The following is a 72,089-nucleotide window of genomic DNA, read 5'->3' as shown; positions in this document are numbered from 1 at the left end:
ACAGTTAATGCTGAGGTACAGAAGAGTATGCTGATCTACACCACTGCTGTGGCTGCAAATCATAAGAGGCCGGCAAGCAATAGGCCAACACTTTCTTTGCGCCCCCCAAATGTCTGGACTAGGCTGACAGGCGAGGACCTGAGGAGACAGCCGCCAGCAAGTCAGCCCAATCAGGCAATGTCTTACCTACCACGCCGACTGCCACGGCGGCTGATTGGAGAAACGTCCCGAGGACGTGAGCAGCCACGCGCAGAGCAATTGCCTGACTCTGAGTCTGAACTTTCTGACACGGGGTCAACCCCCGTCATGCCGGATAGACCTCTCACTCATCCAACTTATACGCATCTGAGCCAGGCGCGTCCAGGGGTCACCCGTCCAACCCGTCAAACTCGCGGACGCGAGTCTTCCCAACGGCTACCCTACTCAAGGCGTCAAGATCCTGTGTATCACATTCAGGAGGGGGTGTCCAACATGGCCCTAGGGCACACCACCCCTTTTGCAGACTCCATCATGAGAGCCCCGAGGGAACCCAAAGTCAAGCCGCCCAACATTGATGCTTACGATGGTACCACAGATCCGGACATGCACCTCTTGGTTTACCGGCATCACATGTATGTCCAAGGAACAACTGACTCAACCTGGTGTAAGTATTTTCCGGGCACACTCAAAGGGGTAGCCTCTAAGTGGTTCGAGAGACTTCCAGCCGGAACTATTCGCTCTTTTTCGGAGCTCGAGCTATTGTTCTCTACTCGGTTCATGGCTCACAAGGAAGAGAAGAAGACGAGCATGCATCTGAGTAGGATTCAGCAAGGGAAGGACGAGTCCCTGAGGAGTTATGTGAAAAGATTCAATCTAGAGGCAGGGCAAATTCCGGATTTGCCAGATGGTGTTGCATTCGATAACTTCATTCGAGGGCTTAAAAAGGGCTCTTTCAAGTTTGATCTGGTAAAGAAAAGCGTCCGAACAATGGCAGAAGTGCTGGATGAGGCCGAGGCCTTCATTCATGCAACAGAGATTTGCAGCGTCCCGAAAGATCCCAGAGGAAGTGATACCGCCGAGCTAGCGGCAAAAAAGGAGAAATTCGAAAAGAAGAACCGGCCTAACGGGACGTGGGCTATTGCAAAAGAGTCAGACAGGGCCCCCGGAGCGGCAGGTCAGAAACGGCCCAGAACTTATGATCGGGAGCGATTTGAGTATAACACAGACATGTACACAATTCTGATGGACGTCGGGTCCAAATATGACATTGATCGTCCATTTCCCATGAAGTCGCCACCAGAAAGTAGGGACCCCAAACTGTACTGTCACTTTCACAGTGACATTGGGCATGACACCAATGAATGTAAGAGCTTGAAAAGGGCATTGGACGGCCTAGCCACCAAGGGATTCTTAAAGAGTTATATCAGCAGGAACACGGGAGGTTCTGGCAAACCCTTCTACAAGAAAAAAAAATCCCCTCCCTCGGAGGAAGATGGGAATCGTACCGACCCAGAGTGCGTAGCAGTCATCTCCGGAGGATTGGCCGCCGGCGGGCCGACCATGAGGGGCCAGAAGGATTATGCCAAGCGATTGGGGCAAGTGATGCTGTCCGGCAAGGCCACAGTTGACCCGTTTCCAAAAGTTGAAATCGGCGAGGCCGACCGTGGGAAAATCTCCACCCCGCATGACGATCCTTTGGTAATTGAGTTAAAAGTTGCTAACCTGAGGGTTAGGCGTATTTTGGTTGATACAGGAAGTTCGTCGGACATAATTAGTCTAGAGTGCTTGAATCGGCTGCAACATGATTCCTCAAAGATTGAGAAAATCCACTATCCCATTATAGGCTTCGGAGGTAGTGTCATCCACCCAGTCGGCATAATTACCCTTCCTCTGAGGATGGGAAATAAAAAGGAATCTCGGCAAATGGATGTCCGTTTTCTCATAGTGAAAGAACTGACGGCATATAACATCATCTTGGGGCGTCCTACGTTGAATAGGGCAAAGGCTGTTATTGTGACTCATCTGATGCTTCTTAAGTTCATTTGTGACGATGGGAGTGTCAGCACTATACATGGTGACCAGCAACAAGCTACAGATTGCTACCTAACCACCTTAAGTCCAGAAGCATGGGGGACGGGTGAAGAGAAAGGGACATCGAGCAACAAACGAAAATGTGGCGACACGCAACCCAAGGTCGTCAAAGAAACATTAACTATCTCAGCAGGGCACATGGAAGAGAGACGCCCAGAGCCTATTGGGGCCCATTTCAATGTGGTTTTAAACACAGATAAACCTGACAGAGTAGTGCCCATCGGGATTTCTCCTGACGACCCGCTGGCGGCAGAGTTGGTCCACCTTTTGAGAGAATTTGAAGATATCTTTGCTTTCACGGTGGACGAAATGCCGGGTATTGACCCTGCTGTGGCCGTCCATAAGCTGAATGTGGACCCAAACTTTAAACCGGTTCGTCAGAAGAAAAGGAACCATGGGGAAGATAGAAATCAGGCGGCAGCCGCGGAAATACAAAAGCTGATGGAGGCTGGGTTCGTCAGGCCTAGTCAGTACCCCGACTGGGTTGCTAACGTGGTCCTCGTCAAAAAACCTAATGGTACCTGGAGAATGTGTGTTGATTACACCAACCTCAATAAGGCATGTCCAAAGGACAGTTTCCCATTGCCCAAGATTGACCGGCTCGTCGACTCTATAGCAGGGCATGCTATGATGAGCTTTATGGATGCCTACTCAGGGTTTCATCAGATTCCGTTGTGGCCTGACGACCAGGAAAAAACGTCATTTGTTACTGAACAAGGCCTTTACTGCTACAAGGTGATGCCGTTTGGGTTAAAGAATGCACCAGCCACCTTTCAGCGTCTTATTAACACTGTGTTCATTAAGCAGCTCGGCAGAAATATTGAAGCTTACATTGATGATATGATCGTAAAAAGTAAGCTGAGGGCGGCGCACATAACTGATCTCAGGGAGACATTTGAGACTATTCGAGCTTACAACATGAGGTTGAATCCTAAGAAGTGTGTGTTCGGGGTGACGGGAGGCAAATTCTTAGGTTTCTTGATTGATGAAAGAGGAATTGAAGCCAACCCAGACAAAATCCAGGCAGTAATTGATATGAGCTCACCAAAGACAGTGAAGGAGGTCCAGCGGCTCACAGGTTGCTTGGCCGCCCTGGGCAGATTCCTTTCCAGGGCTGGAGACAAGTGCCACTACTTTTTCAGGTCTGTCAGAAAGAAGGCCAAGTTTGAATGGTCGGCCGAGGCGGCATTGGTCAGATTAAAGGAGCACTTACATACCTTGCCTCGTCTTGTTAGCCCCTTGCTAGGAGAGACTTTGTACATATATCTCGCTGTGTCCGAGCACTCGTTGAGTGCCGTTCTACTGACATAAAGGGAGGGAATACAGATGCCGGTATACTTTGTCAGTCATGTTCTTCAAAATGCTGAAGTTAGATACCCTACAGTGGAAAAGTTTGGCTTAGCTCTATTCATGGCCAGCAAAAAGCTCCGTCCTTATTTCTTAGCTCACAAAATAGTGGTCTACACAGATCAACCGCTCAAATTGCCTTTCACAAAGCTGGAGGCGTCAGGACGAATGCTAAATTGGGCAATAGAGCTGAACGCCTTTGATATCACCTATGAGCCGAGGAAAGCTGTCAAGGGGCAGGCATGTGCCGACTTTATTGTTGAAATGACGAGGCCAGACTTTGCCAAGAATACAAACACGGTGTGGACAGTGTATGTAGACGGCTCATCCACACAGAATGGATGTGGAGCAGGGATAATCTGTCACTCCCCAGAAGGAGATACTTTTGAGTATGCTATGCGATTTAACTTCCAGGCGTCGAATAATGAAGCCGAATATGAAGCTCTGCTTTGTGGCATTAAAATGTGTAAGGCGGCAGGCGCCGAGGATATTGTAGCACTATCTGACTCCCAACTGATTGTGAGCCAAGTTAATGGGACCTACGAAGCTAGGGATCCGACTATGGTCAAATACATGCAGGCCGTCCATCAGGAAGTAGAGCCACTGAAAAGTTTTGAAGTAAGGCAAGTTCCGCGTCTTGTGATACCCCTCGGCACGTGTTTTTGGGAGGTAAAAGAGCACAAAAGTGTTGAGCAAATGGAGGTGGAAACTCTTGACAGAACGTCCACATGGATGGATGACATAGTGAACTTCAAAATGAATGGAGTCTTGCCCGAAGACTCAAGGGAAGCGGCAAAACTTCAAAAGAAATGTTCTTGGTTTGAAATGTGGAACGGCACCCTCTATAAAAAGGCCTACTCCCGTCCTTTGTTAAGATGTGTAACACCTGAGAAGGGGCAGGAAATTCTAGAAGACCTTCATCAGGGGTTGTGCAGCTCGCATATTGGTGGAAGGGCTTTGGCTGAAAAGGCACTTCGAACCGGCTATTACTGGCCGACTCTTAAGGAGGACGCAATCTCACTGGTCAAGAGGTGTGACAAATGCCAGCGCTTTTCTCACCTAATACACCAACCAGCACGAGTTCTGACGCCCATTACAAGCCCAATTCCATTCGCTAAATGGGGGATGGATCTTCTAGGCCCATTTACGACCGCACCAGGAGGAAGGCGTTATGTCATCGTTGCTGTTGATTACTTCACCAAATGGGTGGAGGCAGAAGCGCTCAAAAACATAAAAACTACTGATGTGAGAGCATTCATTTGGAAGAACATCATGACTCGCTTTGGGATTCCACAGGCTATCGTCTTTGATAATGGGCCACAGTTTGAGACGCCTAAGCTGAAAGAGTGGCGGCAGATCACGGTATACACACTTGTTTTGCATCAGTCGGACGACCCCAAGCCAATGGTCAGGTTGAGGCGTTCAACAAAATTATCTCCGAAGGAATGAAAAAGAAGCTTGACGAAGCCAAAGGTCTGTGGGCTGATGAGCTGCCAACTGTCTTATGGTCCATCCGCACTACGGCTAAGAATTCAACCGGTGAAACACCCTTCTTGCTAGCCTATGGCGCCGAGGCTGTCCTGCCCATAGAAATGTGTGAACCGACGTTGAGAGTCATGCTGTACGACGAAAATGCTAACTGGGAGACAATGAAAGCAGCCTTGGACTTTCTGCCCGAGGTTAGAGGAAATGCAGCGCTCAGACAACAGCTGTACAAGATAAGGATGGCAAGAGAATACAACAAGAGAGTCTCTAATAGAGTGCTCAAAGTGGGAGATTTTGTCCTCAGGAAAATGGAGTCCACAGGACGAGCAAATGAACAGGGTAAGCTGACGCCCACTTGGGAGGGACCTTACGAGATCTATGATGAGGTTAGAGATGGAACCTACCGCATTCAAGACATGCAAGGCCGCCCTATTTTGCGCACTTGGAATGCCGACAATCTCAAGAAGTATTTCTTCTAGATATGTGCTAAGCCTTGTCTTAATTACCACGATCCATTGCCCAAGGGGCGGCCTCTAATGGTCATAGTAGGGTAGTAATTACTTTTGTAACCGGCTAAATTCGCCTTGCAAAGTTATAAATAATACTACTCTATTTGTCTCACAAGATTTATTGCTCGAACAATGAATATAAAAATATACACTCCAATGCATAACCAAAGCCTAATTGTATGACGGCCTGAGAAGTGGCCCAGATTAGCAAAAACTCTCGGCAAGACTAATTGTTTGAAGCCTAAGAAGTGGCCCAGATTAGCACCAAGTTGTAGGCTGATCACCTATCCAACTCCCTTCCCAGTATAGCAAGCCGCTGGCCGACCAGTACGGCATAGTAAGTGCCAGCGGCACAAATAAACCATAAATCATAGGTTGTTTGCTCAAAAGCTCAGCGGCATGAACAACTTTGAAACATAGGTTGTTTGCTCAAAAGCTCAGCGGCATGAACAACTTTGAAACATAGGTTGTTTGCTCAAAAGCTCAGCGGCACCAATAACTTTGAGACAAATTGTTCGCACAAAAGTGCGGCGGCACGAATATTTGGCCGTCCAGTCCATTTGACGAGCATGCCTAGCGGCAATCATACCTATTGATTGACTTGCGTCAATCAATAACGTTATAGACATGCTCGCCAAAGAAAGAGACGACCCCAGTAGTGCCTAGCGGATGATCGGTTGCCTGCGGCACCAATAATTTGAGACAGATTGTTTGCTGAAAAGTGCGGCGGCATGCACGTTTGGCCGACCAGTCCATTTGACGAGCATGTCTAGCGGCAATCATACCTATTGATTGACTCGCGTCAATCAATAACGTTATAGACATACTCGCCAAAGAAAGAGACGACCATAGTAGTGCCTAGCGCATGCTCAGTTGCCTGCGGCACCAACAACTTCGAAACAAAGGTTGTTCGCTCAAAAGTTCAGCGGCACGATTAACTTCGAAACAGGGGTTGTTTGCTCAGAAGTTCGGCGGCACGAATATTTGGCCGTCCAGACCATTTGACGAGCATGTCTAGCGGCAATCATACCTATTGATTGACTCGCGTCAATCAATAACGTTATAGACATACTCGCCAAAGAAAGAGACGACCATAGTAGTGCCTGCATGCTCAGTTGCCTGCGGCACCAACGTGCTTAGTGTACACTCAGTTGCACCTTGGCTACCATACCTATTGATTAAGCCTATAGACTAAGGAATAATCAAATTATGAAGAACAAATAAATGCGAGATAAAAGAACAAAAATAGCCTATTTATAGAACAACGCCCGCAAGAGGCGTGCAAAGGTGGCCAAATATTCAAAACAAATTGTTGAGTGCTTAGCAGGCACAATGGTACAGACGCCAGCGGCGCCAAAACATAACAAAATAATTGTTTTTGCCCTTAGGCATGAGAACACTTAAATAAATTTTTTGCTGGAATAATACAGAAGGAAGCAAATCAGGGAGCGGCCGCATCGTCCTCGTCATCGGAGGATACAAACTCAGGGGGCGGCTGACCAAGACGTTCAGTAGCCAACACAGCGGCACTATGTTCCATTCGCCGTTGGAACCACGCAAGATCATACTCTGACATGTGGCTCTCCCAGGCGTGCTTAACAGCGTCCTTGGTCGCTTGTTCCCCCTGATCATAGGATTCCAGGAGACGCTCACGCAAGGTGCGAACTTGCGATCTGGCCGTCTCTAGCTCCCCACGAAGATGCTCGGCCTCCTCAGCCGCCTCTTTGACCTGAGGGTACTCCCGCAACTGGTCCTGAAGCGTCCGTATTTCCGCCGCCGCTGTCTTGGCCTCCTCGACCATTGCCACCATGTCTTTATCCTGCGCCAAGATCTTCTTAAGCAGCTCGGCCTTGTCAGATCTCAACGCAGCTACCTCCTTTGCTTGAAGGTCTATGGTCGTCTGCATCTGCAGGCGGACCTCTTCAATGGATTTGAACGCATAGTCGCCATGGTGGGTGGACTCAGCCACCTGAGCTTTGAGCTCCTCAGCAGTGCGGGTCTTCCAACTCTTACAGAACTCCATGCGGCAGAACAACTGCAAAAGGAGCTACATGTTAGTAAATGACTAAAAGAGAAGACAAGTACAAGCAAGTTGGAAATAGACTTACGTCGAGAAGAGTGGCCTGGATCGCACCAAACTGGGCGTCAGTCTTGCGACCAGGAAGAGAAGCAACATACTCTGCGGGGACGGACTTAAAAACCTTGCGGCATATAGCCACCCTATCCTTTGACGAATAGTGGGGAGTAGCAGGTACGTTCTCGTCCTCTGCAGCAGCTGCATCCTTCCCTTTGTCTTTGGCTATAGGAAAAACAACGGCCTTAGGATGACGCGGAGAGTAAGAAGAACTGCCAGAGGAGGCTCGATACGTCTGAACGACGTTCGAATAATACTTACCGCCCGATGACCTAGCTCGGCGGGCCACCTCCGCAGGTATCTGAGAGCGGACGTCGGCCGGGATTCCAGAAAGAGGGTCCTCCAGCTCGTCCGGATGCCCACCGGACCTCGATTTGGACACCAAGTCCACCACTAGAGACGGCTTGTCCACGCCAATCTCATCGTCATCAGGGCATCCCCCCTCAGCAACCTTCGACTCGTCTTTCTTCATGAGACGGCGGGGTAGGGGTTTTGGCTTTTTGAAGGTACTCGGAGTCTCCGAGCCAGCTGGCACAGCTCTCTTCTTCAGCTGGGACAGAGTCGTCCCCTTCTTCTTCCCTGACGCCCTAGCCGCGTCCTTAGCTTGCTAAAAAAGAAAGTAAAGGACAGTCAAATATTGGGCCTCGTCATCAATCACAAGTCACTCACAGAATAGTGGCTCGTCATTAAAAAGGACGCCCGTCTCAAAATGACGAGGCGTACCTTATCAATCACAAGTCACTCACAAGATAGTGGCTCGTCATTAAAAAGGACGCCCGTCTCAAAATGACGAGGCGTACCTTATCAATCACAAGTCACTCACAGAATAGTGGCTCGTCATTAAAAAGGACGCCCGTCTCAAAATGACGAGGCATACCTTATCAATCACAAGTCACTCACAGAATAGTGGCTCGTCATTAAAAAGGACGCCCGTCTCAAAATGACGAGGCATACCTTATCAATCACAAGTCACTCACAGAATAGTGGCTCGTCATTAAAAAGGACGCCCGTCTCAAAATGACGAGGCGTACCTTATCAATCACAAGTCACTCACAAGATAGTGGCTCGTCATTAAAAAGGACGCCCGTCTCAAAATGACGAGGCGTACCTTATCAATCACAAGTCACTCATAGAATAGTGGCTCGTCATTAAAAAGGACGCCCGTCTCAAAATGACGAGGCGTACCTTATCAATCACAAGTCACACACAGAATAGTGGCTCGTCATTAAAAAGGACGCCCGTCTCAAAAATGACGAGGCGTACCTTATCAATCACAAGTCACTCACAGAATAGTGGCTCGTCATTAAAAAGGACGCCCGTCCCAAAAATGACGAGGCGTACCTTATCAATCACAAGTCACTCACAGAATAGTGGCTCGTCATTAAAAAGGACGCCCGTCTCCATAATGACGAGGCGTACCTTATCAATCACAAGTCACTAAACAGTGGCTCGTCATTAAAAAGGACGCCCGTCTTAAAAATGACGAGGCGTACCTTATCAAGTGCAAGACACTCACAGAAAAGTGGCCCGTCATTAAAAAGGACGCCCGTCTCGAAAATGACGAGGCGTACCCTATCAACCACGAGTCACTTGTAAAAAAGGGGTGGGGGTGGCCCGTCTTAAAAGGTGACGAGGCGCACCTTGGCAACCACAGGAAAAACACTAACAAAGGGGCCCGTCATTAAAAAGTGACGAGGCCAACCTTAGCAAACACGGGTCACATGTCAGGATATCGGCTCGTCACTAAAAAGACGTCCACTGTAGACAATGGACGGGGGAAGCTTAACTTGCAAAAACAACCTAAGAGAATACTCACCTTCTCCTCCAACTCGGCCTTGGCTTTTTGCATCTTGGCCTCATAGATGTCCGCCATCCAATCGGTCATATCGCCCTTCCCGGTATCCGCCGCCGACAACTTGCTCATTCCTTCCTCTGTGAACAAAAGAAATCCAAAGTTAGAAAAATGAATAAGACCAAGGCAGAGCGGCACATAAATTGGCATACAACCTCGAGTCATGGAATATCCTAAGCCTACGGCCGCTAGAAAGGCCTCGTTCCGAAACTGGCTAATGTGCGGCAACCACTCGGCCGGCACATGGAAACTCTTATCCACTGTTAAGTGGTAAGTGTTGGCCCTGAACAGGACCATTATCTGATCCCACTCTTCGGCAGTAAGGGGTGGAAGGGGCTCGTCACGATCCATGAAGTTGGCGTTGCAGTTCCAGCGGCTCATTCTCTCATACATCTCCTGGTCGTCCGTGTAAAACACGACCCACCTCTTCCTCCACATATGCCACTTGCTGAGCTTGCCGACCACTGTCTGGTAGGTACCACGGCTGCTCAGATTAAACCACCCTTTGGCGGCACTGGGGGAACGAGAGAGGGAGACCAGATGCAGAAAGGCGTTGAAGGACGGCTCCACGTCGTTCAACGCACATTTGGCAATATAGCCAAAGATATCCGCCCATGAGTTGGGGGTCAGCTGGGCCACCCCAATATTAAAACCATCTAACACCTCCACAACGAAGGGGTGTGGAGGGAATCTCATGCCGAGTTTGATGGACGCGGCATACACAGGGAATTCTCCCTCGGCAAGCAGGCTGACGGTCGAGTCCAGACCGGCCGGCACGCGCATTTGGTACCCTTCCCCCACGCAGAGGTCATCCCTCATCTTGGCTCCGTGCCTGTCTAGCCACCGCATCCAGCCCACGTCTGGGTGAATCTCTGACGGAAGCAATTGGGCCTCCTCCCGTCCTCTGGGCCTAATAAGCTGGGGAGCAGCTTCTTGCTCCTCGCCGGCCGATGACAATGGAGAGACGCTTGGCTCCCCCACTGCCTGGCTCGCTGTACCCTCCGACGAGCTTGCCGCCTGCTCCCCCGCCTCGACATACTCGTCGATCTCTTGAAAGAGTTCGGCAAATTCTTCGTCGACTGCCGGGGCGGTGGAAGAATATCTCTCCCTAGGAGGTGTCGATGCTTCTTCCCGCAAGCGCAGACGCGTAGGATCTGCCGTTTGCTTGGTTCTAGCCATGCCTTCTGCATAGTGACCGAAGCACGGCTTAGGGGTGACCAACAATGAAGAAAAAGACGCGATTGGACGTCCGCCCCGACAAAAGATGAACGGCGGAAAAATCTTAAATAAAACCTTTAAACCCTAACCTCGAAAGGATAACAAAAACAAGAAATAAAGGCGAAAACTAACCTCGAAAGATCTGCGAAGTACTCGATGAAGAACAAGATGAGTTTCGCGAAGAACAGGATGAGTTTCGCGAAGAACAGGGTGAGTTTGACGAGGGAAAGGATGAGTCTCGTGGTGGCCGGAAATCGCCTGAGGGTGGTAGGAATACGCCGGAAATCGCCTATGAGACAGCTCTGAGAAAACGAAATGTAAAAAAATGAAATTTACCCCCCCCCCTCTATATATAGGGAGGGGCAAAATGGAGAAAGGTGACACGTGTCACCATCTCAATACCTTACCCAAAGATGAAGATGCAAATCAAGAGTCAAGAAGCGATACCCGGAATGTGTTTCCAGAAATGCCCTTCTTGAGGGGCAAATGTTGTGGGCAAAATTACCGCGCCTTCGTGTACCAATGAGGACGTGACACATGGCACGTATTGCGCCCCCTAAGCAGAAATCATACGAAGTCTACTCCGAGGCATGAGTATTAATCTAGGTATCTACAATGTATGTATTTAAGTGTGTATAAATGTATGTATAAAACCTATACCTGGAAAGGGGCTTAATTAGTATGTATCCCAAGTGAATGACTAAGCACAATAGGCCCAAACAGCCCACTATTGCCAAAAGGGACCAGAGAATTGTAAGGAGAAAGGACACGTGTCCTCCTCCCATTCCCCAGCCAATCATGTAAGGGGAATATTAGGTCATTCCCCCAAAAACCTAGTACTATAAATATTCCCACTTCCCTAGAAAAAGGGGTCACAATCAATACATTCTAGAGCAATTGCTGCTCTGCCTTCTCTCTACTTTCTCTCTCTATAAAAATACAATCTTGTTTAATCTTTAAAAGTTACCAAGAAACCTCCAAGGTATCTCACCGGAAAAACCCCACAACAGGGAGCACAATTGTTCATTTATCTTCTACAGGGGCCATATGGGGCCTGGCCCCTGGTAGAAGTCCAAACAAAAAATTCATGTGAATGAAAGCCCAAAACGAGATGTTACATTAACCCGCGTTAATTTCTCGCAAATTTTTGGCTATACCCAACTTTTGTGGCCACAGCCCACAAGCTTTTGTTTTTCGCTTATATTTCTTTTTGTCTTATCCTCTTATCTCACCTTGAGAATATTGAAGTGGCCCACACTCCACTATTCCACATCATTATTCATGAGTCATAACATGAATAACAAGGACAATAGCTCCACATTTCTAATTCCTGGCTCACCAGTTACCATATTTTTCACATTTTCAATCCAAAAGTTTTCCAATATCAATGAAATTTTAGTAATTAGCTACGATTATCATGTACAATATTACAAAAAGTAATTTTAATTACAAGCTAGGGAAGTTATTGGTTGTTGAAAATAATTTGTTACGAAGTAGGGTTTTTTTTTTCCGAATAATATATTCGGTAGGTTTAAAACAATAAATACAGTGATAATTTTTTAAGGAGTTATATTACTTTGTTAATCTATTCTTTTCTTTATTTTTTCCATAATATCTAGATACCTAATTGTACGTTAGTAATTTTAGTGGCCCCCGAAAGATAAATCGTCAAGATCCGCCACTGCGAAGTACAAATATAAAAAGAATATTTCGAACGTAAAGATTAAAAGGGGACACCCAAAATAAAATGATGTAGAGAATAAAAGAGACAGAAAGTAGTTATTATTTGGGGAGGCCTCGAGTCATTTCTTGTATTTTAAGAATATGTTTTTATTTGAATTAATCGTTCTTAAATGTTAGTCATAGATTTTAATTTTCCACAATTTCAACACAATATTTAACCGTAAATATCTACATATTTATGTTAAAAAATTATAAAAAAAAGAATGATATCTATATAATCTCTATTATATAAGCCAAGAGGGGAGGGACATTTCAGTAACATTACGTTTGGTGTCCCCAGGCTAAAAGGCTAAATTACCCTTCATACTTTCATATTTTCATTCAACCCAAATTTTGATTTTTATTGATTTAAAAAGCTATTGTTATTGTTTTAAAAGCTAAATAATTATTCAGTTAAAAACTGAAAATTTATTAAATAGAGAAAATTCATTTTTAAAACTGATTAAGCGTTATGAGCTATAAAAAAGGAAACAAAAAATTAGGGAAAACAATTATCTCACTGTTAAATAGTCATCCTCATTCAATCAATTAACCACATTCAAAAAAATAATTATAAATTAACTTCACCTCTTCTGTTTCCTTCACTCTCTCCTTCCTTGATTCCTATCATTAATATTATTAATCCAAATAAAGTGTTTGGATAAATTATTAATTCCGGTTCCAGAATTTCAATTCCTACCATTATATTATTAATCAGATACAATCCCATCATTAGGATTTGATTCAACCATTACACCAAAAAAAAAAAAGGATTTGATTCAACCACCGCCTATCAAGACCATCGCCGGCGAAATTGCTTTAGAGTAAAAGGAACCCGACGGTTGGGGCATGTTGACTCGGTCCAAATCGCCTAACAATTGGGCTTATATAACGACAGTGGTTTCTACGACGGATATGGCGGCAGCGACGAGTGACGTGGGTGACGTTGCAATAGTATTTTGCAAGGACATGATCGATGGCGTCATTGTTGGTGCATAGAGGTGTCAAAAGTCGAAAGAACATTGAAATGGAAGGATGCAATTTGGGATTAGATTGATAGAGGAGAGAGTGATTGCAGAAGAGAGGTGAGGTGGAGATGGCGGTGGTTGTGGTATTGGTGTTTCGTTGGAGGAGAGATAGGGTGTGGGAGAGGAGAGAGAAATGATGGGTATGGCAAATGTTAAAAAAAATGGGTGAAGGGAATTGGGCTTGCTGGAGAATTTGAAATGACAATAAAAATTGTGTCATTTTAAATTATTCATCTATGGGTATGACAACACTATCAGGTATAATTTCTCCGTTAGTTAGTCTTTTTTTCTTCTAATTATTATTAGTTGATTTGTGTAAATAATCATTTGTTGATTTTATTTCAAAATTTGAAGGTACAATGCGACCCGCAGGCATTGACATCGTACCAAGCTCGAGTTCTTATTATTTTCCAATTTCTAGAGTTTTGTTTTTCAATTTCAGTATTAGTATTTTGTTTTTATTAGGCAAATTTGTAAAAAACTACCTTATAAATTTGGATTTTTGCGAAAAACTACCTTATAAAAAAAATGTTGTAATTAACTACCTTATAAAAATTTTACGTTGCAGGATACTACCTTTCGTCGGATTATAAGCATCGATTACACATTTCGGGGTCGACTTTACTAGGTGCATCTCATGTGGCATGTCATGGAAAATGAGTAATTAAATAACTCATGAGATACATATGATAAAGTCAATCCCGAAATTATGATTCAACGTTCAAAATTCGGAAAAAGGTAGTATCTTAAAACATAATTATTTTATAAGGTAGTTAATTACAACATTTTTTTTATAAGGTAGTTTTTCACAAATAATCAAATTTATAAGGTAGTTTTTGACAAATTTGCCTTTTTATTATTCAAACTTTTCTTGCTAATTTGTAAAACATATTCTTTAAGGGAAAGAAACGATATTTTTAAATAGATAAAATTTTGTAATGGGGATTACAAACATCAATGTTAACAAACATATTTCAAATAAAATAAACGTGTTTACTTCAATTAATTTTATAATACATACTTGCTATACAATATAGTTAAGTGTGAATTGAGGCACATTAATTTTCTATATCGGCATAATTAAATGTACTCATTTACATAACTTTTTTTTTAATGTGACATAGATATTAATACATTGTGTATTTCAGTTTATGTAATTCTAATTTTATTCTGAACTATCTTTACGGGATGACAGAGTATAATCATCCACCTTATGCATTTATTTCCTAGCGGGATACAATGATACAATGTCAGATCTCGACTGATTCGTAATTATGACTTTACTTCAGTACTGAAATTTGATTTTTTTTTTTTTTTGTTGTGATATGTTAGTTGTAACAACATAATTTTAAGTTTTTTCATACTTTCGCACGCATCGCGTGCATATAAGACTAGTATATACATAGTAGCTTTCCGGTGTAGTATTCGTATATGGCGAATTATGATTAAAGTTAATCGTTTACTATTGACCATCTAAGTATGCATATTCAGAAAGACATTTATACGCGTAAATTTGCAATCACGACATACATTGCTAATAATTAATATATATTTTTTACATAATCTAAGTGTGTAATTAATATCAAACTATATAAAAAGTAAAATATGTTCTAAAATGATAATTCATATTACCGTGAATAATCATGATCATCTTAAAGTATTTGAACGACTATTTTCTAAAATCTTCTTAGTTTGCCCATATAACTATCTAAAGATATTTGAATTACCAAATATTACTTATCTTTATATGACTATCTACATCATTTAACAAAATCACCAAATATGATCTCTATTCTATAAGGGAAGATGGGATGATTTGGTGTCCATGTAAAAAGATTAAAAATGTACTCATCTATTACTATATACTAAAACAGACACCAGGAATGACACATGTCACTTCCTGGTGTAAAATTTTCCCGCCTAAAACATTTTCCTAAAATATATATCTTATTTGATTTTATTTTATTCTCTACCCTTTTTATAAATTATCTATGTATGAAAAAAATATTAGTTTATAATTTATGGCAATAATAGATACCACGTAATAATAATTTTGCTAAATACTTTTTTTTTTTTTAATATTTTAGTCAAATCGGCAAATTAACAATGGAAATTATATTCCCTCGATATGTCAGTCAAAGTAGCATATTACACATATATAATATGCATACTAGATGAATAAATATAAATGAGTATGTTTAATTTTTTATTTATAATTATGCAGTAGTTTGGGGATATTTAGTTAAAAATTTTGTAATTTTTTTTTTATCATAATCTGTGCGTGCACAGGATCTAATCTAGTTAAGTAATACATATCACATTCAATAAAATATCCATTTCAAACAAAATCATATTGTTAATAAAGTAATTATTTATTTAAGAAATAGACTTAAATTAAGCAAAGTAAATAAGCTGAGTTAAAAATTTAGAAAAATAGGAAAGTATGGAAATTATCAATAAATACAACTTATGTTAAAATTTTCTAAAAAAAACTTAGATTAAAATTAATGTTGAGATTTCTCTAAAAAAAAAGTGATTTTTTCGGTAAAATGGTCTTACACAAAAGTTGTAGATATATTTTTGAAAAAAAAAATACAATTAATTAGCTAAAAAAGGTGCTACATTTTTTTAAAAATAAATAAGCATATGAGTAAATGAAGACATATTAAGTAAATTTTGTGATAATTGATTGTCATTTAGATTCTTATTACTTCAATGGGTAAAACAACTTGTACAAAAAATCGAATTCCGCCCATATTATTGTCCCGTTTATCTCTACACCAAAAACTATTTCAAAAGGTCTTGCGCGCACAAGGTGTACAATAAATTTATTGTACACCAAGATAACTTTTACCATTTTTTTGTAACTTTAACCTAGTTTTGATTAACTTTTATAAACGTTGATAGATAAAAATTTTAAAAGGTTAAATGATTAATTTTATACCTTATTAGTGATTTTGAAGAAATAAGTTTTATTAAAATGAAAAAATTTATCACTAAAAAAATAGATAACTTTTACATATATAAGCTTAATTTTTAAGCATTTTGAGTTAACTTTTACTCCGGTGTACAATATTTATTGTACAACCATTGTAAATAAGAATTTGTGAAACTATTTTCATGATCCAATAACTGAAAGACAAGAAGAAGAAAGCAACGTCCAAACTACCAACGTTGACTGTAGCAAATATGGAAAACTTGTGAAATTTTGGGATTTCTTTTAGCAAATCCCAAAAATCCAATCATCAAACACACGCTTTTCGGTGCAGGCGTTTGTTTGGTTGATTATGTACATTTTTTTCATTTAAAAAAAAAAAATCATATATCTCTCTTCTTTCTCTCTCCTCAATTTCCTATGAACATTCCTTCTTTTTCTTGTCCAAATATATTTAACATGTTTTGCCCCTTTTGCATAATTGCAATAATTGATTTGATTAATCGTGTGGATGTTTTGTTTTAATAGTTAATTAATAGACAAAAGGCATCATTTTGCCTCTAATTTTGTTTACTGTTTTTTGTGTGGACAATTACAACTTATTTCCATTGCATTTGAGGTGGACATCCTATCTTTGTTGTGTGCTCAATTTGCCCCCCTTTTTCCCGGGCTATTTCTTCAAGAAATCAATAACCCATTTTGCAAATTTTGTATTTTTTTTTCTTCTTTTTAAAGAATTTGTAAGTGGGTATTTTGTTCAATTGACAGTTTTTGAGGTTATTTGATGGGAAATTGGGGGATAATTTGATCTTTGATCAATTTTTTTGGAATTTAGGTATGAGGGGTCTAAGATTTTGATCCATATATGGACAATTTTGGTGGGTATTGCTGAATTTTTTATAATTTAAAGGAGCATTGTGATCATTGATTTTTTTGATAATTTTTTATTTTTTTTGGAAATTGGATATTAGGGTTCTAAGAATTTGGTGGGAATTGCTCAATTTCAGATAACTTTGATTTTGGAAGGAGAATTCTGAAATGGGTATGTACTCTTATTTCATTTCATTAAATTCATGAAATGAAACTACACCTTAAAATTTGCTTAAAGGGGTATTTTTTTCTTAATGATTTGGTTTCTTTGATTGCGAAAGAAATCTTTTGTTTTTAGGTAAGAATATCGAGTAGCTTGTTTCTATGTTTTGAATTGTGATCCCTTTTTTTGTAGGGATTCATCAGATTGAGGAAAGATCAGCAGTAAATTTTGGTCGTTACACCAAACATTCTCGTGTTGGGTTGTTAGTTGTTTGTAGAAAATAAGGAGGAATAATTGCTAGTTTTTTTGTTTATGTTATCCAAATTCTGGGATTCTGTCATATTTTAATGATGGTGAACAAAAACCATTCTTGTAGTTCTTAGCAGCAGCCTAAGGTAGAGGAGGAATTGGTAGTTTGGGATTTATTTAGTCAATAGGCAAATGAGGTTCTTAAACTTAGTTGGCAATTCTTTAGGCTGCTCAGCTTCAGGGGAACGCCTTGTTTCTGCTGCTAGAGATGGCGATTTGCAGGAAGCCAAGGCATTACTAGAGTATAATCCTCGTCTTGTGAGGTACTCGACTTTTGGTGTTAGGAATTCCCCTTTGCATTACTCTGCAGCTCAAGGCCACCATGAGGTAAATGATTGCCTCAGTTTGTGATATGTTTTTAGGGAAATCTGTTTTTGAATTTCGCAAGTGTTTCAAGATTCGATGATTATGGTTTGATTTGATTCGATTCTTAGATTGTTTCTCTTCTGCTTGAGACCGGAGTGGATATCAATCTAAGGAATTATCGTGGTCAGGTAACTGCATTATCTTTGATTATTGGCATGCTCTTCAATTAGATGTTCTATTTACCTGATTTTCACTTATTTATTTTTTATCTGAACTTATTAGAACTTATCAGAACTTATTTTAGTTATAAATTGTACTTGTGACCGACCCTTATTTTTCCTGAACTTATCTTATCTGAACTTATTTTTTCTGAAATAAGTGAAAATAAGGTGAACCGAACAGAGCCTAAAACTACTTAGGAAAGGTAGTTGATAGATACTGTCGAACATAATTGCAACTTCTATTGCATGGATTTCAACATGTTAGTTATGTAGGAAAGAATCCTTGTAACTGATCTTTTTTGGTGGATTAGAGCTTGGTCAGTTTGCATTATATTATTATTAGTATGGTTGATAATAATTGATGGTCTATAATTTGTACAATGTACTGTTAGTCGTTTGGATCTTCTATAATGAAAGAAAAATGATTTGATGAACAGACTGCTCTGATGCAAGCATGTCAGCATGGTCACTGGGAGGTTGTACAGACACTGGTTCTTTTCAAAGCAAATGTAAGTTCTTTCCTGAAAATATAGCTACCTTTAAGGGAATATGCAAGTTAGTTGACGCGTTGTAGTTATTTGAGATATAGATACACAGAGCAGATTACCTTAATGGGGGCACCGCTCTTCACTTGGCTGCTTTGAATGGGCATACTCGGTGTATCAGGCTCCTTCTTGCAGATTATATCCCTAGCATTCCTAGCATTTGGGGTCTATTGCAAAAGAAATCTAAAAATGAACGTGGAAGTCCGGAATTCAATGCAAGGTACCATGCCTTACAGTGTTTTCATCTTGTTGTTATTTTTCCTAAACTTGGAAAAGCCTTATTTATTGCCGTCTTCTCTTCTGCTTTCTTGGACCAGTTCCCTCCACCAAGTGATTAACAAACCTGCCGATGGAGGAATCACAGCACTTCATATGGCTGCATTGAATGGCCATTTTGAAACTGTCCAACTACTTTTGGATCTTGGAGCTTCTGTTTGTGAAGCAACTGTGGAAGATGGGACTACTATTGATCTTATGGGTAACCGTCTTAACTTATTTCTCTTCCTTTGATACCGTTGGGAAATTTGTATGGACTTTGTTTGCTAAGTTGGATCTCAAGCTTGATGCATGTAACTGTGACAGGTTTTGAAACATAAGTGTACAACAATTAAAATTCTGTCAGTCCTGCAGATCTAATGTAAATTGTAAAAGGAAATAGCAACAATGATTTAGTACTAATGTACAGCTCAATGCTTTCCAGTCTAGTATAAGAGTTTATCCTGCATATGCTTACCATGATTCGAGTTTATTTCTTTGTAGGTGCAGGAAGCACTGCTCTCCATTATGCAGCTTGTGGCGGAAATCCCCAGTGTTGTCAAGTAGGGTCCTTTCTTTTCATTTGAATGAAGTTTAGTTGGATAAGGGAAACTGTAATTTGACTGATCATTCTGAATTGAATTTGCTGTGTTTTAGCTTTTGATTGCAAGGGGTGCTAGTCTGACGGCTGAAAATGCAAATGGGTACGGATACCTTTTTCCATCAATTTGCTATGAATTAATGCTCTTGTTGGTCTTGCGTTTATAATTATTTCATGTGTCTCAAAGCCATAGTTATTGGCAATAAAGTGTTTCTTACTATACATGAATTCCGAAGAAGCTTCATTTTTGTTTTCTGTTATAAATGGTAACTTTTGTTTGTTGATGGACCCCTCCCCCTCTAAGCTAGTATCATCATTCTATTAAAATGATTAAAGTGCCTAGTACCTGTAATTTTCGGGGTAAAAGAATTATACGGATCAAGGTTTACCAAGGTTAAGGACAATCAATGTGTTGGTATTACTAAAATGGAAGGCCAAATGACTGTAGTTTAGAGTTACACCTGCCTGTTATCGATAATCTCACTTGCTATTTTTACCCTTATCGGTTGATTATCAATGCGAAATGTATCCTGTTGAATAACTCTCCTGCAAGAAAACACAATCTTGTTATCTCCAGAAGAAGCTTGAAAAGGACTAATAGCTTTCTGACCACCCATCAAACCTGGATTTATTCATTGAACCATGTTTTCCTTTTCAAGTTAAGGCTTCTATGCGTCATTTCAGGTAATTTTGGCCCTTGAGAGGACACTATTACATCTTGTAAAAGACAGTAACAAGTTAACAACCTATGATGCCGCGAATCTTAGCAACAATTTTTTACAATGCTGTACCACTGAATCAAGTCTGAAGAATGAAAATGAAAAAAAATCTTTAATATTATCTTGTTTTGTCAACTTTATTGGTTGGCTATAGTCTGCTTTCTTTCTCTAAATGGGTTTGGTCTTAAGGGTTGTATCAGAAATGACCTTATGTTTTTAATTCAGCGACTGTGAAATATAATTTTTCCCCGAGAAAGCAAGAGTTTTAGCTTATTATTGCAGGCTGTTATTTGTATTGTTGGTGGCCCTTCCTTGAAATTTCATTTTGGAGATTGCATCTTTTGGTAAATACTCTTTATAACTCACTTATAGACTTGTTAGTTGTAGCCTGTGCACAGGGCTTGTGAGTGGTGAGCCCGTTCTTGCACACAAACTGTGTTTCACATTTGATTTAATTTTTAATAAAATCTTCCATTCTTCTCCATGTTGTAGATGGATTCCATTGATGGTTGCTCGTTCCTGGCATAGAGATTCAATTCTTGAAATTCTTTCAACACCACAAGGCCTCCAATTGCCATCTATTCCTTCCCCTTATTTGTCTCTACCCCTGTTGAGCATTGTCAAGATTGCAAGGTAAGCAAACTTCTGCTTTTACTTGGGAGTTGGGGTTCCTTTCTAATTTTTCAGGTCAATTATGGTTTCAGGTTCTGCATTGAGATGCTTATAAGTTTTGAGTCCGGTCTTTGGTCTCATTATTTTAAACACGCATTTCAATAATAACCCCATTAAAATGAGAGGATTAATGAGAAAGGGGTAACATTTGTCAAGTGTCGACCACTTGTGAAGTTTTAATAAGCATCAGCTGTTCGTTACATATTCAAAGCATTTGGTCTGGGATTTTATTCATTTTATTGAGTTAGTAGTTCTGTATCATTATGTGGGGGTACGTAATTTGAACCAGCAGAGGGATAATATATACCGAGTGTTCCTCGTATAGCAGTGAGATAACAGGGTAGTTTTTCAAAAAGCCACTACATTTGTTGTTGTTGTTCAACTTGAACCCATTTAACTTTTCCACAACCATCTTTATTCTAACCATTTCCCCCCCCCCCTAAAACTTTCTGAAGTATGTGATGACTTCTATCGATGGTAAGCAGTTAAAATTTTAATTTACCAGGGTGAAATCCAAATATCAAAATATTTCCAACTTGTTCGAATCTCGGTCTTAGTCACCTCTAGTAATCCATTCCAACTTTTCGTACCGAATTATATGGGTATTAATTCGGAGTGTTTCTGGATATGTCAACCTTGAGCTACGAGTTTTCTCCAATTCCTTGAAGATAGTTTATGCTGTTTGTCTGAAGGGCTAACTCATTCCTTTGATTTCTCTATCGTTCACAGAGAGTGTGGTTGGAGGAACTCAGATTTGGTACCAACATGCCAAGATCCTTGTGTGGTCTGCCTGGAAGGGAGGTGCACAGTAGCTTCTGAAGGTATAGCATCAACTTTTATTAACCACTGTTATTTCTTAAGTTATTTTTTCACCCTTTTTTCATTTGCTTTATTATTTTACTGCTCCAAGTATTTGTTCGACCTTTCTTGGTTGATACATGGATGGGGTTAGGGAATATGGTGTATAATCGTTACCCTGCACTCACAACTCCATATACTCCTACAATCCGACATGTTACCTTTCTAATCTACTCCCATATCCCCCAATATCAAGCCTAATACAGTAATACCTGTTTGTTCTTTGTCATGTTGCACAATTTTTCTTTTGTCGTGCATCATGTTCTTGTCTAACTTGACTATTATACTTCAATCTGCATCAACTTTAATTATGTCTGATCATCAATGTAACATATGTCCTGTACAGGTTGTGGTCATGAGTTCTGCGCAAGATGTGCATTATACCTATGCACCATGAACTGCTCCTCGTCTGTCACCAACGGTCCACCAGGTTCAATCCCGTGTCCTCTCTGCCGACATGGCATTGTCTCATTCGTCAAACTTCCAGGGATAAGAGTCATACCCAAAGAGATCGGTAGGACGAGCTTGTCATTGTCATTTTGTGGGTGCTCGTGTGAGAAAAACGAGCGTGCCTCTTTGACAATGCCTCTTTGCAAGCCACCTCCAGTTTCTTCTTCTTCTTCCTCCTCCAACCAAGTCTCCCCTCTAAATTCCTCATTCCGTTCTTTGAGCTGTCAAAGATTTCCATCTATGAAACTCAACTCGGGTTGCTGTGGAGGATCAGAGACTAGTCCTTCTATTATTGGTGGGACCGGGAACCGGAGTTTTAGAAACCAGTTAAGTAGGTGTGGAAGAGTCAGATTACGGCGATCATCTTCCCATGTTGAAGGCCGGAAATCTTGGTTTTGTTCTCTCAACCAATATGTTGCTACAGGTAGTTGATCAGTTTTTCTAGAGCCGATCAGACACAGCACGGCTCGCTCATGCTATAGCCTAGCACGTACGGCTTATGGTCAGCTCTATCTTTTTCTTTTCTTTTGTATTTCTTTACAGACAGATGTGTTGCCCCATTTTTTTTTTGTCCAGATTTCTTGTATAGAAATTGATATACGAAGTATGTAATTTTGTATTACACCTGTAGTTCTGTAGGATGTGTGATCACAAAATTTCCAGGAAATTGACGAAGAAAAAAAAGAGAGGAGTTACAGAGAGTCATCTTCTGTAAATATTGAATAGAATCATGTATTAAGAGACATAATATTGAGCAATGAAAGACAATTTTTTGTAAGTTTAAATAGATTTTTTGTTTTGTTTTTGCAACTGAGAAATGCATGTCAAGATCATGTGTCGACCAACGTAAGTAGGTAGGGCTGCAAGCCGGTCCGAAACCGAATTGGAATCAAGACAGACTGGAAAAATTCCGGTCTAAGCCCGGACCGGACAGGATGGACCACAATTATTGACTATGCCTTCATATAATTTTCGTGGTTATTTATTTCCAAAAAAAGTATAGTTAGACAATCTTTCACGCTTTGATTCTCCATTTTCAAAGGGAGTAGAGATGGATATAATACATGAAGATTAAAGAGTATGAAAACAAAAGAAAATAATACATGAATTTAAGGAACTGAAAAAAATAATGTTTTAATTTAATTTAAACAGGGTCGATCGGTCCGAACATGACCGATAACCCGAAAACCCAAATTTAAAGGACCGAAGACCGGACCGAAGTCAACTAATATGGACCGGATTTTCAACACCACTAACTAGGAATACGATTTTTCATTGTTTTTCAAGAGTTAAAAAAAGTTGGAAACTTCGATTTTCCAAGTTACAAAGGATTGAACATACTTCTGAAATCTGACAATCTCCTTCAAGTCTAGGTAATTAGCTATATTGGGGGATTTGATGTTACCTTCTCAGTTAATTTTTTCTTTTTTTTCTGTTGACATAATCAGTTTAATTTATTACAGTACTATAACCTGCACATGCATGATGCATGAGAGGATATAATTATTTTATTCAGCACTCTGTAACAAACATAACAGAAATGACATGTACACTTGATTTGTAATTCATAAGCTTTGAATATGGCCCAAATTAACTCGAAATTAAATTGAATGACTTGTTGAAAGTGACCAGAATATAACGCGAGATTTGAACCCAAAAATCTTCTTTAAGCGGCATTAAACTGCTTATCACTTGACCTAACTCTCTTTACTTACCTAATTACCTAGGTATACCAATAATGTTCTGGTTCATTTTTATTTATTTTTTAAGTAAAAAACAATCTTGAGAATAACTTTCAATTAAAAAAGAAAGTTTATTATTTTCCAGGAATCTCTACCAACTTGTCTATAGACTATAGTAGCATGAAAACTGTCTTTCATGGCCATACAAGGTGACTTGACACTCAGATCAAACTCTACATTAATGGGGAAAAACTCGAAATTAACCAGAATAAATCTATCATCTGGTGGATGATTTGACACTCAAATAGTCAAATCCATCTGAAGTTTTTTTTTATATAGAAAAAAAACATTGATTCTCATTCTGTAACTTGCATTGACTGTTAGCGAAAACTGAACAATATTGCCCTTTTATAAAAGAAATACATAAATATTAACAAAAAGAACCACTAAACCTCGATTTAACAACTTCATACTTCAATCAAACTTGTGAATTTAATTCATTAATTGGAATAATATATTACATAGAGTACAGTTTTACTACTACAATAGTACGTACATGGTACTATGCTAGGAAAAGGAGAAAATTAATTAAACATAAAAGAGCGGTTCTGCAAATGATAAAGATCGAGCCAAGTACTAGATTATATGTTACGACCTCATCAGCTGCGCGCTTAAACTCTTGTGTAATCATGCAAGAACGTTATCTCTCGATACTTGAATAAACGTAATTAGCTCAGAAGGGACAGTCGACCAAGAATAGTATGGGAGATTTGATTAAGGAGGAGAGAAAGACAAGCAAAAGGAGTGGAATGAAAGGTGATTAGGAATAAGGAAGAAAATAGATAAAGCCTTGCAAGGCCAAGAAAAACGGCACGACATCCAAAGGGTAAATGATTACCCTATAACAAGGACGTGTAAAACGAAAATAGAATGCTAAGAGAGAAAAGATCACGATATAAAAAAGAAGAAAACGAGAGTCGTACGTACGTACTTCATCCGAAATGGTGAAATATATACATAGTTCATAGAGAAAAAGGGGTTATGCCGAAAGGAAGCTCAGGAGAGATATAGCACCTTAAGAAGGGTTACTTAATGTTGTTGTTGATGAAAAGGATGGAGTTTTTCATGGGAAAGAGCATAAACAAAGTTTCTCTTTCCTTTTTAGTGCCAAAGAGAGGCATATGAAGATGAAATTCTATCATAATTCTAATGTTGTGAAATGATAGAAAGAAGCAACAATAACTTGAAATGTTGGTGTAATATTGAAGTGATTGATAGAGAATATATATAGTGAGAAGTATGTGAAGAAATCAATTAATAAATAAAAAGGGAAATAAATAAATGTGATGTTAGGGTTGGTGTCATTCCAAATAGGTGTAACCGTGTAAAGGTGTTTAGTAATGTACTGACAACAACTGAACAGTAGTAAATTAGTAATTGAAAACCATGTCAAGTTACTCTCTCTATGAGGAGTTAAAAATTTAATTGCATATAGACCTATTTTTATGTTAGTTTTAATTTCTAGCTCTTCAAATTTCATACTTCTGTTAAGGAGTAATGCCTAATTTGTCATAGACTTGGCCAAATTCATCTGAAATATATTAATCTAAATTAATTGGTTTGTTTCGATACCCAACTTTAATCTGAAATGACGACCCAGACTTAACTCAAACATAAAAGTATAAAACCGACTCGAAACTGATCAAAACCGACTCGAAATTGACTTGGTCAGATATGACTCAATACTTAATTAATTGACCAAAACCAAGTAACCAAACTTAATTGACCCGGACCGAAACGACCTGAATCATTTGACACCTAATATTTGTTAGTTTACGAGGTACAGAGTACTCCGTATATCCTAATAACTTATCATTAAACAGTAAAGAAAGTATAATGGAGTATATTTTTCCATCATTATTGCTATTATTATTACTATTGATAATAATAATCATTATTATAATTATTGCTATTATTATTATTACTATTGATAATTATATTATTATTATTGCTATTATTATTATTATTGAACATTTTTAATCAAAATTACCTGATCTAACCCCAAACAATCATGATCAAATATGAACAAATCCAAGCTTGACTCGATCCGACCTTCTAGTAGACCAAATTAAACAGACTCATCCCAAACACGTACTCGATCCAAGTATGAGTGACCCAAAATAACTTGAAATGAATTGACTCGTTCCAAAACTGATCTAAAAACGACCCCTTTGTCAGATCTAGTTGTAATTCTAATGTTTCTAAGTTATTAATGATCCATCTATATGCATGATAACAATGAAAAATATAAAATCATACAAGTAGGGTATAAAAGTTAGCAAAAATGAAATTATTAATTACTCCATTCGTATTTATTTAAGGGATACACTTGCCTTTTCCGACCGTATTTATTTAAGAGATACACTTGCTATTTTTAGTAACTTATCAACCTCACCATCTAATTAAATAATACGTAGTACATCTAATTTACCCTATCACCCACTATCCTATTAAACAAATAATTTCATAAACCCACCCCACCTCCCAACCCCCAAAATGACATGGTCCCCACTTGTTTACTTATTAAAATATCTACCCAACCCCACTTACTTTATTATTTTATTTCATTCAATTCTTCTTCTTAATACTCGTGCCCGGCCAAGTGTATCTCTTAAATAAATACGGAGCGAGTATGATTTAAGTGGGTCTATAGAAAAATATCAAATAATAAACAATTGAAGAGTGGGTGAAATAGTTACCAAAATTGTATATAACTTCTAAAAAAACACGGCCGCGAGTAGTAATTGTAACTCCTAAAATTTTTTGGAGGGAGTAATACGGAGCAATGCCTAATTTTGTTGATCTGAATGAATATATTGACCCGACTAATTGGTCCGATTTGATACCCAACTTTAACCCGAAATGACTATCCGAACATAACTCGAACAAAAAATGATCAGAACTGAAACTAATCAAATCTGACTCGAAATTGAGTAGATATGATATAACTTGATACTCGAATTGACCAGAATCAAGTAACCGAACTTAACTGACCTGGACTGAAATGACCCGAATCGTCTTATACCTAATATCCTACTCACTATGTCCCTAAAAGATTGTCCCTTTGCAATTTTTTAAGTCAAACTTTGAAAATTTTGACCATGAATTATTATTAGCGTATAAGAAATAATTTAGTCATGTGAGATCTTGTGAGATTTGTTTCAATATATATTATCGGAGTATCAACTTTTTATATTTTTTTTACGCCTGTAGAATTAGAGATTTTACGTTTTAAGTCGTGTCTTGTAGACCATTAAAAATCAAATGGAACAATCTTTTAGGGAAGGAGTGGAGTAATAGTATATCGTTAATAAGTAAAGAAAATATTACGGAGTATATTTTTCATCATTATTGCTATTAGTATTATTGGATATTTCTAATCAAAATGACCTTATCTAACCTCAAAAAATCTCATTCCGATATGACCAGAAATCTTGACTTGATTCGACCATCCAATAAGCCAAATTAAATATGCACTCCCATGGACTCATCCCAAACAAGTACTCGACCCAAGTATGAGTAACCCAAAATGATCTGAACTGAATTGATCGACTCGTTCCGAAACCAATATAAACGGCTCATTTGTTAGATTTAGTTGTGATTTATTTTGGACTAATGTTTCTAAAGTACAGATACTTTTTTTGAGGGGTAAAAAACTTTAAAAAATAGAGCACTGATGTAGATTTGATACCCAAAAACATGTTGTAAAATGAAGTTAAGACTACTAAAAATCTATCGGTGAATGAGAGGTCAAATAGGATTATTAGTGAGTTTTTGTGAGTGATGAGTAATGTGAAATGTGACTGATCGAATTAAAAGAGAAGGAAGGTGACAGACAGACAGAGTGGTATCTCTGCATCACATCTTTTGCCTTCTTACTTACGTTACCATTCTACGACTAAAGAATATAACTTGTCATGCATGTGGCCTTGTCAATTGTCAACCCTACTCTATTTAACCTACACAAGCTACTTCACTTCACAGTGTTTTAGGACATCATGATTCCCTCTCTACTCAATCTGGTTAATTTAGCTCAATTTGGTGGCAAGTGGCAACAACCATTCCACCATATTCTTACTCCTTTTGTTAAATCCACTTTTTCTTTGGCCCTGTTTGGCAATTGGCTGTTGGCCGTTGGTTGTCGGCTGTTTTACTTGGCTGGTTTGACTGGCTGTTCAAGTTGGCTGCTTTTGTTGGCTGTTTGACTATGGATTGGTTACAAATATGTTTGGTAAAATCAGTTGTTGGCTGTTGGCTGTAGCTATGTAAAATGACATTTAAGGACATTTAATGAATTTTATTCATTTTTCAATACATACTTTGTATTATGTACGGAGTAAAACGTAATTACAAATAAATAAAATATAAATTTAAAAATAAATTACTTTATGCAATAGTATTAATAAATTATTATTTTAATTAATAATTATGGAGTAATAATTAATAACTAATAATTAATAATCAATGATTAATAATTAATAATTAATAATAATTAAATTAATAATAATTATTAATTATTAATTAATAATTAATGATTAATTATTATTAATTAATAAATAATTATTTATTAATTATTAACTTTTAGTTATTAGTCATTAATTAATATGGAGTACTCCGTAATTATTAACTTTTAGTTATTAGTTATTAGTTATTAATTATTAATTATTAATTATTAGTTATTAATTATTAGTTATTAATTATTAATTATTAATTATTAATTATTAGTTATTAATTATTAATTATTAATTATTAGTTATTAATTATTAATTATTAATTATTAGTTATTAATTATTAATTATTAATTATTAATTATTAATTATTAATTATTAATTATTAATTATTAATTATTAATTATTAATTATTAATTATTAATTATTAATGATTAATTATTAATTATTAATTATTAATTATTAACTATTAGTTAATTAGTAAAAAATAAGGACAAAAAAGTAATTTAGATAGTGAAAAGCCAAAAGCCAACTCCAAAAGCTAGTGTTACTAGCTTTTCATTTTTGGCGGAAAAGCTAGCTTTTCAGCAAGCTAAAAAGTCAGTTACCAAACATATTTTTTGGCTGTTTGACCAGATTAAAAAGCCAACAGCCAAAAGCCAACCAAAAAGCCATCAAAAAGCCATTTGCCAAACAAGGCCTTTATCGGATGATACGTGAATTTTCAAACCCTCGATCAGATTGGACTCATACATATATTGAATTTTATTAGACATAATTGAAATTTACAGGACCTGATCGGTACTTGATAAACATGACCAGACATGATTATAAAATAGTTGACTTATTAAAACTTATTGACTTGATTAGACATGATTATCAGAAGTTGCATATGCAAGTACTCGGTAAGAAGATAGCCATGGTTTAGAGTTTAAGACTTTAAGCTGATAAAGTTCTGAAATCAAACAATTGTTCCTAATAATTAAGTTAACCAGTTAAACTAAGAGGACTTCCCTGCACATCCAACTCTCAAGGGGTACTGAACAATACTACGAATTCTGCAACCTTCTCCTTAGTCCTAGTAAGCATAATCAAATAAGTTAGATAAACCAAGAGAGTTTTCCAGCATACCCAACACTCAAAGAGTCAAGATGTTACTGCATAACATTATGCTTCCTTCCATCTGGAATTGCGAAAAGAACCACTGGCTTTGTATGTCTCAAGAAAGGAACATCACATCGGAAGTAACCCTTTCTCTCTAGCTGTATGATTTCTCCAGGAATCAGATTCCGATTCCGCATATTCGAGTCCCCAAGTGCAAAGGTGTCTTTTCTGGTGACAGGGTTAACTGCATTCAGAAAATCTTCCTCCTCCTGCATCTTCTCCTCCTTTGTTTTAGCTCCCTTCTTTTTCTTGATTTTCGCCTGAGAAAAATGCATTCAATCAAGAAATTAACAAATGACTATGACATAAATACTGCTATGTATAGACTAGTTATTACCAGCTTCTTCTTAGTAATAAGATGATCAAACTCCACAAGTTGAAGCCTAACTAATTCGTCTGTCTCGGGAAGCCAGGTCAACTTCAGCTTAGTTTTTTTAACAGACCCTTCAAGATGCAATACTCCTAATAACTGCACGATAGTACCCGTCTCATCCCTCTTGATTTCTTTGATGATGGCGTTTCCCCAATCCATTAAAGTCACCTCTTCATTAGCAGATATACTTAGAGCATCAGCATAATCAATCCATATGTTTTTAGTGTATGATGTACACTTATCTCCTGCAGCTTTGCAATTTTTATGTCGAGGTATGATGCGCACAAAGGGCTCTACAGGGCCATCAGTGATGGTTATCATAACTCGACGGTCCTCAAGCACAGCAGTATGTCTAGGACAAACAGGATCGATGATCTTTTTATTGATGGTCCACAGTTTATCCCATTCCATCAGATTTTGATTTGTGGAAGCCCCCTGCAGTACAACGAGAAAGGAAAATCTTAAAGCTCGCAAGAATAACATATAGTACATAGTTACATACCAGCAAAAGATATGCATTTTCAACTTGACAATTTTCACTACAGAATGTATGATGCAGTTTAGTAAAGCACAGGGTTTGAGAAAAACCCCTCTCTCCCCCTTGTTGTTTGTCATATGTATGGAATATCTCTCTCTATCATGACTTATGTTGGTGAGATGCAACAATTTAAGTTCCAACAGAGATGTGCAAGCCTGAAGTTGAACCACTTATGCTTTACCGATGATGTTTTGTTGTTTTGTAAGGGTGAACTTCCTTCTGTGTGGTGCATGATTCAGGGTCTGCAATTGTTCGAGCTCTCAGACTTCTGGCTTAATTGCTAGTAAAGAAAGGACCAATATCTATTGCAGTGGGATGAGTACTGGTGATGGCTTCTGGTTTATCTCAAGGCTCTTTACCATTTAGGTAATTAGGGGTCCCTATTAGCACAAAGAAGTTGAATGCCAGTTGTTGTGGGGTTTTTCCGGTGAGATACCTAGGAGGTTTTCCGGTAACTTCTAAGGATTTCACAAGATTGTATTTTTATAGAGAGAGAAAGTAGAGAGAAGGCAAAGCAGTAATTGCTCTTGAATGTATTGATTGTGACCCATTTTTCTAGGAAAGTGGGACTATTTATAGTACTAGGTTTTTGTGGGAATGACCTAATATTCCCTTTACATGATTGGCTAGGGTATGGGAGGAGGACATGTGTCCTTTCTCCTTACAATTCTCTGGCCCCTTTTGGCAATAGTGGGCTGCTTGGGCCTATTGCGCTTATTCATGCTACTTGGGATACCTACTACTTAGGCCCCTTTTCAGGTATAGGTACACTACATACATTTATACACTCTTAAATACAAATGCATATACATTGTAGATACGTAGACTGCTACCCATGCTGTGGAGTAGTCTTCGTATGGTTTCTGCTTAGGGGGCGTAATACGTGCCATGTGTCGCATCCTCATTGGTACACGAAGGCATGGTAATTTTGCCCACAACATTTGCCCCTCAAGAAGGGCATTTCTGGAAACACTTTCTGGATATCGCTTCTTGACCTTTGATTTGCATCTTCGTCTCTGGGACAGGTGTTGAGGTGGTGACACGTGTCACCTTTCTCCATTTTTCCCCTCCCTATATATAGAGGGGTGTAAAATTCATTTTTTACATTTCATTTTCACAGAGCTGTACACAGGCGATTTCCGGCGAACTCCCACCACCAGCAGGCGATTTCCGGCCACCGCAAGACTCAACTTGTTCTTCACCAAACTCAACCTGTTCTTCACCAAACTCAACTTGTTCTTCACCAAGTACTTCACAGATCTTTCAAGGTTAGTTTTCGCCTTTCTTTCTTGTTTTTGTTATCCCCTCGTCATTTTTCCTTTTGTTAGCGGCCGGCCTCCTAGTACTAGGTAAGGGTTTGAAGGTTTTAATTGAGATTTTTCCGCCGTTCGTCTTTTGTCGGGGCGGACGTCCAATCGCGTCTTTTTCTTCATTGTTGGTCACTCCTAAGCCGTGCTTCGTTCACTATGCAGAAGGCATGGCTAGAACCAAGCAAACGACAGATCCTACGCGCTTGCGCTTGCGGGAGGAAACATTCACACCCCTTAGGGAGAGGTATTCTTCCACCGCCTCGGCAGCCGACGAAGAATATGCCGAACTCTTTCAAGAGATCGACGAATATGTCGAGGTGGAGGAGCAAACGGCAAGCTCGTCAGGGGGTACAGCGAGCCAGGCAGTGGGGGAGTGAAGCGTCGCTCCATTGCCATCGGCCGCCGAGGAGCAAGAGGCTGCTCCCCAGCCTATTAGGCCCAGAGGACGGGAGGAGGCCCAATTGCTTCCGTCGGAGATTCACCCAGACATAGGCTGGATGCGGTGGCTAGACAGGCATGGGGCCAAGATGAGGGACGACCTCTGCGTGGGGAAAGGGTACCAGATGCGTGTGCCGGCCGGTCTGGACTCGACCGTCAGCCTGCTTGCCGAGGGAGAATTCCCCGTGTATGCCGCATCCATCAAGCTCGGCATGAGATTCCCTCCACACCCCTTCGTTGTGGAAGTGTTAGATGGTTTTAACATTGGGGTGGCCCAGCTGACCCTCAACTCGTGGGCTGATATCTTTGGCTATATTGCCAAATGTGCGCTAAACGACGTGGAGCCGTCTTTCAACGCTTTTCTGCATCTGGTCTCCCTCTCTCGTTCTCCCAGTGCCGCCAAAGGGTGGTTTAATCTGAGCAGCCGTGGTACCTACCAGACAGTGGTCGGCAAGCTCAGCAAATGGCATATGTGGAGGAAAAGGTGGGTTGTGTTTTACACGGACGACCAGGAGATGTATGAGAGGATGAGCCGCTGGAACTGCAACGCCAACTATATGGACCGTGACGAGCCCCTTCCACCCCTTACTGCCGAGGAGTGGGATCAAATAATGGTCCTGTTCAAGGCCAACACTTACCACTTAACAGTGGACAAGACTTTCCATGTGCCGGCCGAGTGGTTGCCGCACATTAGCCAGTTTCGGAATGAGGCCTTTCTAGCGGCCGTAGGCTTAGGATATTCTATGACTCGAGGTTGTATGCCAATTTATGTGCCGTTCCGCGTTGGTCTATTCTTTTTTTTTTCTTTTTTTTTTTCTAACTTTGGATTTCTTTTTGTTCGCAGAGGAAGGGATGAGCAAGTTATCGGCGGCAGATATTGGGAAGGGCGACATGACCGATTGGATGGCCGACATCTATGAGGCCAAGATGCAGAAAGCCAAGGCCGAGTTGGAGGAGAAGGTGAGTATTCTCTTAGGTCATTGTCTTTGCAAGTTAAGCTTTTCCCGTCCAGTGTCTACAGTGGGCGTCTTTTTTTTTTTTTTTTTTTTTTTTTTTTGCGATTGCCAAGGTGCGCCTCGTCACTTTTTAAGACGGGCGTTCCTTTGGTGACGAGCCATTTTTTCACAAGTGACTTGTGATTGATAGGGTACGCCTCGTCATTTTTGAGACGGGCGTCCTTTTTAATGACGAGCCACTATTCTGCGAGTGACTTGTGGTTGATAAGGTACGCCTCGTCATTTTTGAGACGGGCGTCCTTTTTAATGACGAGCCACTATTCTGTGAGTGACTTGCGGTTGCCAAGGTGCGCCTCGTCACTTTTTAAGACGGGCGTTCCTTTGGTGACGAGCCAATTTTTCACAAGTGACTTGTGATTGATAGGGTACGCCTCGTCATTTTTTAGACGGGCATCCTTTTTAATGACGAGCCACTATTCTGTGAGTGACTTGTGATTGATAAGGTACGCCTCGTCATTTTGAGACGGGCGTCCTTTTTAATGACGAGCCACTATTCAGTGAGCGACTTGTGATTGATAAGGTACGCCTCGTCATTTTGAGACGGGCGTCCTTTTTAATGACGAGCCACTATTCAGTGAGTGACTTGAGAATGATAAGGTACGCCCCGTCATTTTCAAGACGGGCGTCCTTTTTTAATGACGAGCCACTATTCAGTGAGTGACTTGAGATTGATAAGGTACGCCTCGTCATTATCAAGACGGGCGTCCTTTTTTAATGACGAGCCACTATTCAGTGAGTGACTTGTAATTCATCACGAGGCCAAACATCTGACTGTCCTTTACGTTCTTTTTTAGCAAGCTAAGGACGCGGCTAAGGCGTCAGGGAAGAAATAGGGGACGACTCTGTCCCAGCTGAAGAAAAGAGCCGTGCCAGCTGGCTCGGAGACTCCGAGTACCTTCAAAAAGCCCAAACCTATACCCCGCCGTCTTGTGAAGAAGGACGAGTCGAAGGTTGCTGAGGGGGGTCGCCCCGATGACGATGAGATTGGCGTGGACAAGCCGTCTCTGGTTGTGGACTTGGTGTCCAAATCAAAGTCTGGTGGGCATCCTGACGAGCTGGAGGACCCTCTTTCTGGAATTCCGGCCGACGTCCGTTCCCAGATACCTGCGGAGGTGGCCCGCCGAGCTAGGTCATCGGGCGGTAAGTATTATTCGAACGTCGTTCAGACGTATCGAGCCTCCTCTGGCAGTTCTTCTTACTCTCCGCGTCATCCTAAGGCCGTTGTTTTTCCTATAGCCAAAGACAAAGGGAAGGATGCAGCTGCTGCAGAGGACGAGAACGTACCCGCTACTCCTCACTATTCGTCAAAGGATAGGGTGGCTATATGCCGTAAGGTTTTTAAGGCCGTCCCCGCAGAGTATGTTGCTTCTCTTCCTGGCCGCAAGACTGACGCCCAGTTTGGTGCGATCCAGGCCACTCTTCTCGACGTGAGTCTATTTCCCACTTTGCTTGTAATTGTTTTCCTTTTCAATTCATTTACTAACATGTAGCTCCATTTGCAGTTGTTCTGCCGCATGGAATTCTGCAAGGGTTGGAAGACCCGCACTGCTGAGGAGCTCAAAGCTCAGGTGGCTGAGTCCACCCACCATGGTGACTATGCGTTCAAATCCATTGAAGAGGTCCGCCTGCAGATGCAGACGACCATAGACCTTCAAGCAAAGGAGGTAGCTTCATTGAGGTCTGACAAGGCCGAGCTGCTAAAGAAGATCTTGGCGCAGGACAAAGACATGGTGGCGATGGTCGAGGAGGCCAAGACAGTGGCGGCGGAAATACGGACGCTTCAGGACCAACTGCGGGAGCTTCCCCAAATCAAAGAGGCGGCTGAGGATGCCGAGCAACTTCGGGGGGATCTGGAGACGGCCAGGTCTCAAGTTCGCACCTTGCGCGAGCGTCTTCTGGAGTCCTATGATCAGGGTGAGCAAGCGGCCAAGGACGCTGTTAAGCACGCCTGGGAGAACCACATGCCAGAGTATGATCTTGCGTGGTTCCAGCGGCGATTGGAACACAGTGCCGCTGTGTTGGCTGCTGAGCGTCTCGGTTAGCCGCCCCCTGAGTTTGTACCTTCTGATGATGAGGACGATGCGGCTGCTCCCTGATTTGCTTCCTTCCAAGTTCTTCAAAATTTTATTCCAGTGTTCCCATGCCTAAGGGAAAAAACAATTATTTTGTTAAGTTTTGGCGCCGCTGGCGTCTGTACCATTGTGCCTGCTGAGCACACAACAATTTCTTTCTTTTTGTTTTTGAATTCTGGGCTACTTTTACACGCCTTTCTACGGGCGTTGTTTTATAAGTAAATAGGTTATTTTTGTTGCTTCTTTTATCTCGCATTTATTTGCTCTTCGTAATTTGATTATTCCTTAATCAATAGGCTTAATCAATAGGTATGGTAGCCAAGGTGCACTGAGTATACACTAAGCACGTTGGTGCCGCAGGCAACTGAGCATGCGCAATGCACTACTGTGGTCGTCTCTTTCTCTGGCGAGCGTGTCTATAACGATATTGATTGACGCAAGTCAATCAATAGGTATGATTGCCGCTAGACATGCTCGTCAAATGGAATAGACGGCCAAACGTTCGTGCCGCCGAACTTTTGAGCAAACAACCTTTGTTTCAAAGTTATTCGTGCCGCAGGCAACTGAGCATGCGCTAGGCACTACTGTGGTCGTCTCTTTCTTTGGCGAGCGTGTCTATAACGATGTTGATTGACGCAAGTCAATCAATAGGTATGATTGCCGCTAGACATGCTCGTCAAATGGACTGGACGGCCAAATGTTCGTGCCGCCGAACTTTTGAGCAGACAACCTTTGTTTCAAAGTTATTCGTGCCGCAGGCAACTGAGCATGCGCTAGGCACTACTGTGGTCGTCTCTTTCTTTGGCGAGCGTGTCTATAACGATGTTGATTGACGCAAGTCTATCAATAGGTATGATTGCCGCTAGACATGCTCGTCAAATGGACTGGACGGCCAAATGTTCGTGCCGCCGAACTTTTGAGCAAAGAACCTTTGTTTCAAAGTTATTGGTGCCGCAGGCAACTGAGCATGCGCTAGGCACTACTATGGTCGTCTCTTTCTTTGGCGAGCGTGTCTATAACGATGTTGATTGACGCAAGTCAATCAATAGGTATGATTGCCGCTAGACATGCTCGTCAAATGGACTGGACGGCCAAACGTTCGTGCCGCCGAACTTTTGAGCAAACAACCTTTGTTTCGAAGTTATTGGTGCCGCAGGCAACTGAGCATGCGCTAGGCACTACTGTGGTCATCTCTTTCTTTGGCGAGCGTGTCTATAACGATGTTGATTGACGCAAGTCAATCAATAGGTATGATTGCCGCTAGACATGCTCGTCAAATGGACTGGACGGCCAAATGTTCGTGTCGCCGAACTTTTGAGCAAACAACCTTTGTTTCAAAGTTATTCGTGCCGCTAAGCTTTTGAGCAAACAACCTTTGTTTCAAAGTTATTCATGCCGCTGAGCTTTTGAACGAACAACCTATAATGTAAGTTTATTTGTGCCGCTGAGCTATTGAGCAAACAACCTATGTTTCAAAGTTGTTCATGCCGCTAAGCTTTTGAACAAATAACTTATGATTTAAGTTTATTTGTGCCGCTGGCACTTACTATGCCGTATTGGTTGGCCAGCGGCTTGCTATACCGGGAAGGGAGTTGGATAGGTGATCAGCCTACAACTTGGTGCTAATCTGGGCCACTTCTTAGGCTTCAAACAATTAGTCTTGCTGAGAGTTTTTGCTAATCTGGGCCACTTCTCAGGCCGTCATACAATTAGGCTTTGGTTATGCATTGGAGTGTACATTTTTATATTCATTGCGCGAGCAATAAATATTACGAGACAAATAGAGTAGTATTATTTATAATTTTGCAAGGCGAATTTAGCCGGTTACAAAAGTAATTACTACCCTACTATGACCATTAGAGGCCGCCCCTTGGGCAATGGATCGTGGTAAGTAAGACAAAGCTTAGCACATATCTAGAAGAAATACTTCTTGAGATTGTCGGCATTCCAAGTGCGCAAAATAGGCCGGCCCTGCATGTCTTGAATGCGGTAGGTTCCATCTCTAACCTCATCATAGATCTCATAAGGTCCCTCCCAAGTGGGCGTCAGCTTACCCTGTTCGTTTGCTCGTCCTGTGGATTCCATTTTCCTGAGGACAAAATCTCCCACTTTGAGCACTCTATTAGAGACTTTCTTGTTGTATTCTCTTGCCATTCTTATCTTGTACAGCTATTGTCTGAGCGCTGCATTTCCTCTAACCTCGGGCAGGAAGTCCAGGGCTGCTTTCATCGTCTCCCAGTTAGCATTTTCGTCATACAGCATGACTCTCAACGTTGGTTCACACATTTCTATGGGTAGGACAGCCTTGGCGCCATAGGCTAGCAAGAAGGGTGTTTCACCGGTTGAATTCTTAGCCGTGGTGCGGATGGACCATAAGACATTTGGCAGCTCATCAGCCCATAGACCTTTGGCTTCGTCAAGCTTCTTTTTCATTCCTTCGGAGATAATTTTGTTGAACGCCTCAACCTGACCATTGGCTTGGGGACGTCCGACTGATGCAAAACAAGTGTGTATGCCGTGATCTGCCAGCCACTCTTTCAGCTTAGGCGTCTCAAACTGGGGCCCATTATCGAAGACGATAGCCTGTGGAATCCCAAAGCGAGTCATGATGTTCTTCCAAATGAATGCCCTCACATCAGTAGTTTTTATGTTTTTGAGCGCTTCTGCCTCCACCCATTTGGTGAAGTAATCTACAGCAACGATGACATAACGCCTTCCTCCTGGTACGGCCGTAAATGGGCCTAGAAGATCCATCCCCCACTTAGCAAATGGAATTGGGCTTGTAATGGGCGTCAGAACTCGTGGCGGTCGGTGTATTAGGTGAGAAAAACGCTGGCATTTGTCACACTTCTTGACCAGTGAAATTGCGTCCTCCTTAAGAGTCGGCCAGTAATAGCCGGTTCGAAGTGCCTTTTCAGCCAAAGCCCTTCCACCAATATGCGAGCTGCACAACCCCTGATGAAGGTCTTCTAGAATTTTCTGCCCCTTCTCAGGTGTTACACATCTTAACAAAGGACGGGAGTAGGCCTTTTTATAGAGGGTGTCGTTCCACATTTCAAACCAAGAGCATTTCTTCTGAAGTTTTGCCGCTTCCCTTGAGTCTTCGGGCAAGACTCCATTCATTTTGAAGTTTACTATGTCATCCATCCATGTGGACGTCCTGTCAAGAGTTTCCACCTCCATTTGCTCAACACTTTTGTGCTCTTTTACCTCCCAAAACACGTGCCGAGGGGTATCACAAGACGCGGAACTTGCCAATTTTGACAGGGCATCAGCTTGGTTATTTTCCGAGCGAGGGACTTGCCTTACTTCAAAACTTTTCAGTGGCTCTACTTCCTGATGGACGGCCTGCATGTATTTGACCATAGTCGGATCCCTAGCTTCGTAGGTCCCATTAACTTGGCTCACAATCAGTTGGGATTCAGATAGTGCTACAATCTCCTCGGCGCCTGCCGCCTTACACATTTTAATGCCACAAAGCAGGGCTTCATATTCGGCTTCATTATTTGACGCCTGGAAGTTAAATCGCATAGCATACTCAAAAGTATCTCCTTCTGGGGAGTGACAGATTATCCCAGCTCCACATCCATTCTGTGTGGATGAGCCGTCTACATACACTGTCCACACCGTGTTTGTATTCTTGGCAAAGTCTGGTCTCGTCATTTCAACAATAAAGTCGGCACATGCCTGCCCCTTGACAGCTTTCCTCGGCTCATAGGTGATATCAAAGGCGTTCAGCTCTATTGCCCAATTCAGCATTCGTCCTGACGCCTCCAGCTTTGTGAAGGGCAGTTTGAGCGGTTGATCTGTGTAGACCACTATTTTGTGAGCTAAGAAATAAGGACGGAGCTTTTTGCTGGCCATGAACAGAGCTAAGCCAAACTTTTCCACATTAGGGTATCTAATGAAGGAAATAATGCCCTTGGTCCAAGTATGCATTCTATGATAAGTCTAATAAATGCGGTTCAGTATTAATTAACAAGTTAATAATTCAGTGAGATCAAGTGAGCTGAATGCCTAGCTAGAGGCCGCTTCAGTTCAAGTGGAATTAATGATATTAATCCACAGCTTACTCTTGACTGAACCCGTAGGGTCACACAAATAGTACGTAAACGGATCAAGTATCTAATGTCTTTAAATACTCCATCTATGAATATTCGGAATCGACGGATCTTGGTTTCAGTGGGAGCTGAGATCGTCACAGGCATGAAATGAATACTCCGGAAACGATGATATTGCCGGAAACGGAAATATGGATCGTATCGGAAATATAAATATTATCCAAGTCGTAGATGTTGCCGGAAACGGAAACATGGTACGTATCGGAAAATATTATCGGAAATGGAAATATTGCCAGAATCGGAAATATTGCCGGAAACGGAAATATTGTCAGAATCGAAAATATTATCGGAATCGGAAAATAATTCCGGAAACGGAAATATTAAATATTTGTTCGAAACGGAAATTAATTCCGGAATCGGAAATATTAAATATTGTTCGTATCGGAAATGAATTCCGGAATCGAAAATTTAATCGGAAGCGTATCGTACGAATAAGCATCGGACGAGGCCTGCCGGACGAGGGCCCAGCACGAAGCCAGGCCATCGCCCAGCAAGCCAAGCGCGCCACACGAACAGCCAAGGCCACGCCAGGCCCAGCGCAAGGCCAGGCCCAGCAGGCCGAGGCAGCGCGCACAGCGCGCGCAGCGCGCGCAGGAGATACGTGGGCTTGTAGCTCGCGTAGGCCTCGCTGCGTGGGCTGCTGCTCGCACGCACGCGCATGGGCGGCCCATCGTGGCTGCCGTGTGTGTGTGCGTGAGTGTTTGTGTTCATGCACGATTCCTAAAACATGCAGAGTTCGGTTAATGATTAAATTCCTAATTCTATTAGATAAATTAATTAATTAGAGTTCTTATAGGATTCTAGGTTTAATTATATCTGAATAGGATTCCAATTCCCTTTCCATACCCCTATAAATATGTGGCCTGGGTTCACAATTTATAACGAGTTTAAAGTATTCAAAGTGAGTTTTTGAGAGAAAAATTCAATCACACATCTTGCTCAAAAGTGCCGAAAATTCTAGTACCTTAAGGGCGATTCTAGTTGGTCAATCTTAAGGCGGATCCGGACGTGCTGTGGACTATCTACGGAGGGACGACACTTGGAGTCCTAAAGACTTGTTCTTGTTCGGTTCGGGCGCAGCTAGGGAAGGCACGCAACAAAGAGTATGCATCTAAATTATGCTATATGATTATGTGTAAATAATATGTATTCCTGGGTTAATGGTTGTTTCCGCATGATTTATGTAATATCATATGTATCATAACCTAACAGTGGTATCACGAGCCCCTTATTATTTTCATAATCTAATTTGCATAAACATGGTTAAATATTACAAATTTGCAAGAATTAAAAGGGGTGATTAATTTTCGTAATTGTTAATTAATTGCAAATTGCGTTTATTTAATTATACGTACGCAGTTTTTCGGCAGTTTCTTCGTTACTCATCCAAATCGAGTGATTTTTGTGTCAATTCCGCATGTAAAAGGCATTCTAAAATTTTGACAAAAATAGTATTTTTCTGCCGAACCCAGAATTCTCAAATTCGAAGCCTAACTATGACTTTTCGAAAGTTTTAGTTTTTCGAATGCAAAATTTTGTAAATTTAAGATGTTAAATTAAATGTTTGCGATTCTTGTTGATAAATCTTGAATTTTTGATTGACCTACTGTATATGTTTAACAAGTTTGAATGCCTAGCCTTGTTAATTATGCAATCTAATTTGTAATTATGATTAATTTGTTGAAAATTAGAATAATTTAGAATTAATTTGATTTTCATAATTAATTATAATTTAATTAGAAACCTATGATTAAAAACCACCATAAAAATTGTAAATTTATGATAAATTTTAAATTTTTATGACCTAGACTTGAATCCATGACAATCGGAAATCAATTGAATAATAAATTTTCGATTTTTCGCCCTAAAATTATGAAATTAATATTATTTATTAATTTGTCATTAATTTTAAATATAAATTTTAAATTTTTATGCGATTCGTTCATAAAACTTGCACGCACAAAGCAATGGACGCTTCGTGTTACCCTTAAGGGGTGTTGTATAGTGCGGGCATGCGACGACGAGCAAGGGAGCTCGTCGCCCGTGCGGCACGAATGCAATGAGCAAGGGCGTAGTGCACGAGCACAAGGCAGCAGCCCTGCCTTGTGTCGTGTGCCACGAGCTATGAACAAATGGGCATGGGCGAAACGCAAGCCAAGGCAGTCGCGTGTGGGCAGCAAGCGAGCTGCGCCACAACGCGCACTGCCTCGCGCAAGAGCGCGCAGCCTCGCGCGCAGCGAGCGCAAGCTCGCGTGCCACGAGCGCTGCGCCCAGCGTTGCTCGCGCGCACAGCGAGCGATGTCGCGCGCCTAGCGAGCGATGTCGCGCGCCTAGCGAGCGATGTCGCGCGCACAGCGAGCGATGGCTCGCGCGCACAGCGAGCAATGGCTCGCGCGCACAGCGAGCGCTGGCGAGCGCGCACTGCGAGCGATGGCTCGCGTGCGACGAGCGCTGGCGCGCGCGCAGCGAGCACCACAGCGTGCGATGGCTTGCGATTGGTAGAGCAGCAGCTATGCGACGAGCGCATGAGCTGCGCGCATATGGGCAGCAATGGCTGTATGCGTGCAGCCCATGGGCGTGCAATGCGTAGGGTGTTTGCGTTACGATTAGATCGTTTTGAATGTTTAATTTGAAAATTTCAGTTCACGTAATTTTAATTAATTTTAAAATTAATAATTTAAATTATTTTCTTGGATTTTAATTTTGAATATTGTAATTATAATAAATTTTATTTATTCTAATTATTTTACTAAAATTAAAATCATGAATTAATTTAAATAACGACTGAAATTAAATTAAACTTTTTGGATTCAATTATAAATTTATATGAGCTTTAAATTTTAATTAAAATTGTATGTTTCCGGTTAGACTAGAAATACATTTTTATGTTTAAAAGTTGTAAAGCATATGAATTTATTGGTTTAAGTGGGAGCGCTTTTTAGTCATAAACTCTTGATTAGGTCTACAAATCCTTAAGGTTAAAACAACTTGATTAGAATTAATAAGGACTGAATAATTGGTAGATTTTTGGTGCCCTTGATTAATTGCTGCAAATATTTACGTGATGCATAATGTGTTTTACTAACCAGCTAAGTGGGCCATTCATGATAATGAATGGGTGAATGGTATATATTGTATATGTACTGTTTTGCAGGTTATGAAGTGACTAGTATGGCCCAAATAGGATAGAAAATATGGTCTGCGTACCATTAATTTGAATGTAATTGGTCTAAAGTACCAAAGTTATTTTTCAATTCAAATATGGTCTGCGAACCATCAAATAGTTGTAATTAGTTATAGCTTATCCTATTTGAAGAAAATGGTGCCTCCCACGGAGATTTTCAAGACGGACTTTGAAGTCAAAGCTTCAAGATGAAGTTGGGCCATACTAGATCACATTTATCTTATGCATGTTTTAAGTTATTTATTGCTTTTAAATATGTCTTAAAATGCATGAGATCAAAAGCTTGATTATGTTGCATGATTAAGGATTTTAGTTCACTTAAAATCTAACCAACATAGTAAGAGCCTTAAGTTCCAAACTTAAAAATTGAGTTAAAAGGTGCCATGCCAAAATATACACTTGCTTGGATATCCTTTACATCAATCTAGTAATAGTTTTCGCTCAGCGAGGTGTTACTTATTGGTCCTAAAGGGGCAAGGTACACAAACAATTGTGAGTACATGTTAATTTGAATGTAATTGGTCTAAAGTACCAAAGTTATTTTTCAATTCAAATATGGTCTGCGTACCATCAAATAGTTGTAATTAGTTTAATTATAGCTTATCCTATTTGAAAAAAATGGCGCCTCCCACGGAGATTTTCAAGACAGACTTTGAAGTTGAAGCTTCAAGATGAAGTCGGGCCATACTAGATCACATTTATCTTATGCATGCTTTAAGTTATTTATTGCTTTTAAATATGTCTTAAATATGCATGAGATCGAGGCTTGATTATGTTGCATGATTAAGGATTTTAGTTCACTTAAAATCTAACCAACATAGTAAGAGCCTTAAGTTCTAAACTTAAAAATTGAGTTAAAAGGTGCCATGCCAAAATAACACTTACTTGGTTATCCGTTTTTCATCGATCTTAGTAATAGTTTTCCGCCATAGCGAGGTGTTACTTATTGATACTAAAGGGGTAAGGTACACAAATAATTGTGAGTACATGTTAGTTTTGGTGAAACTCAACGATATAAGTAAGGAGTCCTTTTATGTCGTGGAAAAATCGATAGGTTTACCTAATAAGTTCTTAGACGTACCTATCAACAAGAGTAGTTTCTAGATTATTAGCAAAAGGCTTTTGCTTACCTAAGATGTTCTAGGATTAAGTCGACAAACTGTGCTTAGTTCTTCAATGATTTTAGGATCTTGGAATCATTTTATTCACACCTGCCGGAACACATAACTTGAATAAAACGCTTAATAAACATTGAATTATGCATGTATGCTAGAATTTAAGTTTATTAAGAGAAACTGTGAATGGTTATTTATTTGTTTATTCTTTTCAATTGTAGTTTTTAATATGGCAAACAACAATTCATTCAACATTCGATCAATTCTCGAAAAGGAGAAGTTGAACGGGAAAAACTTCCTTGACTGGCAAAGGAACTTGCAAATAGTTCTTATGCAGGAAGAAAAGGAGTATGTCCTAGATGAGGCGATGCCCGAAGCTGCAGGCGACGGGGTCACTCAGGTAGCCCTCAATCGTTGGATTGATGCCAACAAGGATGTGAAATGTCTAATGCTCGCCACCATGAGTGCGGATCTGCAGAAAACGTTCATCAACTCAGATGCTTTCACAATCATCAGTGAGTTGAAGAACATGTTCCAAGATCTGGCTCGAGTCGAAAGATTCGAGACTCATAGGCAAATTCTTGAGACCAAGCTTAAGAAAGGTGAGCCCGTAAGTCCACATGTTCTCAAAATGATTGGACTCATTGAGAATATGAGTCGGCTGGATCAGCAATTTTCTCAGGAAATGGCTATAGACACCATCCTCCATTCTCTTCATAGCGGGTATGATCAGTTCAAACTGAACTACAGTATGAATAGTCTGGACAAAACGCTCACTGAGCTTCACGGTATGCTGAAGACCGCTGAAAAGACGCTCAAAAGTGATAAGCAGGATGTGCTTATGGTGCGTGGGGGCAAGTTCAAGAAATCTGGAAAGAAGAGGAATGCTAAGAAAGGTGGCAACAAGGCCAGCCCAACTAAGCAAACTGGCGCCAAATCTGTAAAGAGGAAGGTCAGTCAACCCACTTCTGAATCTGAATGCTTCTACTGCAAGAAGAAGGGGCATTGGAAGAGAGATTGCTTGAAGCTAAAGGAAGATCAGAAGAACGGAACAGTCGTTCCATCTTCAGGTATTTTCGTTATAGACTGTATACTTGCTAATTCAACTTCTTGGGTATTAGATACAGGTTGTGGCTCACACTTATGTTCCAATCCACAGGGACTAAGAAGAAGTAGAAAGTTAAGCAAGGGTGAAGTCGACCTACGAGTGGGAAATGGAGCACGGATTGCTGCATTAGCTGTAGGAACTTACTATTTGTCGTTGCCCTCCGGGCTAGTTTTGGAACTGGAAGAATGTTTCCATGTTCCAAGTCTTACTAAAAACATCATTTCAGTTTCTTGCTTAGATGCTAAGGGATTTTCCTTTTTAATAAACGACAATAGTTGTTCGTTTTATTTTAAAGAGATGTTTTATGGATCTGCTAGATTAGTCAATGGGCTTTATTTATTAGATCACGACAAACAAGTATATAACATAAATACCAAAAAGGCCAAAAAGGATGATTCAGATCTCACCTATCTGTGGCATTGTCGATTAGGCCATATAAACTTGAAACGCTTAGAAAGACTTCAAAAGGAAGGAATTCTAGAACCATTTGACTTAGAGGATTATGGTAAATGCGAATCATGTTTACTTGGCAAAATGACAAAGCAACCTTTCTCTAAAGTTGGAGAAAGAGCAAATGAACTATTGGGTTTAATCCATACAGATGTATGTGGACCAATGAGTACAAATGCTAGAGGTGGTTTCAGCTACTTTATCACTTTCACTGATGACTTCAGTAGGTATGGTTATGTCTACCTAATGAAGCATAAGTCTGAATCCTTTGACAAATTCAAGGAATTTCAGAGTGAAGTAGAGAATCAATTAGGCAAGAAGATTAAGGCACTGCGGTCTGATAGAGGCGGTGAATATCTGAGCTATGAATTTGATGACCATCTGAAAGAATGTGGAATTCTATCAGAATTGACTCCTCCTGGAACACCACAATGGAATGGTGTGTCGGAACGAAGGAACAGAACCTTGCTAGACATGGTCAGGTCAATGATGGGTCAGGCCGAACTTCCATTAGAATTTTGGGGACATGCACTAAATACAGCTGCACTCACTATAAATAGAGCTCCGTCTAAAGCTGTCGAAAAGACTCCATACGAATTATGGTTTGGAAAGCCTCCAAATGTGTCTTTTCTTAAGATTTGGGGATGTGAAGTATACGTCAAACGATTAATTTCAGACAAACTTCATCCAAAATCTGACAAATGTATCCTTGTGGGCTATCCAAAGGAAACAAAGGGGTATTACTTCTACAATACATCTGAGAACAAGGTGTTTGTTGCTCGAGATGGTGTCTTTTTGGAGAAGGATCACATTTCCAAAATGACAAGTGGGAGAAAAGTAGACCTCGAAGAAATTCGAGTCGAACAACAAACTCTAGAGAATGCTCAGGATGACATTCAGGATGAAACTCAGAGATCTTTAGAAGAATCTGGTGAGAATCATGGTCAATCTAGAAATGTTACCCCGCGTAGATCGCAAAGATATAGATCTCAACCGGAAAGGTACTTAGGTATTTTGACGAACGAGAGCTATGACGTTCTATTACTTGAAAGTGATGAACCTGCGACTTACAAACAAGCTACGACGAGCCCTAGCTCCAAGCAATGGCAAGAAGCCATGCAATCTGAATTAGACTCCATGTCTGAAAACCAAGTATGGGATTTGGTCGATTTGCCAGATGGCTATCAAGCCATTGGAAGCAAATGGGTTTTCAAACTGAAAAAGGACAAGGATGGGAAACTTGAAGTTTTCAAAGCTAGATTGGTTGCAAAAGGTTACAGGCAAGTCCACGGTGTGGATTACGATGAAACCTTTTCACCAGTTGCAATGCTAAAGTCTATTCGGATAATGTTAGCAATCGCTGCATATTACGATTACGAAATATTGCAGATGGATGTCAAAACTGCTTTCTTAAACGGCGTTTTAACAGAAACTGTGTTTATGACACAGCCTGAAGGTTTTGAGGATCCAAAGAATGCTAAAAAGGTATGCAAGCTAAAGAAGTCAATCTACGGATTGAAGCAGGCATCCAGGAGCTGGAATATACGTTTTGATGAAGCAGTCAGTGACTTTGGTTTCATCAAGAACGCAGACGAATCTTGTGTATACAAGAAGGTCAGTGGGAGCAAAATTGCTTTCCTAGTATTATATGTCGACGACATATTACTTATCGGAAATGACATTCCTATGTTGAACTCTGTCAAGATTTGGCTTGGGAAATGTTTTTCGATGAAGGATCTAGGAGAAGCACAGTACATATTGGGCATCAAGATTTACAGAGATAGGTCTAAAAGGATGATTGGACTTAGTCAAAGCACTTATATCAATAAGGTGCTTGATAGGTTCAAGATGGCGGACTCCAAACGAGGCTACCTACCCATGTCTCATGGAATGACTCTAAGCAAGACTCAGTGCCCAAAAACACTTGATGAGCGTAGACGAATGAATGGGATTCCATATGCATCATTGATTGGTTCAATAATGTATGCTATGATATGTACACGCCCGGATGTTGCGTACGCACTCAGTGCTACGAGCAGATACCAGTCAGACCCAAGAGAGGCGCATTGGACTGCTGCCAAGAATATTCTGAAGTACCTGAAAAGGCACAAAGATGACTTCCTGGTCTATGGTGGAGATGATGAATTAATTGTTAAAGGCTATACGGACGCAAGTTTCCAAACCGACAAAGATGATTTCAGATCACAGTCTGGGTTTGTCTTCTGCCTCAACGGAGGAGCAGTAAGCTGGAAAAGTGCTAAGCAAAGCACCATTGCGGATTCTACAACTGAAGCGGAGTACATTGCTGCACATGAAGCAGCAAAGGAAGCTATATGGCTAAGAAAGTTCATAGGTGAACTTGGTGTAGTCCCCTCCATTAAAGGACCAATAGCCCTGTATTGTGACAATAACGGAGCTATTGCACAGGCAAAAGAGCCTAGGCACCACCAGAGAGTCAAGCATGTACTTCGTAGATTTCACCTTCTACGAGAGTTCGTTGAAAGAAAAGAAGTCGAGATAAGCAAGATTGGAACTGATGACAACATATCAGATCCATTAACTAAACCTCTGCCGCAAGCGAAGCACAACTCGCACACTGCAGCTATGGGAATCAGGCATATTGGAGAATGACTTTGATGTCTCTGTTTAATGTTTTAAAGTTTTAGAGTTTAAATCTTTGTAAAACATTATTGGTTAATCATTCACAATAAATGAAAAGAATTCATTTTTCCATTTAATTTGTGGTTTATTAAATGATGAGTCTCTTCAATTTGACGATATATTCAAGATAGACTGTCAGGACCAGTCCTGTGACTAAGAAATGTCTATCAAGTGAACTTGAATGTCAAAGGTTGAAAATGGTCCCTAATCGGAGTTTTCTATAAAATTGGACGCATAGAAAACGTTAGACGATTAGAATGCAAGATGACTAGTAGTTATGTTTCTTGAACTATGTGGACATGGCAATGTCATAATCATTTGCATAGATACTTACTTTGGGAAGACTAGTATCGGACAAGACCTATGAAACTTTACTGTAAGAGATGAAAATCTGTCATAAGTAAATTTCATTAAATTATTAGACACTAAATCCTCAATACCTGAGTGATTTGAGATTACTTGTTTGAGAACTGGTTGCTTTGACGTTGACCAACCGTCGCACCGTAAAAGGAGGCTATAAAGGCAACGCTCAGGTAATCACCTATCAAACGAAGTCTAATCTCAAGATCGCAAGATTGGGATTGTCCTCCCATAAATCGGGATGAGATGCTTAAAAGTTGTACAAGGCCACTCGGAGAGCTAGAAACTGTGAAATGCATGGCCGTGCTCGGATGAATCATAGGCTATGATTATCTGTTTATTTGATCAGTTGAACTCTGAAACCGAGGAACACCTCTGGACATAATAAGGATGACAACTCTTACCTTATGTTCAAGAGCAAGCATCGAGCGACAAAGGAATTAGGAAATGCACACTTGTCCCTAAGGACAAGTGGGAGACTGAAGGAAATAATGCCCTTGGTCCAAGTATGCATTCTATGATAAGTCTAATAAATGCGGTTCAGTATTAATTAACAAGTTAATAATTCAGTGAGATCAAGTGAGCTGAATGCCTAGCTAGAGGCCGCTTCCGTTCAAGTGGAATTAATGATATTAATCCACAGCTTACTCTTGACTGAACCCGTAGGGTCACACAAATAGTACGTAAACGGATCAAGTATCTAATGGCTTTAAATACTCCATCTATGAATATTCGGAATCGACGGATCTTGGTTTCAGTGGGAGCTGAGATCGTCACAGGCAAGAAATGAATACTGCGGAAACGATGATATTGCCGGAAACGGAAATATGGATCGTATCGGAAATATAAATATTATCCAAGTCGTAGATGTTGCCGGAAACGGAAACATGGTACGTATCGGAAAATATTATCGGAAATGGAAATATTGCCAGAATCGGAAATATTGCCGGAAACGGAAATATTGTCAGAATCGAAAATATTATCGGAATCGGAAAATAATTCCGGAAACGGAAATATTAAATATTTGTTCGAAACGGAAATTAATTCCGGAATCGGAAATATTAAATATTGTTCGTATCGGAAATGAATTCCGGAATCGGAAATTTAATCGGAAGCGTATCGTACGAATAAGAATCGGACGAGGCCTGCCGGACGAGGGCCCAGCACGAAGCCAGGCCATCGCCCAGCAAGCCAAGCGCGCCACACGAACAGCCAAGGCCACGCCAGGCCCAGCGCAAGGCCAGGCCCAGCAGGCCGAGGCAGCGCGCACAGCGCGCGCAGCGCGCGCAGGAGCTACGTGGGCTTGTAGCTCGCGTAGGCCTCGCTGCGTAGGCTGCTGCTCGCACGCACGCGCATGGGCGGCCCATCGTGGCTGCCGTGTGTGTGTGCGTGAGTGTTTGTGTTCATGCACGATTCCTAAAACATGCAGAGTTCGGTTAATGATTAAATTCCTAATTCTATTAGATAAATTAATTAATTAGAGTTCTTGTAGGATTCTAGGTTTAATTAATTTGTATCTGAATAGGATTCCAATTCCCTTTCCATACCCCTATAAATATGTGGCCTGGGTTCACAATTTATAACGAGTTTAAAGTATTCAAAGTGAGTTTTTGAGAGAAAAATTCAATCACACATCTTGCTCAAAAGTGCCGAAAATTCTAGTACCTTAAGGGCGATTCTAGTTGGTCAATCTTAAGGCGGATCCGGACGTGCTGTGGACTATCTACGGAGGGACGACACTTGGAGTCCTAAAGACTTGTTCTTGTTCGGTTCGGGCGCAGCTAGGGAAGGCACGCAACAAAGAGTATGCATCTAAATTATGCTATATGATTATGTGTAAATAATATGTATTCCTGGGTTAATGGTTGTTTCCGCATGATTTATGTAATATCATATGTATCATAACCTAACATCTAACTTCAGCATTTTGAAGAACATGACTGACAAAGTATACCGGCATCTGTATTCCCTCCCTCTCTGTCAGTAGAACGGCACTCAACGAGTGCTCGGACACGGTGAGATACATGTACAAAGTCTCTCCTAGCAAGGGACTAACAAGACGAGGCAAGGTATGCAAGTGCTCCTTTAATCTGACCAATGCCACCTCGGCCTCGTCCGACCATACAAACTTGGCCTTCTTTCTGACAGACCTAAAAAAGTAGTGGCACTTGTCTCCAGCCCTGGAAAGGAATCTGCCCAGGGCGGCCAAGCAACCTGTGAGCCGCTGGACCTCCTTCACTGTCTTTGGTGAGCTCATATCAATTACTGCCTGGATTTTGTCTGGGTTGGCTTCAATTCCTCTTTCATCAATCAAGAAACCTAAGAATTTGCCTGCCGTCACCCCGAACACACATTTCTTAGGATTCAACCTCATGTTGTAAGCTCGAATAGTCTCAAATGTCTCCCTGAGATCAGTTATGTGCGCCGCCCTCAGCTTAGTTTTTACGATCATATCATCAATATAAGCTTCAATATTTCTGCCGAGCTGCTTAATGAACACAGTGTTAATAAGACGCTGAAAGGTGGCCGGTGCATTCTTTAACCCAAACGGCATCACTTTGTAGCAGTAAAGGCCTTGTTCAGTAACAAATGATGTTTTTTCCTGGTCGTCAGGCCACAACGGAATCTGATGAAACCCTGAGTATGCATCCATAAAGCTCATCATAGCATGCCCTGCTGTAGAGTCGACGAGCCGGTCAATCTTGGGCAATGGGAAACTGTCCTTGGGACATGCCTTATTGAGGTTGGTGTAGTCAACACACATTCTCCAGGTACCATTAGGTTTTTTGACGAGGACCACGTTAGCAACCCAGTCGGGGTACTGACTAGGCCTGACGAACCCTGCCTCCATCAACTTTTGTATTTCCGCGGCTGCCGCCTGATTTCTATCCTCCCCATGGTTCCTTTTCTTCTGACGAACCGGTTTGAAGTTTGGGTCCACATTCAGCTTATGGACGGCCACAGCAGGATCAATACCCGGCATTTTGTCCACTGTGAAAGCAAAGATATCTTCAAATTCTCTCAAAAGGTGGACCAACTCTGCCGCCAGCGGGTCGTCAGGAGAAATCCCGATGGGCACTACTCTGTCAGGTTTATCTGTGTTTAATACCACATTGAAATGAGCCTCAACAGGCTCTGGGCGTCTCTCTTCCATGTGCCCTGCTGAGATAGTTAATGTTTCTTTGACGATCTTGGGTTGTGTGTCGCCACATTTTCGTTTGTTTCCCGATGTCCCTTTCTCTTCACTCGTCCCCCATGCTTCTGGACTCAAGGTGGTTAGGTAGCAATCTCTAGCTTGTTGCTGGTCACCATGTATAGTGCTGACACTCCCATCGTCACAAATGAACTTAAGAAGCATCAGATGAGTCACAATGACAGCCTTTGCCCTATTCAAGGTGGGACGCCCCAAGATGATGTTATATGCCGTCAGGTCTTTCACTATGAGAAAACGGACGTCCATTTGTCGAGATTCCTTTTTATTTCCCATCCTCAGAGGAAGGGCAATTATGCCGACTGGGTGGATGATACTACCTCCGAACCCTATAATGGGATAGTGGATTTTCTCAATCTTTGAGGAATCATGTTGCAGCCGATTCAAGCACTCTAGACTAATTATGTCCAACGAACTTCCTGTATCAACCAAAATACGCCTAACCCTCAGATTAGCAACTTTTAACTCAATTACCAAAGGATCGTCATGCGGGGTGGAGATTTTCCCACCGTCGGCCTCGCCGATTTCAACTTTTGGAAACGGGTCAAATGTGGCCTTGCCGGACAGCATCACTTGCCCCAATCGCTTGGCATAATCCTTCTGGCCCCTCATGGTCGGCCCGCCGGCGGCCAATCCTCCGGAGATGACTGCTACGCACTCTGGGTCGGTACGATTCCCATCTTCCTCCGAGGGAGGAGATTTGTTTTTCTTGTAGAAGGGTTTGCCAGAACCTCCCGTGTTCCTTCTGATATAACTCTTTAAGAATCCCTTGGCGGCTAGGCCGTCCAATGCCCTTTTCAAGCTCTTACATTCTTTGGTGTCATGCCCAATGTCACTGTGAAAGTGACAGTACAGTTTTGGGTCCCTGCTTTCTGGTGGCGACTTCATGGGAAATGGACGATCAATGTCATATTTGGACCCGACGTCCATCAGAATTGTGTACATGTCTGTGTTATACTCAAATCGCTCCCGATCATAAGTTCTGGACCGTTTCTGGCCTGCCGCCCCGGGAGCCCTGTCTGACTCTTTTGCAATAGCCCACGTTCCGTTAGGCCGGCTCTTCTTTTCGAATTTCACCTTTTTTGCCGCCGGCTCGGCGGTATCACTTCCTCTAGGATCTTTCGGGACGCTGCAAATCTCTGTTGCATGGATGAAGGCCTCGGCCTCATCCAGCACTTCTGGCATTGTTCGGACGCTTTTCTTTACCAGATCAAACTTGAAAGAGCCCTTTTTAAGCCCTCGAATGAAGTTATCGAATGCAACACCATCTGGCAAATCCGGAATTTGCCCTGCCTCGAGATTGAATCTCTTCACATAGCTCCTCAGAGACTCGTCTTTCCCTTGCTGAATCCTACTCAGATACATGCTCGTCTTCTTTTCTTCCTTATGAGCCATGAACCGAGTAGAGAACAATAGCTCGAGCTCCGAAAAAGAGCGAATAGTTCCGACTGGAAGTCTCTCGAACCACTTAGATGCAACTCCTTTGAGTGTGCCCGAAAAATACTTACACCGGGTTGAGTCAGTTGTTCCTTGGACATACATGTGATGCCGGTAAACCAAGAGGTGCATGTCTGGATCTGTGGTCCCATCGTAAGCATCAATGTTGGGCGGCTTGACTTTGGGTTCCCTCGGGGCTCTCATGATGGAGTCTGCAAAAGGGGTGGTGTGTCCTAGGGCCATGTTGGACACCCCCTCCTGAATGTGATACACAGGATCTTGACCCCTTGAGTAGGGTACCCGCTGGGAAGACTCGCGTCCGCGAGTTTGACGGGTTGGACGGGTGACCCCTGGGCGCGCCTGGCTCAGATGCGTATAAGTTGGATGAGGGAGAGGTCTATCCGGCATGACGGGGGTTGACCCAGTGTCAGAAAGTTCAGACTCAGAGTCAGGCAATTTCTCTGCGCGTGGCTGCTCACGTCCTCGGGACGTTTCTCCAATCAGCCGCCGTGGCAGTCGGCGTGGTAGGTAAGACATTGCCTGATTGGGCTGACTTGCTGGCGGCTGCCTCCTCAGGTCCTCGCCTGTCTGCCAGGTCCAGAACGTTTGGGGGGCGCAAAGAAAGTGTTGGCCTAGTGCTTGCCGGCCCCTCATGATTTGCAGCCACAGCAGTGGTGTAGATCAGCATACTCTTCTGTACCTCAGCATTAACTGTCTTTCCCATATCAGCTTGGAACTCAGCCAAAATAGCCCAAAGAGCACCCACAGAGACAGGCATATCAGGGTTCTCCTCTATTACTGTATCCGCCCGAGGATCCAGGTGTCCTCCAGGAGGGGTGCGATTGGCCTGGTCGTCCTTCTCGCTGAGCGCCTCTACCTCGGCAGCATAACGAGGGGTGTGCCCGGCCGCAAATATACGCGCGGCATCTCCAGTGATTCTCGTGGCCGGCGTATGATGTTCAGTCGGCATTTCTCTTTCGAGGGGTGGCCGCTCTACTCGCGTAGGCCGCCCAGTATCGTTGTCCTGTCGTTGATCTTCCATGTTACCGTACCTCCCCACAGACGGCGCCAAATGTTGTGGGGTTTTTCCGGTGAGATACCTAGGAGGTTTTCCGGTAACTTCTAAGGATTTCACAAGATTGTATTTTTATAGAGAGAGAAAGTAGAGAGAAGGCAGAGCAGTAATTGCTCTTGAATGTATTGATTGTGACCCCTTTTTCTAGGGAAGTGGGACTATTTATAGTACTAGGTTTTTGTGGGAATGACCTAATATTCCCTTTACATGATTGGCTAGGGTATGGGAGGAGGACATGTGTCCTTTCTCCTTACAATTCTCTGGCCCCCTTTTGGCAATAGTGGGCTGCTTGGGCCTATTGCTCTTATTCATGCTACTTGGAATACCTACTACTTAGGCCCCTTTTCAGGTATAGGTACACTACATACATTTATACACTCTTAAATACAAATACATATACATTGTAGATACGTAGACTGCTACCCATGCTGTGGAGTAGTCTTCGTATGGTTTCTGCTTAGGGGGCGTAATACGTGCCATGTGTCGCATCCTCATTGGTACACGAAGGCATGGTAATTTTGCCCACAACACCAGTGACTGTGAGAAGTTGGTAGATAAGATAACTGCTAGAATCAGGATATGGCAGTCAAGACACATTTCATATGCATTGCAGGTAGAATGATTCTCGATCATTCAGTCTTAATGAGTATTCACATTTACTGGGGGCAAATTTTTTTTGCTTCCTAAATCACTGCTACAGAAAATCAACTCCATTTGCAGAGTTTTTTTTGTGGTCAGGCAATGCTCAGAGCTGCAAATCAGGCCATGTCAGTTGGGAGAGACTGTGTGTCTCTAAGAAAGCAGGGGGGGCTTGGTTTCAGGAATGTCATGCTTTGGAATAATGCAGCTATAGGAAAACTAGTATACCATGTAGCTCAGAAGCAGGATTCTTTATTGGTTAAGTGGATGCACAAAGTGTATGTGAAGCATGACGAATGGTGGACTTATGAAGCTCCACCGAATGCAAGTTGGGGTGTGAAATGTATTTGTAAAGTTAAACAGATGTTGAAGCAGAACTTAGGATGCGATATGTGGAATATCTCACAGAAATACTCCATCTCTAATGTTTATGCAGCTTTACAGGGTCCTCAGCAAAACAAGCAATGGTATTTCATAATTTGGTATAGACCTACCCTCCCTAAGCATAGATTTCTGATGTGGCTTATAATGCAGAACAGAGTGCAGACAAGGAGTAGATTGAAACAAATAAGGGTGGCAGGGACTGATAGTTGTGTTATATGTGGTCTGATGTCTGATTCTCAGGCTCATTTGTTCGGTTTCTGTGATTATGCTAAGCAATGCTTCAAAGAGATTATGGCTTGGCTTGGAGTCCCATACAAAGCTGTGGAAATTACATTCTTGTGTACTTGGTTCAGGAAAGGGTACAACAGAACAAAATGGAGGAAGGGTGTTCTACTTGCTGCTGTTGCTGCTACTAGTTACCTGATTTGGCAGGCCAGGAATACAGGGCTCTTGGAAAGATCCATCCTCAGTGTTTAGTATACTGTAAAGAATGTAAAATACATAGTGAAACAGAGGACTACTCAACTCATAGGTAGGAAAGTAAATACAGAAGATAGAGAGTGGTGCGATAAATTGTAAATTGTTAAATTGTACAGATAAGGTGTTTTTTGCGCTTTTCTTCTAGCCTTCTAGAGGGTTTGTTCTAACTTCTAAGTAGCTAATACTCGTACATGTTTACTTTTGAACAAAAAAAAAAAGGTTTGAGCAAAACAAACGAGTAATACCTGCTCAAGAATGAATTGGATTAATGCCTCGATCTTAAGACCTCTGCGCACCATCCCTTGAATAGTTGGCAAACGAGGATCATCCCATCCGTCAACTCTACCATTTTGCACAAACCACAGATGTTTACGCTTGCTCATAAGCGTATATACCATACTCAATCTGCTAAACTCATAAAAATACACCTTTTTAAATCCCATATCTTCCTGAATCAAGTGATACTGATCATCCCGGTCACTGTATTCATTTGACCAAAGTACATGTGTTATGCCTTCCGTATTATCTACAAACGGACCTGCAAAATCATAGGTTGGATACAGTTTATACTTGGATCCAACACGATGATGGAGAACTGGATTGCATCTGTAGTACACTGGGTCTCTCAAGCATTTGTTTTTGTTCTGGAAGTCCAACTTCCCTCGAACACAGCACATAACCCCTCTATCAGATCCTGCAATCATTTCCTTCCACAACTCCAAATTCTCACTTACATTATTGTTCCTGCATTTTGATTCAATCCCTTTATCCCTCTCAAACCTCATTTGATCTACTGGTGTATCATCCACATATGCTTTCCCCTCACTGATTAATCGCTCAGCCATATCCTTCAACTGATCAAAGTAATTAGATGTATAAGTTAAAGTGTCATAACAAATGCCCAGACTTTTGAGGTCTTTGAGAATACCATCCACAAACTCAGTGCTTTCTTTAGTTGGGTTTGTGTCATCCATACGCACAATTAGGCGGCCCTCATACTTGTCAACGAAATACTTGTTTAGTAATACTGCTTTTGAATGCCCCAAGTGGAGACCTCCATTGGGCTCAGGAGCAAATCTCAGACAAACCTTCCCCATTTCAGCATTGGGAAGATCAATTTCAGGCCATTTAGAGCTGGGTGTTTTTGTGATCTCGTTACAGTCACCGGGTAGATTAATCGTCATTCTCCAAATTTGACCTGGAAGGATTTTTGTAAAAGACTTGAGCAGAAAATCATCAGCTAAATTTTTTTGATACAAAAGTCCTTTTACATAGGCTAAAAGGCTAAACCCTTTGAATATTTTTGATAAATTAGCTTGGCCAAAAAAATAAGCCTTGCAAAACCAATTTACTTGGGAAAAAACTATCCAATTGGGAGGTGAGTTATAATTAAAATTAATGTAAAAGTGGAACCCATGAATAGCAAGCTGGTTTGGTAAATTAACTTACCATTGGTTACAAATTATCTAGAAAGTAAATTAGCTTAAAATCTTAAGTGACATGATAACCTAATTTGACAAATAATTTGCATTGGAGTTGCTCTAACATGATAGTCGCCTACAAATAGTTCTACGTATAAATTGCAAAAAAGAATAAAAAAACCTAACAACACAACAACATAGGTTGTAATGGACCATACAACAACATTGGGTTGAAATTGCCCAATGCAGCCAAATTCAAATTTCGCAAATACTAAGTTGTATATTATGATTAGGGTTTGGTTTAACAGACTGTATGACAAATTTCGCAAATAAAATTGATAATACGATTTGCAGATTTTAGCCAAAAACTTGACGGTTTAAATGCAAATTAAAGCGGGAAAATTATCCTAGGGTTTAACAGACGACAAAACAAAATCATAACACCGATTGGAGGAAAAATCATGTAATCAACAATCAGGAATCAATAATTACGCGTAATTTGTGATCAATATTATCCCAAGAAATATTTGACTACAAAATTAACAAAACAAAAAAAAGGACAATTGGAAAGTTGAACGAAACGAGATGTGAGGAAATCACCAAGTAATGTCGTAAATTGTAGAAAGGAAACTTACTGCAAATACGGCGTAGGTTTTGGACTTTTAGGCGTCTGCTGTGGAGGCTTTGAGGTTGAAGATGATCGTCTTCAATACTGAGTAGTTGAAAGTTTGAAACCAGAGAACAGGGAACTGCAAAAGTAGCTCACGCGGGTTGTTTTGGGGCCTTTGGGGTCTTAAATGGGCTGAATTTTATGATTGTGTATTTGTGTTGTTCGCCAACTCTATCATCAAGCCCAATAACATTCGAGACTAACCAAATCGGGCCATCAGTAGGATACGGATTTGGTTTAAGCGGTTCGGATCCAATTGGATAATATTTTATGCGGTGTCATTGAACTATATTGACTGAATGTATAAATTTCTTTCTCCGGAGCACTTAATAGTGAAATATCGGTTAGATCGGGTCAGTCTTTTACATTCTAAAGCTAACTTAAAGTTATGTGATTTGTACTCTATTCCGTCAATATAACAAGACTCCAAATAAGTTATAAACATATTTTTATCTCTAATACGGATAACAAGTAGATGTGGTTAAAATTAATCAAGTGTATTTTCACAAAGTATGTACTTGTGTATTATGTGCTATGAGACAAAGGAAATAATAAACATCGATAAAAAAAAATTCTTTTGTTTTGTCCATATGAGCCAAAAGCATTATAGAGGAGTGGGAGTTGAACATATTCCCTCCGAACTTAAATGTTATTCCCGTTTGTCATTTTACGCGGTTATTAAGGAAAAAGAAATATTATAAGATTAACTATTATTTATGTAGTTTTATGGGGAATTGTTGCTTTTTGATTCCATTTTCACAAGAAAACAAAATAGTTGAACCAATAGAATTTAAGGAATAAAAATGCCAACTCATTAATCCATCCAAACTTCAACCAACCAATGAGACTACAAGGTTTTTTATTGATAAACCAATAGAATTACAAAGTTAAAATTACAAGGAAGAGATTAATAAGGAAATAAAAGAAATGGGAAGATTATTTTGGGACACTAAAAAAGGAAACGGGAATAACATTTAGATTCGGAGGGAGTATAATCTAGGAGTATGATACACGGATTTCAGTCTTTTTTTCAGGGGACATGTATTATGAGTTTATGACTTATTCCCTCCATTTCGAAATAATAAAAACGCTTTGACTTTTGACACTATTTACAAATTTTAATTGATCATTTATGATTTTTGGATAAGAAAAAATATAGTCGTGTGAGTCTTGTTTGATTCGTTTCGATATATATTTTTGAAATATCAACTTTTTATAATTTTTACGAACAAAAAATTAAAGATATTAAGATTCAAACAGTTATATTGTCAAACATGAAAAGATAAATTGCCCCTATTATTTTGAAACGAGAGAATAAAAAAACAGGGGAATAAAAAAAACATGGACACAACCGTACAACAGTACAGAGTGCAGTCTTTGCCAATAAGTCAACAATCCACTTCGGACTGTTGAGGCCCATGGGTCATGATGTGGCCTTTCATTTATGCGGTCTCTCACTAAGAATAATGACTTGCTACTTTGCTATCCACTTTGTTACCGTTCTTCGTTTGGGTTAGTACTTACTACCAAAAATACTTGTCGGTTATTCCCGCATCTACCCTTTTTTTTTTTTCAGAAGAACGAGCAACTATTTATATTTCATCTACCTTTTTTTTTTCCAGAAGAACGAGCAACTATTCCCGCATCTACCTATTTGATCAACTTTTATTTATTTCAGGTAACTTTACTCCGTATTATAGAGAACTACTCCTTTCGTCCCAGAATTATAGTGTTGTTTTTTAAATCGGGTCTCAAAATTATAGTCCTGTTTCTAATTTTAGCTATTAAGGTTCTTACTTTTTCATGTACTATATTAATTAAAAATGCATTGAAAACCTCACACATGTACTATATTTCATTTTGCCATGTACTATATTTTTTTTCCCACGTACTTTATTCCACTTTTCCATGCAACTCAATCATCATTTGTACTTTATTCCATTTTTTCATGTACTATATTCCATTTTTCTTAAAATTCGTGTTTTTGGTCAAACAAGACTATAATTATGGGACGGAGGCAGTAGTATTGAAGCCCGTGCGATGCACGGGTTTGCCAATTTTCGTACATATTTGTCTTATTATATCAGCGTATACAAATAGTTGTTTTATAAAGTATACATATAATAGAAAGTTAAAATAGGTCCCATTTCAAGTTGGAGTATAAATGTGTTCTTAATATTTATAATGTTTACGAATAAGGTATTAATAGGAAAACCGAGTTATGAAATAGTTAGTTCAAAATGGTAAAACTCGAGTTAGTTATTCATGTGTTCTCTACAAAATTATTGCATATACTTTGTATAAGTATAGACTCACTCTGTCCTTATTTTTTTGCCCCATATTTTGTTAAGTCCATTCCTTATAGATTGCTTCATTTAAAAAAAAAATCCAAGATCCTTAAATCATTGAAGAATTAAGCACATTATGTATTTTGACTCAATTCTAAAATATTTTAAGTAAGCAAATCTGTTGCAAATAATCTAGAAACTACGCTTGGTTAATTGATAGGTACGTCTAAGAACTTATTAGGTAAACCTATCCCATTTGCCACGACATAAAAGGACTCCTTACTTATATCGTTGAGTTTTACCAAAACTAACATGTACTCACAATTATTGTGTACCTTACCCCTTTAGATTCAATAAGTAACACCTCGCTATGGCGGAAAACAATTACTAGATTGACGTAAAGGTTATCCAAGTAAGCGTTATTTTGGAATGGCACCTTTTAACTCAATTTTTTAAAAGTTTGGAACTTAGGGCTTTACTATGTTGGTTAGATTTTAAGTGAACTAAAATTCTTAATCATGTAACATAATCAAGCCACAATCTCATGCATAATATTAAGACATATTTAAAGCAGTAAATAACTTAAAACATTCACTATGGCCCGACTTCATCTTGAATCTTCAACTTCAAACTCCGTCTTGAAAATAGATTGGAAACTCCGTCTTGAATTTCACCATGAGAGGTGCCATTTTCTTCAAATAGGATATGCTATAATTAAACTAATTACAACTATTTGATGGTACGCATTGTTAGGTTATGAATAATATAATAATATAATTCATTCGGAAAAACCATAAAGCCAGAATCCAAATTAATTGCCACATAGTCAATTAGCATAATTTAGGTGACATACAATGTGATGCGTGCCTTCCCTAGCTGCTCCCGAACCGAACAAGAACAAGTCTTTAGAGCCCCAAACGTTGCCCCTCCGCAGAAAGTCCACAGCATATTCGGATCCGCCTTAGGTTTAACCAACTATGATTTTACTTAATGTTTTATGTATTCAGGTTAGGCTTGTATTATGTTCTCCCTTGAACACAATGGGAATAAAGAATATGATTTTCAATTCAATTGATGTGTATAATTATGAGGGTCTAGCCTCATATTTATAGTGTAGGAAATAAGGAATTTGAGTCTTACTAGGAATAGAATTACCAACCCTACTAGGATTGAAATTCTTATTCAATTAGAATTGGAACATTAATTAAAGTCTTAATTATTTGAATTCCTGTAGGACTAGGAATACTTAATCCAAGGTTACTTGGGAATTAAGCGATCAGACCTTTCTTGGAGCCCAAGATGAAGAAACCCAACGTAGCCACAACGGGCCACGTTGGTGTGCGTGCTGCCTCGGTCCAGTGCGTTGTGGCACTCGCCTCGGAAGGCCTGCAGTCGTGCTGGCTGGGCGCAGCCCATGAGCTGCTGCCTTTCTTCGCAGCTTGGCGCGGCCCATGTGCTGCTGTCTTGCTCGTAGCTTGGCGCGGCCCATGTGTTGCTGTCTTGCTTGTAGCTTGGCGCGGCCCATGGCTGCTGCCTTGCTTCCAGCTTGGCGCGTGAAGGAAATAATGTCCTTGGTCCAAGTATGCATTTAATGGTAAGTTTAATAAATGCGGTTCAGTGTTAATTATACAAGTTAATAATTCAGTGAGATCAAGTGAGCTGAATGCCTAGCTAGAGGCCGCTTCAGTTCAAGTGGAATTAATAATATTAATCCACAACTTACTCTTGACTGAACCCGTAGGGTCACACAAATAGTACGTAAACGGATCAAGTATTTAATGGAATTAAATACTCCATCTATGGATATTCGGAATCGACGGATCTTGGTTCCAATGGGAGCTAAGATCGTCAAAGGCAAATTATGAATACTCCGGAAACGATGATATTGCCGGAAACGGAAATATGGATCGTATCAGAAATATAAATATTATCCAAGTCGATATTGCTGGAAACGGAAACATGGTACGTATCGGAAAATATTATCGGGAATGGAAATATTGTCGGAATCTAAAATATTGCCAGAAACGAAAATATTGTCGGAATCGGAAATATTGTCGGAATCGGAAAATAATTCCGGAATCGAAAATATTAAATATTTGTTCGAAACGGAAATTAATTCCGGAATCGAAAATGTTAATTGTTGTTCGTATCGGAAATGAATTCCGGAATCGGAAAATTAATCGGAAGCGCATCGTACGAATTAAGCATCGGACGAGCTTTCTAGACGAAGGCTCAGCACGAAGCCAGGCCCACATCCAGCAAGCCCAGTACGCGTCACAGCAGCCCAAGGCAACGCCAGGCCCAGCGCAAGGCCAGGCCCAGCGCGCCAAGACTGCGAGCAAGCGGGCTGCAAAGCAGCGCTTGCGCTGCGACACAACACGCGGGCTGCGAGCAAGGCAGCGAGCTCGTGTGGGCTTCTTGCGCACGGGCGGGCATGGCCTGCTCACTTGTGGGCCGTGCTCGTCTGCGTGTTGGAGTTTGTGCATACATCTAATCATTAAATGATTAGGATTAGATTAATTTTCTGATTTACGAGTTTTTATGGAACTCTAATTCTAATAGAGTTAGGATTCTTGAGTCCTAGTAAAATTTCAATTCCATATTCCTACTCTATAAATATGTGATGGCATTCACAAATTTATGACACATAATTTTCAATATACATCAAGTTTTAAGGATTAAAACAAAGTATATTATTTCCCATAATATCCGAAAATTCTCATAGAACCTTAGGTGCAATTCTAGTTAATTAAATCTAAGGCGGATCCGAACGTGCTGTGGACTATCTACGGAGGGACGACATTTGGAGTCCTAGGCTTGTTCTTGTTCGGTTCGGGCGCAGCTAGGGAGGGCACGCTACAAAGTGTATGTGTCCTAAATTATGCTAATTGTTATGTGGCAATTAATTTGGAATCCTGGCTTTTATGGTTTTTCCGCATGATTTATATTCAATTATATGTATCATAACCTAACAGTGGTATCACGAGCCTCTAATTAATTCCATAATAATTAGTTAACATGGTTAAATTTTATAAATTTGCAAGGAAATAAAAGGAGTGATTAATTTCGTAATTGTAATTAATTGCAAATTTGCGATTATTTAATTATATGTTCGCTGTTTTTCGGCAGTTTCTTCGTTACTCAACGAAATCGAGTGATTTTTGTGTCAATTCTGTATGTAAAAGGCATTCTAAAATTTTGACAAAAACACTATTTTCGGCCGAACCCAGAATTCCCAAATTCTAAGCCTAACTATGACTTTTCGGAGGTTTTAGTTTTTCGAATGCAAAATTTGTAATTTTTAAGATGTTAAATTAAATATTTGCGCTTCTTGTTGTTAAATCTTGAATTTTTGATTGACCTATTGTATTTGTTTAACAAATTTATATGCCTAAGCTTGTTAATTATACAACCTAATTTGTAATTGTAATTAATTTGTTGAAATTCGAATAATGCCCTTGGTCCAAGTATGCATTTAATGTTAAGTCTAATAAATGCGGTTCAGTATTAATTAACAAGTTAATAATTCAGTGAGATCAAGTGAACTGTATGCCTAGCTAGAGGCCGCTTCAGTTCAAGTGGAATTAATAATATTAATCCACAACTTACTCTTGACTGAACCCGTAGGGTCACACAAATAGTACGTAAACGGATCAAGTATTTAATGGCATTAAATACTCCATCTATGGATATTCGGAATCGACAGATCTTGGTTTCAGTGGGAGCTGAGATCGTCAAAGGCAAGTAAATGAATACTCCGGAAACGATGATATTGCCGGAAACGGAAATATGCATCGTATCGGAATATAAATATTATCCAAGTCGTAGATGTTGCCGGAAACGGAAACATGGTACGTATCGGAAAATATTATCGGAAATGGAAATATTGCCGGAATCGGAAATATTGCCAGAAACGGAAATATTGTCAGAATCGGAAATATTATCGGAATCGGAAAATAATTCCGGAAACGGAAATATTAAATATTTGTTCGAAACGGAAATTAATTCCGGAATCGGAAATGTTAAATATTGTTCGTATCGGAAATTAATTCCGGAATCGGGAATTTAATCGGAAGCGTATCGTACGAATTAGCATCGGACGAGGCACGCTAGACGAAGGCCCAGCACGAAGCTGTTAGGTTATGATACATATGACAAAACATAAATCATGCGGAAAACCTTAATGCCAGTAAACATATTATTTACACATAATCATTTAGCATAATTCAGATGCATACACTTTGTAGCGTGCCCTCCCTAGCTGCGCCAGAACCGAACAAGAACAAGTCTTTAGGACTCCAAGTGTCGTCCCTTCGTAGATAGTCCACAGCACGTCCGGATTCGCCTTAAGCTTGACCAACTAGAATCGCCCTTAAGGTTACTAGGATTTTCGGCTAATAGGTTGCAAGTGTTTGGCTGATTTTTGCTTCAAAATCTTACCTTTGAATACTTCAATTCTCGATGTAAATATGTGACCCTAGGCACCTATTTATAGAGTTTATGGAAAGGAATTATAATCCTATTAAAATACAAATCTATTTAATTATAATCCTACTAGGACTCTAATTAAATAAACTTTATCTATTAGGATTAGATTTAATCACATTACGAATCCCGGTAGCCTTAGGATTCCGAGTAAACACACACGAGTGGCACGATGCACCGCACGCAGGCCTTACGGCCCACGCACAGCACACTGCCCAGCTCGCCGCTGCTGTGATCCGCGCGCGCCCAAGGCCTTGGCTGGGCCTGGCCTTGGCTTTGGCGTGTGTTTGCGCTTTGGCTTGCTGGGCGATGGCCCGGCTTCGTGCTGGGCCTTCGTGTTAGGTTATGATACATATGACAATTCATAAATCATGCGGAAACAACCATTAAGCCAGGAATACATATTATTTACACATAATCATTTAGCATAGTTTAGATGCATACTCTTTGTTGCGTGCCTTCCCTAGCTGCGCCTGAACCGAACAAGAACAAATCTTTAGGACTCCAAGTGTCGTCCCTCCGTAGATAGTCCACAGCACGTCCGGATCCGCCTTAAGATTGACCAACTAGAATCGCCCCTAAGGTACTATAAATTTTCGGCACTTTTGAGCAAGATGTGTGACTGAATTTTTCTCTCAAAAACTCACTTTGAATACTTGAATAACTCGTTATAAATTGTGAACCCAGGCCACATATTTATAGGGGTATGGAAAGAGAATTGGAATCCTATTAGGATACGAATTAATTAAATTAGAATTATAATAAAACTCTTATTTAATTAATTTATCAAATAGAATTAGGAATTTAATCATTAAACGAATTCTGCACGTTTTAGGTTTCGTATGCGAACACAAACACTTACGCGAGCATGACCCGCAAGCGTGCAGGCCATGCCCGCGCACAGCCCACATGGCCGCACGGCCCACGCGAGCTACAAGCCCACGCGAGCTGCAGCAATGCTCGCAGCCCACTGCTCGCAGCTGCGCGCGCTGTGCGCGCTGCCACGGCCTGCTGGGCCTGGCCTTGCGCTGGGCCTGGCGTGGCCTTGGCTGTTCGTGTGGCGCGCTTGGCTTGCTGGGCGATGGCCTGGCTTCGTGCTGGGCCCTCGTCCGGCAGGCCTCGTCCGATGCTTATTCGTACGATACGCTTCCGATTAAATTCCCGATTCCGGAATATATTTCCGATACGAACAATATTTAATATTTTCGATTCCGGAATTAATTTCCGTTTCGAACAAATATTTTCGATTCCGGAATTATTTTCCGATTCCGATAATATTTCCGATTCTGACAATATTTCCGTTTCCGGCAATATTTCCGATTCCGGCAATATTTCCATTTCCGATAATATTTCCCGATACGTACCATGTTTCCGTTTCCGGCAACATCTACGACTTGGATAATATTTATATTTCCGATACGATCCATATTTCCATTTCCGGCAATATCATCGTTTCCGGAGTATTCATTTCTTGCCTGTGACGATCTCAGCTCCCACTGAAACCAAGATCCGTCGATTCCGAATATCCATAGATGGAGTATTTAATGCCATTAAATACTTGATCCGTTTACGTACTATTTGTGTGACCCTACGGGTTCAGTCAAGAGTAAGCTGTGGATTAATATCATTAATTCCACTTGAACTGAAGCGGCCTCTAGCTAGGCATTCAGCTCACTTGATCTCACTGAATTATTAACTTGTTAATTAATACTGAACCGCATTTATTAGACTTAACATAGAATGCATACTTGGACCAAGGGCATTATTTCCTTCAGTCTCCCACTTGTCCTTAGGGACAAGTGTGCATTTCCTAATTCCTTTGTCGCTCAATGCTTGCTCTTGAACATAAGGTAAGAGTTGTCATCCTTATTATGTCCAGAGGTGTTCCTCGGTTTCAGAGTTCAACTGATCAAATAAACAGATAATCATAGCCTATGATTCATCCGAGCACGGCCATGCATTTCACAGTTTCTAGCTCTCCGAGTGGCCTTGTACAACTTTTAAGCATCTCATCCCGATTTATGGGAGGACAATCCCAATCTTGTGATCTTGAGATTAGACTTCGTTTGATAGGTGATTACCTGAGCGTTGCCTTTATAGCCTCCTTTTACGGTGCGACGGTTGGTCAACGTCAAAGCAACCAGTTCTCAAACAAGTAATCTCAAATCACTCAGGTATTGAGGATTTAGTGTCTAATAATTTTAATGAAATTTACTTATGACAGATTTTCATCTCTTACAGTAAAGTTTCATAGGTCTTGTCCGATACTAGTCTTCCCAAAGTAAGTATCTATGCAAATGATTATGACATTGCCATGTCCACATAGTTCAAGAAACAGAACTACTAGTCATCTTGCATTCTAATCGTCTAACGTTTTCTATGCGTCCAATTTTATAGAAAACTCCGACTAGGGACCATTTTCAACCTTTGACATTCAAGTTCACTTGATAGACATTTCTTAGTCACAGGACTGGTCCTGACAGTCTATCTTGAATATATCGTCAAATTGAAGGGACTCATCATTTAATAAACCACAAATTAAATGGAAAAATGAATTCTTTTCATTTATTGTGAATGATTAACCAATAATGTTTTACAAAGATTTAAACTCTAAAACTTTAAAACATTAAACAGAGACATCAAAGCCATTCTCCAATATGCTTGATTCCCATAGCTGCAGTGTGCGAGTTGTGCTTCGCCTGCGGCAGAGGTTTAGTTAATGGATCTGATATGTTGTCATCAGTACAAATTTTGCTTATCTCGACTTCTTTTCTTTCAACGAACTCTCGTAGAAGGTGAAATCTACGAAGTACATGCTTGACTCTCTGGTGGTGTCTAGGCTCCTTTGCCTGTGCAATAGCTCCGTTATTATCATAATACAGGGCTATTGGTCCTTTAATGGAGGGGACTACACCGAGTTCACCTATGAACTTCCTTAGCCATATAGCTTCCTTTGCTGCTTCATGTGCAGCAATGTACTCCGCTTCAGTTGTAGAATCCGCAATGGTGCTTTGCTTAGCACTTTTCCAGCTTACTGCTCCTCCGTTGAGGTAGAAGACAAACCCAGACTGTGATCTGAAATCATCTTTGTCGGTTTGGAAACTTGCGTCCGTATAGCCTTTAACAATTAATTCATCATCTCCACCATAGACCAGGAAGTCATCTTTGTGCCTTTTCAGGTACTTCAGAATGTTCTTGGCAGCAGTCCAATGCGCCTCTTCTGGGTCTGACTGGTATCTGCTCGTAGCACTGAGTGCGTACGCAACATCCGGGCGTGTACATATCATAGCATACATTATTGAACCAATCAATGATGCATATGGAATCCCATTCATTCGTCTACGCTCATCAAGTGTTTTTGGGCACTGAGTCTTGCTTAGAGTCATTCCATGAGACATGGGTAGGTAGCCTCGCTTGGAGTCCGCCATCTTGAACCTATCAAGCACCTTATTGATATAAGTGCTTTGACTAAGTCCAATCATCTTTTTAGATCTATCTCTGTAAATCTTGATGCCCAATATGTACTGTGCTTCTCCTAGATCTTTCATCGAAAAACATTTCCCAAGCCAAATCCTGACAGAGTTCAACATAGGAATGTCATTTCCGATAAGTAATATGTCGTCGACATATAATACTAGGAAAGCAATTTTGCTCCCACTGACCTTCTTGTATACACAAGATTCGTCCGCGTTCTTGATGAAACCAAAGTCACTGACTGCTTCATCAAAACGTATATTCCAGCTCCTGGATGAAGGAAATAATGCCCTTGGTCCAAGTATGCATTCTATGTTAAGTCTAATAAATGCGGTTCAGTATTAATTAACAAGTTAATAATTCAGTGAGATCAAGTGAGCTGAATGCCTAGCTAGAGGCCGCTTCAGTTCAAGTGGAATTAATGATATTAATCCACAGCTTACTCTTGACTGAACCCGTAGGGTCACACAAATAGTACGTAAACGGATCAAGTATTTAATGGCATTAAATACTCCATCTATGAATATTCGGAACCGACGGATCTTGGTTTCAGTGGGAGCTAAGATCGTCACAGGCAAGAAATGAATACTCCGGAAACGATGATATTGCCGGAAACGGAAATATGGATCGTATCGGAAATATGAATATTATCCAAGTCGTAGATGTTGCCGGAAACGGAAACATGGTACGTATCGGAAAATATTATTGGAAATGGAAATATTACCAGAATCGGAAATATTGCCGGAAACGGAAATATTGTCAGAATCGGAAATATTACCGGAATCGGAAAATAATTCCGGAAACGGAAATATTAAATATTTGTTCGAAACGGAAATTAATTCCGGAATCGGAAATATTAAATATTGTTCGTATCGGAAATAGATTCCGGAAATGGAAATTTAATCGGAAGCGTATCGTACGAATTAGCATCGGACGAGGCCTGCCGGACGAAGGCCCAGCACGAAGCCGGGCCATCGCCCAGCAAGCACGCACGCCACAAGCCCAGCGCGCACCAAGGCCACGGATGCGTGGGCCGCGCTGCGTGGGCTGCTGCTCGCATGCGCATGGGCAGCCCTTGTGGCTGCCGTGTGTGTGTGTGAGTTTGTGCTCATACATGATTCCTAAATCTACAAAGAGTTAGTGTGTGATTAAATTCCTATTCCTAATTAGATAAATTAATTAAATAGAATTCATGTAGGATTCTAATTTCAATTAATTCGTATCCTACTAGGATTGCGATTCCTTTTCCATAACTCTATAAATAAAGGCCTAGGGGTCATTATTTATATACAAGTTTTAAGTATTCAAAACTAAGATTTTTAAGCAGAAAAATCAGCCAATATTCATGCCTGCCTAACCGAAAATATTAGAACCTTAAGGGCGATTCTAGTTGGTCAATCTTAAGGCGGATCCGGACGTGCTGTGGACTATCTACGGAGGGACGACACTTGGAGTCCTAAAGACTTGTTCTTGTTCGGTTCGGGCGCAGCTAGGGAAGGCACGCAACAAAGAGTATGCATCTAAACTATGCTAAATGATTATGTGTAAATAATATGTTTCCTGGCTTTATGGTTTTTCCGCATGATTTATGAACTGTCATATGAATCATAACCTAACAGTGGTATCACGAGCCCCTTATTATTTTCATAATCTAAATTGCATGAACATGGTTAAATATTACAAATTTGCAAGAATTAAAAGGGGTGATTAATTTTCGTAATTGTTAATTAATTGCAAATTGCGTTTATTTAATTATACGTATGCAGTTTTTCGGCAGTTTCTTCGTTACTCATCCGAATTGAGTGATTTTTGTGTCAATTCCGCATGTAAAAGGCATTCTAAAATTTTGACAAAAATAATATTTTTCTGCCGAACCCAGAATTCTCAAATTCGAAGCCTAACTATGACTTTTCGAAGGTTTTAGTTTTTCGAATGCAAAATTTCGTAAATTTAAGATGTTAAATTAAATATTTGCGATTCTTGTTGATAAATCTTGAATTTTTGATTGACCTACTGCATATGTTTAACAAGTTTGAATGCCTAGTCTTGTTAATTATGCAATCTAATTTGTAATTATGATTAATTTGTTGAAAATTAGAATAATTTAGAATTAATTTGATTTTCATAATTAATTGTAATTTAATTAGAAACCTATGATTAAAAACCACCATAAAAATTGTAAATTTACGATAAATTTTAAATTTTTATGACCTAGACTTGAATCCATAACAATCGGAAATCAATTGGATAATAAATTTTCGATTTTTTCGCCCTAAAATTATGAAATTAATATTATTTATTAATTTGTCATTAATTTTAAATATAAATTTTAAATTTTTATGCGATTCGTTCATAAAACTTGCACGCACGAAGCAATGGACGCTTCGTGTTACCCTTAAGGGGTGTTGTATAATGCGGGCATGCGACGACGAGCAAGGGAGCTCGTCGCCCGTGCGGCACGAATGCAATGAGCAAGGGCGTAGTGCACGAGCACAAGGCAGCAACCCTGCCTTGTGTCGTGTGCCACGAGCAATGAACGAATGGGCATGGGCGAAGGGCGAGCCAAGGCAGTCGCGTGTGGGCAGAAAGCGAGCTGCGCCACAACGCGCGCTGCCTCGCACAAGAGCGCGCAGCCTCGCGCGCAGCGAGCGCAAGCTCGCGTGCCACGAGCGCTGCGCCCAGCATTACTCGCGCGCACAGCGCGCGATGTCGCCCGCCCAGCGAGCGATGTCGCGCCCCAGCGAGCGATGGCTCGCGCGCACAGCGCGCGATGTCGCCCGCCCAGCGAGCGATGTCGCGCCCCAGCGAGCGATGGCTCGCGCGCACAGCGAGCGAGCTCGCGCGCCCAGCGAGCGATGTCGCGCGCCCAGCGAGCGATGTCGCGCGCGCGCACTGCGAGCGATAGCTCGCGTGCGTTGGGCGCTGTGCGGAGGCTTGCGATAGGACAGCAGCAGCTATGCGACGAGCGCATGGGCTGCGCGCACATGGCCAGCAATGGCTGTGTGCGTGCGGCCCATGGGCGTGCAACGCGTAGGGTGTTTGCGTTACGATTAGATCGTTTTGAATGTTTAATTTGAAAATTTCAGTTCACGTAATTTTAATTAATTAATAATTTGAATTAATTTCTTGGATTTTAATTTTGAATATTATAATTATAATAAATGGTATTTATTCTAATTATTTTACTAAAATTAAAATCATGAATTAATTTAAATGCGACTGAAATTAAATTAAATTTTTGGATTCAATTATAAATTTATATGAGCTTTAAATTTTAATTAAATTTGTATGTTTCCGGTTAGACTAGAAATACAATTTTATGTTTAAAATTAGTAAAGCATATGAATTTATTGGTTTGAGTGGGAGCGCTTTTTAGTCATAAACTCTTGATTAGGTCTACAAATCCTTAAGGTTAAAACAACTTGATTAGAATTAATAAGGACTGAATAATTGGTAGATTATTGGTGCCCTTGATTAATTGCTGCAAATGTTTACGTGATGCATAATGTGTTTTACTAACCAGCTATGTGGGCCATTCATGATAATGAATGGGTGAATGGTATATATTGTATATATACTGTTTTGCAGGTTATGAAGTGACTAGTATGGCCCAAATAGGATAGAAAATATGGTCTGCGTGCCATTAATTTGAATGTAATTGGTCTAAAGTACCAAAGTTGTTTTTCAATTCAAATATGGTCTGCGTACCATCAAATAGTTGTAATTAGTTATAGCTTATCCTATTTGAAGAAAATGGTGCCTCCCACGGAGATTTTCAAGACGGACTTTGAAGTCAAAGCTTCAAGATGAAGTCGGGCCATACTAGATCACAAATATCTTATGCATGTTTTAAGTTATTTATTGCTTTTAAATATGTCTTAAAATGCATGAGATCAAAGCTTGATTATGTTGCATGATTAAGGATTTTAGTTCACTTAAAATCTAACCAACATAGTAAGAGCTTAAGTTCCAAACTTAAAAATTGAGTTAAAAGGTGCCATGCCAAAATATACACTTGCTTGGATATCCTTTACATCAATCTAGTAATAGTTTTCGCTCAGCGAGGTGTTACTTATTGGTCCTAAAGGGGCAAGGTACACAAATAATTGTGAGTACATGTTAGTTTTGGTGAAACTCAACGATATAAGTAAGGAGT

The 72,089-nt window shown here is 40.5% G+C and overlaps 2 protein-coding genes across 8 annotated transcripts; one reads left to right on the top strand and one right to left on the bottom strand.

Moving 5' to 3' along the window:
* The first annotated feature begins 16,498 nt into the window (after positions 1 to 16,498).
* LOC110776029 (E3 ubiquitin-protein ligase XBAT32) lies at positions 16,499 to 23,054 on the top strand. Of its 4 annotated transcripts, none has more exons than XM_056836710.1 (12): positions 16,551 to 17,178; positions 17,272 to 17,342; positions 17,526 to 17,969; positions 18,077 to 18,136; positions 18,607 to 18,678; positions 18,759 to 18,934; positions 19,032 to 19,192; positions 19,480 to 19,532; positions 19,627 to 19,673; positions 20,782 to 20,922; positions 21,691 to 21,782; positions 22,166 to 23,054. In XM_056836710.1, the coding sequence occupies exons 3-12, from the start codon at positions 17,775 to 17,777 to the stop codon at positions 22,699 to 22,701; spliced, it is 1,533 nt and encodes a 510-aa protein (XP_056692688.1). In that variant the 5' UTR covers positions 16,551 to 17,178; positions 17,272 to 17,342; positions 17,526 to 17,774; the 3' UTR covers positions 22,702 to 23,054. The 4 variants fall into 4 exon arrangements, with proteins under 4 accessions (XP_021836298.2, XP_021836300.2, XP_056692688.1 ...); XM_021980607.2 differs by having other exon boundaries at positions 16,553 to 17,178; positions 19,474 to 19,532; XM_021980606.2 differs by having other exon boundaries at positions 16,499 to 17,342; positions 19,474 to 19,532.
* A 6,325-nt stretch (positions 23,055 to 29,379) lies between these two features.
* LOC110776030 (glutamate--tRNA ligase, cytoplasmic) lies at positions 29,380 to 57,787 on the bottom strand. 4 transcript variants are annotated; one of them, XM_056836708.1, is made up of 4 exons: positions 57,652 to 57,787; positions 55,841 to 56,793; positions 55,536 to 55,596; positions 30,315 to 30,431 (listed from the first exon to the last, which is right to left on the bottom strand). In XM_056836708.1, the coding sequence occupies exons 2-3, from the start codon at positions 56,777 to 56,779 to the stop codon at positions 55,582 to 55,584; spliced, it is 954 nt and encodes a 317-aa protein (XP_056692686.1). In that variant the 5' UTR covers positions 56,780 to 56,793; positions 57,652 to 57,787; the 3' UTR covers positions 30,315 to 30,431; positions 55,536 to 55,581. The 4 variants fall into 4 exon arrangements, with proteins under 4 accessions (XP_021836301.2, XP_056692687.1, XP_056692686.1 ...); XM_021980609.2 differs by lacking the exons at positions 55,536 to 55,596; positions 55,841 to 56,793; positions 57,652 to 57,787 and adding exons at positions 29,380 to 29,883; positions 30,716 to 31,071 and having other exon boundaries at positions 29,961 to 30,431; XM_056836709.1 differs by lacking the exons at positions 55,536 to 55,596; positions 55,841 to 56,793; positions 57,652 to 57,787 and adding exons at positions 29,380 to 29,883; positions 30,585 to 30,697 and having other exon boundaries at positions 29,961 to 30,431.
* Between the last annotated feature and the right edge of the window lie 14,302 nt (positions 57,788 to 72,089).

This window comes from Spinacia oleracea, chromosome 2 (genome assembly GCF_020520425.1).
Source record: "Spinacia oleracea cultivar Varoflay chromosome 2, BTI_SOV_V1, whole genome shotgun sequence".
Taxonomy (NCBI): domain Eukaryota; kingdom Viridiplantae; phylum Streptophyta; class Magnoliopsida; order Caryophyllales; family Amaranthaceae; genus Spinacia; species Spinacia oleracea.
The sequence above is the reverse complement of the archived record's forward strand: the minus strand, read 5'-3'. Positions and strand labels throughout refer to the sequence as shown.

Bases quoted from the DNA above. Each gene is read 5' to 3' on its own strand.
- LOC110776030 (XM_021983121.2), bottom strand. From the start codon at position 56,779: ATGACGATTAATCTACCCGGTGACTGTAACGAGATCACAAAAACACCC.
- LOC110776029 (XM_021980606.2), top strand. From the start codon at position 17,775: ATGAGGTTCTTAAACTTAGTTGGCAATTCTTTAGGCTGCTCAGCTTCA. The intron at 18,935-19,031 runs GTACCATGCCTT...TTCTTGGACCAG, and splicing joins AGTCCGGAATTCAATGCAAG to TTCCCTCCACCAAGTGATTA. The intron at 21,783-22,165 runs GTATAGCATCAA...TGTCCTGTACAG, and splicing joins GTGCACAGTAGCTTCTGAAG to GTTGTGGTCATGAGTTCTGC.